The sequence below is a fragment of the Myxine glutinosa genome, chromosome 4 (genome assembly GCF_964187855.1).
Source record: "Myxine glutinosa chromosome 4, kmMyxGlut1.1, whole genome shotgun sequence".
NCBI lineage: Eukaryota > Metazoa > Chordata > Myxini > Myxiniformes > Myxinidae > Myxine > Myxine glutinosa.
This window is the reverse complement of record NC_136264.1, coordinates 118,743,047-118,815,135: the sequence shown is the minus strand read 5'-3', so window position 1 is coordinate 118,815,135 and position 72,089 is coordinate 118,743,047. Positions and strand designations below refer to the sequence as shown.

The window sequence follows — 72,089 nt, the reverse complement described above, 5'->3', positions numbered from 1 at the left end:
GGTTTTCAACACCAGCACAAGAGCAAAAGGTCCTTCTCAACACCAGCACAAGAGCGGAAAATGGTTTGGCACAAATAACACACGTGCGGAAAGTGGTTTTCAATGCCAGCACAAGTGCGGCAAAGTTCTTCTGCAGCACGAGCTCAAGTGCGCAAATTGGTTTTCAATGCCAGCACTAGTGCGGAAAGTGGCTTTCCAACACTAGCAGAAGTGCGGAGAGTGGTTTTCCACGACAGCACAAGTCCGGAAAGTGTTTTGCAACACGAACACACGTGCAGAACATGGTTTTCAACACTAACACGAGGGCGAAAAGTGGTTTTGCAACACTAGCACAAGTGTGGCAAGCGGTTTTCAACGCCAGCACAAGTGCGGAATGTGGATTTGCAACACCAGCGCAAAGTGCTTGAAGTTGTTTTGCAATACTAACGCAAGTGCAAAAGGGTGGTTTTCAACACCAGCACAAGTGTGGAAAGTGGTTTTGCAACACTAAAGCAAGTGCGAAAAGTGATTTTCAATGCCAACACAAGTGCGTACAGTGGTTTTCAATGCCAGCACGAGTCTGAAAAGTGGTTTTGCAATACTAACCCAAGTGCGAAAAGTGGTTGACAACGCCAGCACAAGTGCGAAAAGTGGTTTTGCAAAAATTAAACACGTCGGAAAAGTGGTTTTTCAACACTAACACGAGTACGAAAAGTGGTTTTGCAACACTAAGACAAGCGCGAAAAATCTTTTTCAACACCAGCACGAGTGCGAAATGTGGTTATTCAACAATAACACATGTGTGAAAAGTGGTTTTCAACACTAGCACGAGTGTGTAAAGTGGTTATTCAACAATAACACGTGTGAAAAATGGATTTCAACACTAGCACGAGTGTGTAAAGTCGTTATTCAACACTGGCACAAGTGAGACAAGTGGTTTTGCAACACTAACACAAGAGCGGAAAGTGGTTGTCAACACATTTGTGAAAAGTGGTTTTCAATACTAGCACAAGTGAGACAAATGATTATTCAGCACCAACACAAGTGCAGAAAGTGTTTTTTAACACGAACACGAGTGTGTAAAGTGGTTATTCAACACTGGCACAATAGATTGCGGAAAGTGGTTTTGAAACACTAACACGAATCCCAAAAGTGGTTTTTCAACACAAAGGCACGTGCGAAAAGTGTTTTTCAACACTAGCACAAGCGCAGAAAATGGTTTTCAACGCCAGCACAAGTGCGGAAAATTCTTCTGCAACACTAGCCCAAGTGGAGAAACTGTTTTTAGCACAAAGAGGAGTGCATAAAAAGTGGTTTTGCAACACTAACACAAGTGCGGAAAGTGGTTTTCAACACGAACACAAGTGCAAAAAGTTGATTATCAACCCTGGCACAAGTGAGACAAGTGGTTATTCAACACGAACACAAGTGCGAAAAGTGGTTTTGCAAAAAATACACAAGTCCAAAAAGTGGTTTTTCAACACTAACACAGAAGCAAAAAGTACTTTTCAACACCAGCACAAGTGCGGAAAATTGCACCGGGGTTGAAAAACCACTCTTTGCACTCGTGCTAGTGTTGAAAACCACTTTTCACACGTGTTATTGTTGAATATCCTCTTTTCACACTCGGCTAGTGTTGAAAAACATTTTTCGCACTTGTCTTAATGTTGCAAAACCACTTTTTTGACTTGTGCTGGCTTTGAAAACCACTTTCCGCACTTGTGCTAGTGTTGAAAAGCATTTTTTTGCTCTTGTTTTCGTGTTGAAAACCACTTTCCGCACTTGCGTTGGTGTTGCAAAACCATTTGTCTCACTTGGGCCATTGTTGAATAACCACTTTACACACTCCTGCTGGTGTTGAAAACCACTTTTCACATGTGTTATTGTTGAATAACCACTTTACACACTCGTGCTAGAGATGAAAACCACTTTTCACACATTGTTATTGTTGAATAACCACTTTTCGCATTCGTACTCGTGTTGAAAAACATTTTTCGTGATTGCCTTCGTGTTGCAAAACCACTTTTCGAACTCGTGTTCGTGTGGAAAAACCACTTTTCGGACTTATGTAATTTATGCAAAACCACTTTTCGCACTTGTGCTGGCGTGGAAAACCACTTTCCGCACTTGCGCTTGTGTTGCAAAACCACTTATCGCCCTCATGTTAGTGTTGAAAACCACTTTCCGCACTTGTGTTAGTGTTGCAAAACCACTTGACTCACTCGAGTGTGTTGAACAACCACTTTCCACACTTGTGCTGTCATGTAAAACCACTCTCCGCACTTGTGCTAATGTTGGAAAGCCACTTTCCGCACTTGTGCTGGCATTGAAAACCATTTTCCGCACTTGAGCTAGTGTTGCAGAAGAACTTTCCGGACATGTGCTGGTGTTGAAAACCTCTTTACGCACTTGTGTTAGTGTTGCAAAACCACTGTTCGAACTCCTCTCAGTGGTAAAAACACTTTCCACACTTGTGCTGATGTTGAAAAGCACTTTTTACTTCTGTGTTTGTGTTGCAAGACCACCTTTCGCACTTGTGTTAGTGTAGAAAAACACTTTTCGCACTTGTGTTGGTGTTGCAAAACCACTTTCCGCACTTATGCTCGTGTTGAAATCCACTCTCCGCACTTGAGCTAGTGTTGCAAAACCACTTTTCACACTCCTTTCTTTTTTTTTTCTTTTTTTTTCTTTTTTTTTTTTTGTTTGTTTGTTTGTTTGTTTGTATACAAGATCGAGGCTCGTGAAAGAGCGAACATTAATCACACAGAAAGACAAACCGACACATAAAACATATAACATAGGGAGCGGTAGACAAGATGGGGAGAGAGGGGGAAGGACACAAACACAACATTTGAGAGCAGGGACCGAGAGACATGGAGACATCGAGAGATCTGAGAGAGGGCGAGGGCTTTGGGGGGGGGGGCGTGGGAAGGGGGCAGTGGGAGAGGTATAAAACATATGGACACTGCCAGGACTTCCAGGAAAGAAGTTGGAATTTCAAACAAGGTGGACCTGGGGTGAATTAGCGGGGGTAGAAAAGATCAAGGTTTTGGATGGGGGAAGATAAGAGATGGTGGTGAACAGCTGTTTTAAAGACCTGGAGGGAGGAGTGGGATTGAAGGGAGTGAGGGAGTTTGTTCCAGAGGTGGGAGAAAAGAGGAATGAAAGAGTGAAGGTGAGCGGAGAGCCGAGATTTCGGCAGTTTAACCATCAGAGGGTTGCTGGCAGATCTTGTGCGACCTGTAGGAATATTTGGGGGACAGAGCACAGAGAGAGCTGGGGGTGCAAGGCCGGAGAGGAGTCGGTAGAAGACAGAAAGACCACCTACCTGCCTGCGGTGAGTGAGTGAAAGGCCCTCAGAGATAGCTTCATCGCGGGAGATTCCAATAATTCTGAAAGCTTTGGTTTCAACAGCGTGAAGCCGAGCTAGGTGTGAGGCAGGAGCACCGGCCCATAGGGGAGAACAGTATTCCATTGAGCTGCGGATGAAAGCCTTGTATGTGGTGAGGAGCTCAGGTGTGCCGAGGAAGGACTTCGCACGACGGAGGATGCCCAGTCGGCGACTGGCTTTGGAGGCCAGCTTGGAAATGTGGTTTTCCCAAGAAAGATCATGGCAGATAGTGAGACCCAAAATCTTGAGCGACAGAACTTCTTGGAGAGGATTGTTGAGAAAGTAGATGGGAGGGTTGTCCAGTCGATCTTTTCGGAGAGACATAGTAAGAGTGTGAGATTTGTCAGGATTGAAAGACATGTACCACTTGTTTGACCAGTCTGTGATTTTGTCCAGGTCTTCAGAGAGTGAGGAGGCAGCAGACTGCCGATCTGAGGGAAGAGGAATGGAGCGGCAGAGAGTGGAGTCATCAGCAAAGAGATAGAGAGGATTTTCGAGAGAGTCAGAGAGATCATTGATGAAGACCAGAAAAAGCATGGGGCCCAGAACACTGCCTTGGGGAACTCCAGCCTGAACAGGAAGAGGAGATGAGAGAAACCCATTCAGGGCCACACGTTGACGACGACTAGAGAGGAAGTCCGCCAGCCATGCGTGGAGATTTCCATGGATACCAAAGGAGGAGAGTTTGGTGAGCAGAGCAGGGTGCCAGACCGTGTCGAAGGCACGTGATATGTCGAGGGAGACAGCTCTAATTTCCTGTTTGGCATTGAGGACCTCCATCCATTGTTGAGACAGCAGAAGCAGCATGTCCAGAGTAGAGTGACCTGGTCTGAAACCAAATTGATGATCAGAGATCAAGCCATTGGAGAAGAGGAAAGATTTCATATCAGAAGCAATGATGGATTCCATGACTTTGCTGATAATTGGGAGAAGGCTGATTGGTCTGTAGTTGCTAGGATCTGTTTTTGCACCTTTTTTGTGCAAAGCGGTGATGTTGGCTGATTTCCAAGCAGATGGCAGTTGACCTTGAGCAAAAGAGAGGGTGAAGAGAACAGAGAGAGGGTGAGATAGAGCAGCAGAGCAGGATTTTAGGACCCGTGGGCTGATGCCGTCGGGTCCAGTTGCAGAATCAGAGTCGAGGGTTGACAGAAACTTTTCCACCTTGTCAGGAGGAAAGGACACGGAGTCCAGGAGCAGCAGGGTACGACTGGGTATGGTGGGTACAGAGAGGGATGGGTTTGGGACACAAGATTTAGAGGCAAACACAGAGTTGAGGCATTCAGCTTTTTCACGTGCGGAGTCAGCTGTGTAGCCGTTTGAGGTAAGGGAGGGGATGGAGGGGGAACAAACACCAGAAACGGATTTGACCAGACGCCACCAGGATTTGGAAGAGGGAGACAGATAAGAGAGTTCGGTCTTGAGAACGGAGAGATATTGTTTCCTGGCTCTCCTGAGGGTGGACACACACTTGTTTCGGGCTTTGTGAAAGGAAATGAGATTTCCTTCCGTTGGATTTGCTTTCCAGGAGACGAAGGCAAGTTGTTTCTGGGCAACAGCCTCACCACAAGATTCCGTGTACCATGGACGGGAGGAAGGGTATGACAGCTGAAGACGAGATGGGATAAATCTGTGCATGAGAGAGAGCAATTTACTTTGGAAGAATTCCCAGGATGAGTTGATGTCAGAGGTGGTAGAGATGGGAGACCAGTCCAGATGATTGATGGCTGCTTGAAGACCGTGCCAGTTGGCCTGAGTGAAATGCCAGACTCGTCGACGCTGAGCAGGCTCCCTGAGGATGGTCAGCGAGATGTCCACTTTAACAAGGACATGATCAGATGATCCGATCGGAGCAGAAGAAGAGCAGCAGACATTTTCAGGGAAGTTAGTCATAACCAAGTCCAGAAGAGAAGATGTTCCGTTGACTGAGATCCGGGTCGGGAAATTGACAGATTGTGTCAGTCCCAGTGAGTCGCAGAAGTCCTTTGCTGAGGAGCCATGGCTGGTGAGAGAGGTACCCACACCCAGCCAACTGGCATGATGACAGTTGAAATCACCACATATGAGGAAGAGAGAGTTGGGATGAGTAGATAGAAGTTGGTCCATATCATCAGACAGCGAGATGTAGATGGAGTCATCACTGTTTGGTGGACGGTACAACACACATATGAACAAGAGGTGGGAGCGAAGGGGAAGCCGTAGCCAGAGGTATTCCTGGGGGTGAGGTGGAGAGAGTGCAGTGCAGGGCGAGTGAGGAAGAGAGTTTTTGATAAAGATAGCAACCCCGCCTCCAGGACGAGGCTCAGGTCTATCATACCGGAGGAGGGAGTAGCCCGGGAGAGATACTATGGAATCAGAGACATCATAAAGGAGGAAAGTTTCTGTTAAGCAGATCACGTCTGGTTTGACAGAAGCAACCTGTATGGAGAGATCAGTTAAGTTTGAACGAAGGCCCCGGATGTTTGAGGTCCATACCGTTAATGAAGAGGAAGGGGGAGCATCAGATACAGAACAGGGGGGAGGAGGGGTAGGGTAAGATGTGGAAGAGGTGGAAGAGGTAGGGAGAGCTGTTGAAGGTGTGTCAGAGATTTCAGAATAGCTCGGAGAAAGGGAAGGATGGGGCGGACAAAAGGTTTGATGGTGATTGGGTGAGCCACAATGAGGTGTTATTTGAGGAGGGGGAAGAGCGAGGCAGAAGGTTGGGGGAGATGGAGGTGAGAGTTTGAAGGGGGAAGAAGCGGGGAGGACGCTTTGAGGAGGGGGAGTGAGAGGGGGGAAATTGAGAAGCAATGAGGGTGGGGAGATTTGAAGGGGAGGGGTGAGGGGGGAGTTTGGGAGGGAAGGGACAAGGGGAGGGATTTGAAAGGGATGGGATATGGGGGACATTTGGAGGGGAGGGGTGAGGCAGGAGTCTAGGAGGGGAGGGGCGAGGGGGCGTCTTGGCAGGGAGGGGTGAGGGGGTAGTTTAGGAGGGAGGGGGCAAGGGGGGAGATTTGAAAGGGATGGGTGATGGGGAAGATTTGGAGGGGAGGGGTGATGGGGAAGATTTGGAGGGGAGGGGTTATGGGGAAGATTTGGAGGGGAGGGGTGAGATTGGATTTTTGAAAGTGTACGATTTATGGGAAACGAACATTTATTGCAAAATGAGTTTCTTGTGACCTTCGAGTTAAAAATACGTTTAAGGACGCTGGATGGAGGATGGAGTGCAGGAGAGTTTAGGGAATGTAGAAAAAAGGCACTATAGGAGATGGATATTTTTTTTGGGATGAATTGATTTGGTGAGCAAGTCGAAAGCAGCCTTTTAAAGAAGAAGAAGAAAAAGGTGTTATAAAATATGACGGAATACATAACTTGGGGGGAAAGTGTAAACATTGAAGGTTAATGAGTGAAAACTATCTGGGGAAATGGGGGAGAAACACGTGGTCGAAGAACGAACGAACGAATAAGAATGAATAAACGAATGAGAACAGAGAAGGAAATGTTTTTTTTTTGTTTGTTTGTTTTTTGAGTTGAGATTTACACAAGGAAGTAGGCTATGGGTGAAAAGCCTGGGAATACAGAGAACGAAAGTTATTGGATCACAAACGACGGACCACTGAGAGAAAAACAAAGCCTCAAGGTTGTACAGTGCACACTGTACAAGGCCTTGCTCGCGACACGGCAAACAGACGATCAATTTATGAAAGATAAACACCGAGAAACAACCAAAGTTGCACACAATAACTTCACACACCGAAAGATAAATACAGTTTCGACAAAATACAATTGTGAACAGACTTAACTTCGAAAAACGTGGAGACCGTATGGAGCTTCGAAAATCCCTGCCGCCGTCTCCAAGATCTTTACCTCTTCGTGGTAAAAGGACTTTCCGCACTTGTGCTCGTGTTGGAAAACCCCTTTCCCCACTTGTGCTAGTGTTGCAGAACTTTCCGCACTTGTGTTAGTGTTGAATAACCACTTGTCTCACTTGTGCCAGGGTTGAAAAACCACTCTTTGCACTCGTGCTTGTGTTGAAAACCACTTTTCACACATGTGTTATTTGTTGAATAACCACTTTTCAAACTCGTGATAGTGCTGAAAAACATTTTTCGCACTTGTCTTAGTGTTGCAAAACCACTTTTTGCACTCATGTTAGTGTTGAATAACCACTTGTCTAACGTGTGTTAGTGTTGTAAAACCACTTTTCTGCACTTTCGATCTTGTTGATAAACACTTTCCAGACTTGTGCTGGCATTGAAAACCATTTTCCGCACTTGGGCTGGTGTTGCAGAAGAACTTTCCACACTTGTGCTGGTGTTGAAAACCACTTTCCGCACTTGCGATCGTGTTGCAAAACCACTTTTTCGCACTCCTCTTTGTGCTAAAAACACTTTCTGCACTTGGGCTAGTGTTGCAGAAGAACTTTCCGCACTTGTGCTGGTGTTGAAAACCACTTTCCGCAATTCAATTGGTGTTGAAAACCACCTTTCGCACTTGGGTTAGTATTGCAAAACAACTTTAAGCACTTTGCGCTGGTGTTGAAAACCGCTTCCCACACTTGTTCTCGTGTTGGAAAACCACTTTCCGCACTCCACTTAGTGTTGAAAACCACTTTTCGCACTTGCGCTCGTGTTGAAAACCACTTTTCACACTCCTCTTAGTGTTGAAAAACCACTTTTCGCACTCCTCTTAGTGTTCAAAACCACTTTTCGCACTTGTGCTAGTGTTGGAAAACCACTTTCCGCACTTGAGCTAGTGTTGCAGAAGAACTTTCCGAACTTGGGCTGGTGTTGAAAACCACTTTTCTCAATTCAATTGGTGTTGAAAACCACTTTTCGCACTTGTGTTCGTCTTTCAAAACCACTTTTTGAACTCCTCTCAGTGGTAAAAACACTTTCCGTACTTGTGCTGGCATTGAAAACCACTTTCCGTACTTGTGTTGGCATTGAAAACCACTTTACGCACTTGTTCTAGTGTTGCAAAACCACTTTTCACACTCCTCTTAGTGGTAAAAACACTTTCCGCACTTGTGCTCGTGTTGAGAAGCACTTTTTGCTCTTGTGCTGTTGTTGAAAACTACTTTTCACGCTCCTGTTAGTGTTCAAAATTACTTTTAGCACTTGTGTTAGTGTTGTCAAATCCCCCCCCCCCCCTCCCCCCCCCTCCACAAACGTAGCAATATGTTCGTATGCTACGCCATTAACTATCCATTAAAAATACGGACCAAATCAATGTATTGAGGTCATTCCTGCCCATATCACGTGTGGAGAATGGTACTCCAATTCGTTGTCAAATGGAATGATTTTCCTTAGACCAAAACACCACATTTCGTGCCAGTGAGCTTCGATAGATGGCTCATTCATCCGAAAACAACACTATTCATCGAGATAGGGCAGTCAGGAAGGTGTCAAGCAAGACATCGCATGATGCACAGCTCCGATCGATGTCGACATCACTCAGTTCATTCGCAAATTCTGGACACCAGTGTTTCAACTGAAGATCTTTTTTCATGTGAGTTTGCATCGTAGATATGTCGGTATGCCAAGTTCACTGGCTTTGTTCTGGTTGACTTTCTTGGTGACCAGCGCATGTGTTTCTTCTTGTTACTGGTCTTCCACTGAGTTTCTTGTCCTTTACACCTCTTGTTTCAAAAGTCTGTTTCCCCCACTTTAACAACGTCTACTTTGGTGGAAAAGGTTTTCCTAAACATTCTGCAAAAGCTGTCCGCACTTGAGCAATTGTTTAGCCTGTGTGTGCCCCTTCATGCTCCCAAACACGAGCAACCAACCACTCTGACACTAATAACTTGTGTCCTCCATACCGTCTGGCTTCCTACAGACTTCCGCGTTAGTGAATCAGTGTTGTCGCATACCACGGAGGAGAAGGGAGGGAAGGTGCGAGAGATTTAGCAGGGGTAAAGCGACTTTCAAGCCACCCTGTACTTATTGCGTAAACAGAAAATGTGCCAAAATGCCCCGCAACTATTATTTCCCTCTTAAACCCGAAACGTTCTCCTTCTCACCCACAACACCCCACAGCCACTTTGTGTATGTTTATATGTAAACAGACCAAAGGAATGCTTCATCTATAAACAAAATTGTTTTTTTTCTACAATGAATAACACAAGCTGGTACCATGGCCAAATTAATCTGGCCACATATTCTCCCACAAGAATGGATATGTCTTCCCCATCTATAAATATAAAAAAGTATCATTTTATTCACTCAAACCCTGGTAATTGACAAAAGCAGCAACCAACTAGTGTAGCTGCTCAATAGAAAAACTTCAGGTTCAACATTCCGACCACTGAATGGTCTTCATACAGGACCTACTGTTAAGAAATCAGCCAATAGGGGAGGAGGGAATCATCTGACTGCATTTAGCAGATATGAGTTCTACAATCGTTTTCAGCTTGTGTACGAGACTGGGTGTGCTTAGGTATGTGGTGATGGTGGTGTAAGCTGACAAATAGTAATATGAGTTACAAGGAACTTTAATGCAAGAGGAGGCCTATACCCATCAAGCCTGCACAATGGTGCCAACCTATCTCTACCGCCTCTGACATCAACTCATCCTGGGAATTCTTCCAAAGTAAATTGCTCTCTCTCATGCACAGATATATCCCATCTCGTCTTCAGTTGTCATACCCTTCCTCCCGTCCATGGTATATGGAATCTTGTGGTGAGGCAGTTGCCCAGAAACAACTTGCCTTCACCTCCTGGAAAGCAAATCCAACGGTAGGAAATCTCATTTCCTTTCACAAAGCCCGAAACAAGTGTGTGTCCACCCTCAGGAGAGCCAGGAAACAATATATCTCCACTCTCAAGACCGAACTCTCAAACCTATCTCCCTCTTCCAAATCCTGGTGGCATCTGGTCAAATCTGTTTCTGGTGTTTGTTCCCCCTCCGTGGCCTCCCTTACCTCAAACGGCTACACAGCTGACTCCGCACGTGAAAAAGCTGAAAGCCTCAACTTTCTGTTTGCCTCTAAATATTGTGTCCAAAACCCATCCCTCTCTGTACTCACCGTACCCAGTCGTACCCAGCTGCTCCTGGACTCTGTGTCCTTTCCTCCTGACAAGGTGGAGAAGTTTGTCGCAACCCTCAACTCTGATTCTGCAACTGGACCTGACGGCATCAGCCCACGGGTCCTAAAATCCTGCTCTGTCGCTCCTTCACTCCCTCTCTCTGTTCTCTTCACCCTCTCTTTTGCTCAAGGTCATCTGCCATCAGCTTGGAAATCAGCCAACATCACCGCTTTACACAAAAAAGGTGCAAAAACAGATCCTTGCAACTACAGACCAATCAGTCTTCTCCCAATTATCAGCAGTCATGGAATCCATCATTGCTTCGGATATCAAATCTTTCCTCTTCTCCAATGGCTTGATCTCTGATCATCAATTTGGTTTCAGACCAGGTCACTCTACTCTTGACATGCTGCTTCTGCTGTCTCAACAATGGACGGAGGTCCTCAATGTCAAACAGGAAATTAGAGCTGTCTCCCTTGACATATCACGTGCCTTCGATACGGTCTGGCACCTAGCTCTGCTCACCAAACTCTCGTCCTATGGTATCCATTGAAATCTCCACGCATGGCTTGCGGACTTCCTCTCTAGTCATAGTCAACGTGTGGCCCTGAATGGGTTTCTCTCATCCCCCCCCTTCCTGTTCACGCTGGAGTTCCCCAAGGCAGTGTTCTGGGCAATGTGCTTTTTCTGGTCTTCATCAATGATCTCTCTGACTCTCTTGAAAATCCTCTCTATCTCTTTGCTGATGACTCCACTCTCTGCCGCTCCATTCCTCATCCCCCAGATCGGCAGTCTGCAGCCTCCTCACTCTCTGCAGACCTGGACAAAATCACAGACAGGTCAAACAAGTGGAACATGTCTTTCAATCCTGACAATCACACTCTTACTATGTCTCTCCGAAAAGACCGACTGGACAACCCTCCCATCCACTTTCTGAACAATCCTCTCCAAGAAGTTCTGTCACGCAAGTTTTTGGGTCTCACTATCTGCCATGATCTTTCCTGGGAAAACCACATTTAAAATCTGGTCTCCAAAGCCAGTCGCCGACTGGGCATCCTCCGTCGTGCGAAGTCCTTCCTTGGCACACCTGAGCTCCTCACCACATACAAGGCTTTCATCCGCAGCTCAATGGAATACTGTTCTCCCCTCTGGGCCGGTGCTCCTGCCTCACACCTAGCTCGGCTTCACGCTGTTGAAACTAAAGCTTTCAGAATCATTGGAATCTCCCGCGATGAAGCTAACTCTGAGGGCCTCTCACTTACTCACCGCAGGCAGGTTGGTGGTCTTTCTGTCTTCTACCGACTCCTCTCCGGCCTTGCACCCCCAGCTCTCTCTGGGCTCTGTCCCCCAAATATTCCTACAGGTCGCACAACATCCACCTGCAACCCTCTTATGGTTAAACTGCCAAAATCAAGACTCTCTGCTCACATTCACTCTTTCATTCCTCTTTTCTCCCACCTCTGGAACAAACTCCCTCACTCTCTTCAATCCCACTCCTCCCTCCAGGTCTTTAAAACAGCTGTTCACCACCATCTCTTATCTTCCCCCATCCAAAACCTTGATCTTTTCTACCCCTGCTAATTTCACCCCAGATCCACTTTTTTGAAATACCAACTTTTTTCCTTGAAGTCCTTGTGGTATCCTTGCGTTTTATACTTCACGCCCCCACCCCCTTCCCACGCCTCCTCCCCCCAAGCCCACTCCCTCCCACAGATCTCCCAATGTCCCTGCTCTCAATTGTTGTGTTTGTGTTCTTCCCCTTCTCTCCCCATCTTGTCTACCGCTCCCCTTATTAGATACTTTGTGTGTCTGTTTTGATTTTTTGTGTGATAAATGTTAGCTCTTTCACAAGCCTCGATCCTGTATACAAAAAAAAAAAAAAACCTATGGTTGTTTGTTCATGTTTTGTCCTTTTTAAATGCTGAGCATCAAGCAAGGAAGCCGCACATACCTTTAAAAAAAAAAAAACTTTGATATGACTTGGCTGGGTTTGAATCACGAACCACCCAGACTCAGAGCGGACGCTTTCACCATTAAGCCACGGAATCTGGTTTAATTACGTCATCAAAACAAATTAAATAATGATGTCATGCTGCGCAAGATATAACCAACAAATCAAACAATGTACGAGAAATGATTTTGCTCGGAATATTGCTCTCGGTTCTTTGGAGAATGAGCACAATTTTCTGGTTTGCTACTGAAGCATTTGGAAAAAGGAATAAAGACTATTATTCTTCTGGTTACCTTTTTGTTCTGGTTTCTGACTATTTGGTAAATGTCGAAACAACGTGTCTTATAGTTTCATGGTCTTACAGGAGCGGTTCCTATCAGTTCAACAGGTTCATTCCATTCAACAGCTTGATCTCACTTATTAACAGGACTTAAATCCTTAACCCTTTTGTCCACAGCAGAACAAATTTACTGTCTTCTCACCAATTGACCTTGATAGTAAAGTAAACAAATTAAGGAAAACAAACAAAAACACTTCAACACTCTTAGACACAAACACTGGTGGCTTAGACAAAAGAAAAACACACCATCAACGCACACATACACATAAAATGGACATACCACAACTATACAAAATAGAAAACAACAAACGGACAAAAATACTAGTTAGGAAAATCAACAAAGCATTCAAAAGATTTGAACGAAAATCATAGTTAGGTCCAAAACTTCAATTCCGTGACCATTTTCTGGCTAGTAAGGTTTGACGATTGATTTGACTTCTATTGACATTTTATAACAAAAATAGCCTCTATGTCCCTCCCAAAAATCCCGGCATTTTTCGCCAGAGGCCCGAATCCAAGATGACCGCCGGCACTATCTTGAAAAATTAAGTTTTGAACCAGAACACCTAGAATCACGTACAAAGACACTTTTTGGGGTAATTTGACCACGAGGATTCCGAATCTGACAGTAGTTTGACGTTATGACATTATTTGACCCAGGAATCCAAGATGGCCACCATCCAGTAGAGCGAAAATGCAACTTTTAAATGGGAGAACATATGATCATGAATTAACACATTATTTTGGCTAAATCTATACTGGCCACGGAATTGAGGTCCTGATTAGTGAATTGCTATTTTCTTGTTTTTTATTTGTCTGTGTGTGTAATGTCATATACTTATTTCTGTCTTTCCAGGGAGTATACGAGCGAATGAGACGGCACTGAGAAGCACAGTATTCAGAAGATAGCTGTCAAGAGAATGTCCACCGTTCCGTGTGTCCTCCAGTGTGGCGGGCTTTGCAATGAAGCCACTGATGTCGTTACCTCCGTTGAGAGTTGGGAAAATCTCAAGAAAAAAGCCCCGTTATGGAGCGGTCTTGACAAGTTCGGAGACGTTTATGCAACAGTCAATTGGGATAATGGTCCCGGCAGACAATGTGTCCATAAATCATGTAGGCTGACCTTATGGAATGCTAATAAACTGGAGCAGGCCAAGACAAGACAGAAAAAACGAGAAGTCAAGGAATGCCAATCTCAGTCTTCGTCCATGTCTGAGGCTTTCCCCCCGGCTGCTTCTCCACCTGCCAAGCGGCTGCGATCAAGTGTAGAAGGCCTGATACATGAAAAAACAAAATGTGTCTGGTGCTGTAAACCGGAGTCGGCAAAGCACCCAGAATCAAAGCTGTCCCTGATTTCGTATGATAATGCATGGGCAACGTTCAAGAGTCACACGGTGGTCCTCGAAGATCAGAGCATGCGAGACAGAATCAACTGTGTGATCGATTATGCAGCTGATGACCCATATGCGATTGAGATCAGATATCACAACAAATGCTGGTTGAAATATGTGCGTAGTTACCAGAAAATGAGTGAAGATGACAAACTCCCATGCATGCACAATGTCAATCTCCGTGAGGCTCAGACTATCTTCTTTGACCACATCAGAACAGTTATCTTTGAGGAACGTGAGCTAAGGTCACTACAGAGCCTCCTCAAAGACTACAGCTCTATCATATCTCGGTATGGCTTCTCAACATCCAGCATCAAGTCATCCTTTATCAAAGATATCCTGACCCGGGAGTTTGAGGGCAAGATCGGCTTCCACTCCCGCCCTCAGAGAAACCAGAGCGACCTAGTCTATGACACGTCTGGGGGTGGTTCATATGTTGAAGCAGCACTCTCCGCCATCAGTGTTGGCAGTGAACAACTGGTGCACAATGTGGCTAAGCGGCTCAAGAATGATGTCAAGTCAATCAAACCCATCCCATGGCCGCCAAGAGTCGAGGAGCTAGAAGAGGAGGAAGAGCTCTCGCCTCTCATGGTGCAGCTGCTATCTGCTTTGCAGGGGAAGAAGGAGGTAGATCTGTCTCCCAGCACACTCTCTCTCACCTCTCTCATCACGCAGTACATTACAAAGCGACCCACCACTACCGCCATCAATGCCACCGTCACCCTTCATGGGATGACTCTCAGCAAGGAGCTTATTGACTCTTACTACAAGCTGGGCATGGGGATCAGCTACCCGAACGTGCTTCTCCTACGTGACCTCTGGACCATGCCTGACCTCGAGCGATGTTTGATCTGTCCTGATGAGATCGCTGAGGGAGAACCAAGCATTAGTATCATTGACAATGATGACTTTACCAACGACACGTTGACAGGAGGGGGTACTGCACACCGCTGTAACTGGATGTTTCTGCAGCGTCTAGAACGTCTTGTACCGGATTATGAGGCTAACATCCAGGATGAGCAAACACGCATCACAGACGCAAAGACTGTGTCACAGGCACTAACTGAGAAGGCATCTGAGATGCAGGTAGTTAAGCCGTATAGGACGATAAAACGTGGGGAGCCTCCCATCCGGCCAAAGCCCACTATGTTCTCATCAAGTACAAAGCATCAGTGCAAGCGGAGCATTTTTCATGCCCTTGCTCGTGTGGACGTGGATGGTGACCGCCCTGATGCAGCTGAGCAGGCTATCCCTTCATACAATGGGTTTTATGCTGGTTTAAATGCAGAGCAAGGGAAGAGCAAGGCTTATTTTCATATGTCCTACAATCAACCGCCCAACAAGTCAGTTGTGAATGACATCATGGACAAGCTTTCTATCATCATTGCCACCAAGCACATGCCTTTCGCCTTCTTAGTGGGAGATCATCCCCGTGTACGTCCTCATTACCCTGCTCAAGGCCGAGAACCTAAAGAAATACCATGACATTGTGCCCTTTCTAGGTCCCTTCCATACACAGTGTGTGATGATGAGTGCTATATACAAGCGCTACAACGGGAGTGAGTTAGGAGATGTACTCGTGGCAGCAGGAGTTATTGCCGAGGGCTCCGTTGATCGTGCGCTGAAAGGCAAGCATTACAAAAGGGGGCTGCGTTGCTTGAGGCTTATGTATGAGGCGCTCATGAGTCAGCTGGTGCAGGAGAGGCTCATGCCCTGCCTGGCTGATGAGACGAGGGAGAACCTCGAGTTTCTGAGAGATACTAGTCTTTCCCAAGAATCCCGTGCTGCTGCTCATGCAACACTGGAGGAGGATGCTGACCTGGACAGCCTTATCACTAACTTATTCATCCATGTGGAGGCCAGTGACATGGCAGACTACTGGAGGGACTTCCTGTCCATGACAGATGCACTAATGCAGAATGTCCACGCAGTCCATATCTGTAACTGGGACGAGTACGTCAGCTCTCTGCGCGCCATGCTGCCATGGATGGTAGCGTACGACAACAATAGGTACGGGAGGTGGCTATCTGACTTCTGGGCAATGCTGACAAATCTCCCTGCTGATCAGGTCACCTTCCTTCGTACTGACTTCGCTCAGTCCATCACAGGCAACCCCTACTCCAACATGGCCTGGGACATGTGGATCGAATGCACCATGAACAAGGGCAGCAAAATGAAGTCTGGCTGGCTCTCCATCCTCAAGAATGAGAAGCAGCTGCTGGTGCACTCCAGAAATGTGAACAATGTAGCCCAGATCCGGGCGGCTCATAATGCCCTGGCCAACCGAAAAAAAGCCAAGAGGAAGCACATTGAATGTGGCCCAAAACGAATGCGAGAAGATGAGCAGTGCGTGCAGGACCTGGTAGCCTGCATACATGAGTTTGACTCCTTTCCATTCAAACCATCCTCACCCACACTCCGCACCCTACAGTCAGCCATGCCTGCCTCTAATGAGCTCGTTGTGGACTTCAATTCTGCCCATGCTGCAGGGGAGGAAAAGTTGACCAGCTTCTTGCAGGAGCGGGTATTCAGTAAGAATACCTCCCTTCATGCACCTGTCCCTCTGAGTAAACGCTTGACATTTGCCAAGATGCCAGACATGGAGAAGCCCAGGGAGGAACTCAAAACGAGAGCTGCTGAAATGGAGCAGAATGCTCTCAAGGCAGTGATCAACCTGGTTGAGGTCAGTCATCTTGTGGACCTCACTGAGTTGCTGGAACATCTTGTTGTTGAGGAGTGTGTGGCTTTATTCAACTCCAACGGAACATACAGGAAGACACAGAAGAGTAAGCTCATCCAGAAACTCTCTCTGCAATCTGTAGATCTGCAGGAACCCTACACCGCTCTCATCGACATGGGCATGATTTGGAGGATGGCAACTCCATCAGCAGAGGATCGACAGACGCAACATGGCACCCCATACAAGTGGTCAGACTATGTCCACAAGGTGTCTTCCATCATCCTTGCCCGCCATGGTGATGCTGAACGTATCTTCTGTGTGAATGACCCATATGACACACCATACTCTACTAAAGATGACGAGCGAGACCTGCGGGTACAGGGTAAGGCACATATACCCAACACCTACATGAAATTGAATGACCCCTTCCCTTCTGCCCAAGCATTCAAAACACTTCTATGTAGCGTCAGCAATAAGGGGCGGATGCAAAATCTGATATGCACCTACCTGACAGACCTTGCAGAGAGTGTTGATGCAGAGATTGTCTACTCTGTTGGCTCCCACTGCACCAATTTGTCAACCCAGCAACCAATGGAGAACTACAGCTTTGACCAGTCTGAGGCTGATACTGTCCTCTTTTCTGCTTACGCAGTTCTGCGTGAATCAGGCTACAGTGGCCCTGTTGTCATTGATACCGCTGATACCGATGCCTATGTCGCGGCAGCAGTCATCTCGCAGCAGCTGCCCGGAAAGCTCTGTATCAAGAGGAAGAAGGAGACTATCTTATGTCATGGCCTGGTTAATGACGAGATGGCAGACTGTATTGTGCAGCTGCACTGTATGACAGGCTGTGATGCCAACTCAGGCTTCTATGGCAAGGGTAAGAAGTTGGTGTATGACCGGGTGGCGAAGAGCCCTGTGGCTCGACGGCAGCTCTCGCTGTGTGGAGATAGCCTTGACCTTGAGGAGGAGGTGCTAGAGGAGCTCTTCCAGTTCACACGACATGTCATCTATGGCGACGAAAAGAGTAGCACCATGGCTGAGGCCCGTGCAGCAAAGTGGAAGACACTGAAAAACAAATCATTTATCCGTCTCCCTCCAGATGCAGACAGCCTACGCCAACACTGCCTCCGAGCAAACTACTTGGCATATCTTGTGCGTCATCCCTCCAAGAAACACCACCCCTCGCCACTCGGACATGGCTGGGAGCTGGTGGGTGGTCGCTGTCGCCCTGTCCGCCACACGCAACCTGCTCTCTCGACACATCTACCTGCACCAGGGCCAGCTGAAGAGAGTGAGGAAGATGAGAGCCAGGAGGGGAATGAGGAGCGAGATGATGATGTACAAAGGCAGGGAGATTCATCGGAATCTGATGATTCAGATTCTAGTGAAGCAGAATGCTCTGATTCGGACTAATCATATAATTAAAGGTCATATTGATTAATTACTTCATTTGAAAACTGTTCAAGTCACAGCGATTAAAAATAGCTTATTTTGAAGTGTAATGAGTTTACTTGTCATGCAATCATCAATTACTTTACTGCAAGATATCCTTATGGAGGTAGTTTCTTTAACATGTTCAAGTACAAAAGTTGCATTTTCGCTCTACTGGATTTTTTTTTTTTTTTTTTTTTTTTTTTGTTTTGTATACAAGATCGAGGCTCGTGAAAGAGCGAACATTAATCACACAGAAAGACAAACCGACACATAAAACATATAACATAGGGAGCGGTAGACAAGATGGGGAGAGAGGGGGAAGGACACAAACACAACATTTGAGAGCAGGGACCGAGAGACATGGAGACATCGAGAGATCTGAGAGAGGGCGAGGGCTTTGGGAGGGGGGGGGCGTGGGAAGGGGGCAGTGGGAGAGGTATAAAACATATGGACACTGCCAGGACTTCCAGGAAAGAAGTTGGAATTTCAAACAAGGTGGATCTGGGGTGAATTAGCGGGGGTAGAAAAGATCAAGGTTTTGGATGGGGGAAGAAAGGAGATGGTGGTGAACAGCTGTTTTAAAGACCTGGAGGGAGGAGTGGGATTGAAGGGAGTGAGGGAGTTTGTTCCAGAGGCGGGAGAAAAGAGGAATGAAAGAGTGAAGGTGAGCGGAGAGCCGAGATTTCGGCAGTTTAACCATCAGAGGGTTGCTGGCAGATCTTGTGCGACCTGTAGGAATATTTGGGGGACAGAGCACAGAGAGAGCTGGGGGTGCAAGGCCGGAGAGGAGTCGGTAGAAGACAGAAAGACCACCTACCTGCCTGCGGTGAGTGAGTGAAAGGCCCTCAGAGATAGCTTCATCGCGGGAGATTCCAATAATTCTGAAAGCTTTGGTTTCAACAGCGTGAAGCCGAGCTAGGTGTGAGGCAGGAGCACCGGCCCATAGGGGAGAACAGTATTCCATTGAGCTGCGGATGAAAGCCTTGTATGTGGTGAGGAGCTCAGGTGTGCCGAGGAAGGACTTCGCACGACGGAGGATGCCCAGTCGGCGACTGGCTTTGGAGGCCAGCTTGGAAATGTGGTTTTCCCAAGAAAGATCATGGCAGATAGTGAGACCCAAAATCTTGAGCGACAGAACTTCTTGGAGAGGATTGTTGAGAAAGTAGATGGGAGGGTTGTCCAGTCGATCTTTTCGGAGAGACATAGTAAGAGTGTGAGATTTGTCAGGATTGAAAGACATGTTCCACTTGTTTGACCAGTCTGTGATTTTGTCCAGGTCTTCAGAGAGTGAGGAGGCAGCAGACTGCCGATCTGAGGGAAGAGGAATGGAGCGGCAGAGAGTGGAGTCATCAGCAAAGAGATAGAGAGGATTTTCGAGAGAGTCAGAGAGATCATTGATGAAGACCAGAAAAAGCACGGGGCCCAGAACACTGCCTTGGGGAACTCCAGCCTGAACAGGAAGAGGAGATGAGAGAAACCCATTCAGGGCCACACGTTGACGACGACTAGAGAGGAAGTCCGCCAGCCATGCGTGGAGATTTCCATGGATACCAAAGGAGGAGAGTTTGGTGAGCAGAGCGGGGTGCCAGACCGTGTCGAAGGCACGTGATATGTCGAGGGAGACAGCTCTAATTTCCTGTTTGGCATTGAGGACCTCCATCCATTGTTGAGACAGCAGAAGCAGCATGTCCAGAGTAGAGTGACCTGGTCTGAAACCAAATTGATGATCAGAGATCAAGCCATTGGAGAAGAGGAAAGATTTCATATCAGAAGCAATGATGGATTCCATGACTTTGCTGATAATTGGGAGAAGGCTGATTGGTCTGTAGTTGCTAGGATCTGTTTTTGCACCTTTTTTGTGCAAAGCGGTGATGTTGGCTGATTTCCAAGCAGATGGCAGTTGACCTTGAGCAAAAGAGAGGGTGAAGAGAACAGAGAGAGGGTGAGATAGAGCAGCAGAGCAGGATTTTAGGACCCGTGGGCTGATGCCGTCGGGTCCAGTTGCAGAATCAGAGTCGAGGGTTGACAGAAACTTTTCCACCTTGTCAGGAGGAAAGGACACGGAGTCCAGGAGCAGCAGGGTACGACTGGGTATGGTGGGTACAGAGAGGGATGGGTTTGGGACACAAGATTTAGAGGCAAACACAGAGTTGAGGCATTCAGCTTTTTCACGTGCGGAGTCAGCTGTGTAGCCGTTTGAGGTAAGGGAGGGGATGGAGGGGGAACAAACACCAGAAACGGATTTGACCAGACGCCACCAGGATTTGGAAGAGGGAGACAGATAAGAGAGTTCGGTCTTGAGAACGGAGAGATATTGTTTCCTGGCTCTCCTGAGGGTGGACACACACTTGTTTCGGGCTTTGTGAAAGGAAATGAGATTTCCTTCCGTTGGATTTGCTTTCCAGGAGACGAAGGCAAGTTGTTTCTGGGCAACAGCCTCACCACAAGATTCCGTGTACCATGGACGGGAGGAAGGGTATGACAACTGAAGACGAGATGGGATAAATCTGTGCATGAGAGAGAGCAATTTACTTTGGAAGAATTCCCAGGATGAGTTGATGTCAGAGGTGGTAGAGATGGGAGACCAGTCCAGATGATTGATGGCTGCTTGAAGACCGTGCCAGTTGGCCTGAGTGAAATGCCAGACTCGTCTACGCTGAGCAGGCTCCCTGAGGATGGTCAGAGAGATGTCCACTTTAACAAGGACATGATCAGATGATCCGATCGGAGCAGAAGAAGAGCAGCAGACATTTTCAGGGAAGTTAGTCATAACCAAGTCCAGAAGAGAAGATGTTCCGTTGACTGAGATCCGGGTCGGGAAATTGACAGATTGTGTCAGTCCCAGTGAGTCGCAGAAGTCCTTTGCTGAGGAGCCATGGCTGGTGAGAGAGGTACCCACACCCAGCCAACTGGCATGATGACAGTTGAAATCACCACATATGAGGAAGAGAGAGTTGGGATGAGTAGATAGAAGTTGGTCCATATCATCAGACAGCGAGATGTAGATGGAGTCATCACTGTTTGGTGGACGGTACAACACACATATGAACAAGAGGTGGGAGCGAAGGGGAAGCCGTAGCCAGAGGTATTCCTGGGGGTGAGGTGGAGAGAGTGCAGTGCAGGGCGAGTGAGGAAGAGAGTTTTTGATAAAGATAGCAACCCCGCCTCCAGGACGAGGCTCAGGTCTATCATACCGGAGGAGGGAGTAGCCCGGGAGAGATACTATGGAATCAGAGACATCATAAAGGAGGAAAGTTTCTGTTAAGCAGATCACGTCTGGTTTGACAGAAGCAACCTGTATGGAGAGATCAGTTAAGTTTGAACGAAGGCCCCGGATGTTTGAGGTCCATACCGTTAATGAAGAGGAAGGGGGAGCATCAGATACAGAACAGGGGGGAGGAGGGGTAGGGTAAGATGTGGAAGAGGTGGAAGAGGTAGGGAGAGCTGTTGAAGGTGTGTCAGAGATTTCAGAATAGCTCGGAGAAAGGGAAGGATGGGGCGGACAAAAGGTTTGATGGTGATTGGGTGAGCCACAAAGAGGTGTTATTTGAGGAGGGGGAAGAGCGAGGCAGAAGGTTGGGGGAGATGGAGGTGAGAGTTTGAAGGGGGAAGAAGCGGGGAGGACACTTTGAGGAGGGGGAGTGAGCGGGGGGAAATTGAGAAGCAATGAGGGTGGGGAGATTTGAAGGGGAGGGGTGAGGGGGGAGTTTGGGAGGGAAGGGACAAGGGGAGGGATTTGAAAGGGATGGGATATGGGGGAGATTTGGAGGGTAGGGGTGAGGCAGGAGTCTAGGAGGGGTGGGGCGAGGGGGCGTCTTGGCGGGGAGGGGTGAGGGGGTAGTTTAGGAGGGAGGGGGCAAGGGGGGAGATTTGAAAGGGATGGGTGATGGGGAAGATTTGGAGGGGAGGGGTGATGGGGAAGATTTGGAGGGGAGGGGTTATGGGGAAGATTTGGAGGGGAGGGGTGAGATTGGATTTTTGAAAGTGTACGATTTATGGGAAACGAACATTTATTGCAAAATGAGTTTCTTGTGATCTTCGAGTTAAAAATACGTTTAAGGACGCTGGATGGAGGATGGAGTGCAGGAGAGTTTAGGGAATGTAGAAAAAAGGCACTATAGGAGATGGATATTTTTTTTGGGATGAATTGATTTGGTGAGCAAGTCGAAAGCAGCCTTTTAAAGAAGAAGAAGAAAAAGGTGTTATAAAATATGACGGAATACATAACTTGAGGGGTAAGTGTAAACATTGAAGGTTAATGAGTGAAAACTATCTGGGGAAATGGGGGAGAAACACGTGGTCGAAGAACGAAACAACGAATAAGAATGAATAAACGAATGAGAACAGAGAAGGAAATGTTTTTTTTTTTGTTTGTTTTTTTTTTGAGTTGAGATTTACACAAGGAAGTAGGCTATGGGTGAAAAGACTGGGAATACAGAGAACGAAAGTTATTGGATCACAAACGACGGACCACTGAGAGAAAAACAAAGCCTCAAGGTTGTACAGTGCACACTGTACAAGGCCTTGCTCGCGACACGGCAAACAGACGATCAATTTATGAAAGATAAACACCGAGAAACAACCAAAGTTGCACACAATAACTTCACACACCGAAAGATAAATACAGTTTCGACAAAATACAATTGTGAACAGACTTAACTTCGAAAAACGTGGAGACCGTGTGGAGCTTCGAAAATCCCTGCCGCCGTCTCCAAGATCTCGCGAGATCAATCTTGGATTCTTGGATTTCTTGGATGGTGGCCATCTTGGATTTCTGGGTCAAAATAATGTCATAACGTCAAACTAATGTCAGATTCGGAATCCTCGTGGTCAAATTACCCAAAAAAGTGTCTTTGTACGTGATTCTAGGTGTTCTGGTTCAAAACTTAATTTTTCAAGATAGTGCCGGCGGTCATCTTGGATTCGGGCCTCTGGCGAAAAATGCCGGGATTTTTGGGAGGGACATAGAGGCTATTTTTGTTATAAAATGTCAATAGAAGTCAAATCAATCGTCAAACCTTACTAGCCAGAAAATGGTCACGGAATTGAAGTTTTGGACCTAACTATCATCCCCATTAAAGGAACTCAACACCACGCACTTTACAGCAGCACTGTTCATACAAAAAAGTAACAAGAAAACAACACCGCAAGAAGAGCAAATCAGCCAATACAGACATAGACTAGGACCACCATGGAAATGGAGGCTAGAGACACTAAGGGAGCAAATGAGAAAAGAAACGGGACAAGTACAGCAATTTATACGGTGAAATTGAAGTCCAAAGCTAATGAGGAGAATCCAAAAGATAAAATACAAATACAAAATTGGAAATAAAGACTTAGAGTTAATGGTTGTTGAAAGCAAACTCAAAATAGAAATGATCAGAAGAAAGATTTTTTTTTTAAACAATGACGAAGTCAAAAAAGGGGGGAAACAGAACCACATGTTTGAAAATAACCCGAAAAGATTATACCACGAACGAGGGAAACAAAAGCAAAACATGTGAAATCCCCCCAAGAAAGATAAACTTGAAAATTTCTGGAAATGAATCCAAGAGGCAGGTTGGATCTAAAACGTGGAGGAGGAAAAAACCACACCTAAAGGAAATACCTCCAGTGATATTTAATGAAGAAAAGATTACAAAAAAAAAAAAACTAACAATAATGCCAAACTTTAAAAGTCTGGGCACGGATGGAATGCTAAACTTCTGGCTAAAGCAACTAGATGGTCTACACAATCATTACGCTCGACCATTCAACAAACTTATCTAAGGAGACGGAAGCCTTGGATGAGTGGTTCACAGAAGGCAACACCTTTCCTTATCCGAAAATCCGAAGAAACCCAACTACCTCACAAGTATAGACCAATAACATAACCACCAACAAGATACAAACGTCTCACGGGAATCACAGAAATTATAGACCACCACTAAACACAACAAGGAGGCCTAGACACAGAACATAAGAGATGTAAGAGAGGATGCTATGGAACAATAGAACACCAACTAATAAACAAGGCCATACTCGAAAATTGCAATACAAGAAGAACCAAATTATCCACAGCATGGATAGACTACAAAATAGCTTTTGATAGGTGTCCCACACTCATGGATGATACAATGCATGCAATTGTACAAGATGAACCCCCAAATAATCAAACTGACGGAGAAGGCAATGGAGCTTTGGAATACCACATTGATGTGACAGTACTTGGAAAGAAAGATTGAAATAAAATGGGTGAAGATACTTCACAGGATATTCCAGGGTGACAGCCTTTTGCCTCCACTGTTTTGTCTGCCCCTGAACCCACTGTGCAACCTCATTATTGAGCAAGGACACCTGACATCAAATAAAAGAATGTCCAAAGAGACAAAAAGGTGACACATCTACTTTATATGGAAAGATTTAAAACTCTTTGTACAAAATGACGAAAAATTGGCAGAACAACTTAATTTAGTGAAACGGTACTCTGATGATATTCAAATGGAATTTGGCTGAGATAAGTGCGCCACATACACATTCGTAGTCGTACAAACAAAAATGGACAACATAAAAAATGACACAAATACAACAAGACAGGAGCGAGACAATGTAGCATCATACAAACACCTCTGAGTAGAAGAGGGCCATCAAATGTCACAAACAAAAGCGTAAAACAATTACCAAAGAATACCTGTGTAGAATGAGATTGATCCTGAAAACATATCTATCTCCAAGGAAGAAAATCAAAGCCATAAATTGACTAGGAATACCAGTATTCCAGTACAACTGCGGAATAGTAAACTGACCACAATCAGAAATCAATAAACTAGATATCAAAACAAGGAAACTCCTCACCAAGAGTTGGACAGATTGGGAGTAGACATAGAAGCTCTTTGGAATGGCTGAGAAGAGGTCAGTCCAACTGGGATTAAGAACTAATCAATATCAATGCCCAAGATCAAGGACCCCATACCAATGGCTTTAAGAAGATGGCAGGGCTGAGTCAATCAGACAGGTGCAGGCTCTGCAAGGTAGAAACAGAAAGTACGAGCCACCTTCTAGTGGGATGTAAAAAAAATTCCTGTCAGATCAACTGTACACACAAACGCGCAACAAGGTATGTGAAGTAATACATTGGCACATCTGCAAAAGTGTCAATATCCCAGAAAACTAAAGGAAACATGAACCAAAAGTAAATCACTAAAAACAAGGAAATAATGCTCACATACTAATGATCACATCGAGTGTGAACATAGAAAAAAAGCAATGCGACCGGATATAACACTGAGGTACAAAAACAAAACCAAGGCATTACTAATTGATGTGTCAGTACCGAGAGATTTTGGTCGAAACAATGCAGAAATTAAGAAAATGACCAAATACCAAGACTTCAAAAATGAAATGAAAGATCCTGGAAGCTGAAGAACGCCGACATTGTTCCAGTGATCATTGGACCAATGGGAATGATAAAGAAGAACCTTACAGAGATCTTAAAAACCATCCCTGGGAATATTACAACAAAAAAAACCTGCAGTTGGAAGCTGTTTGGGGCTCGGTGGACGATCCTCAAAAGAGTCCTCGGAACAAAACTTTAAGAATAACAAAACCTCACAGCTTGGTCCATGAATCATGATCCCTTACTGAAATGGAAGTGAATACTTCGAGACCTGAGAGGACTCCATTCCACCTTCTAAAACCCACAAATGGAAATATCAACCAACGACACACACACGCACACACACACACACACACACACACACACACACACACACACACACACACACACACACACACGTAACTCTCAAATTCGATGAACTTTTTTTGACTAATAGTGCAAGTTTATAAACAAAACAATATACAAAGTAGTCTATCACAAAGAGGCACGTCTAGTGATTCAACCCCTTTCACAAAGAAGCATGAGACAATCTATATTCATGTGCATTTTATAACCATTTGTGTTTCTTTATATACCAGCACCCTCAACAAAGGGATTATCTCCTTATTTTACATATTGATGTTTCTCCACAAAACCTTTGGAGGCAATAAAAAAAACTAAGTGTATGAAGTGGCTATAGATGTGTGAAATAAAAAATGTCTATGGTAAGAAGGTATATTCAGATGAGGTGAGGCTGAAAGCCAAACTATTAGACAAAATAGAGTCACCCTTGAGATATTTTTAAGAACAAGGCACAGTGAGATATTTTGAGCAGAACAGGAATGACAACAAAGCTTGTAAATGTCCATAAGAGTTGGCAGGGGAGCCGAGAGGTTTGCCAACTCGCCTGAGCTGTCTAGCCTGGGTTCCAATCCCAACCATCTAGAAACTGTCATCCTGGTGTTTCACAGGTAGGGTGATTCATCAACGTGTGTGCCATTGCTCGGATGGGCGTTAAACATTCCACAGTGTCTTTCACAAAGAGGCGGTGAGTTAGCACTGACACCCTGACTAAATGCCAATTCCCTGCACCTTCAGTGCAGTATTGTGGGTTGCAGTGGAAACTAGTCCAGAGTTTGTTCAGGCTTAAAACATTTTCTCTACTTGTCGTAATAAATAAATAAAAAGGTGACAAGAAGAACCACCTTTAGAGGCCATTTTTTCCCCGCAGAGCAGGGGTTGGCCTTTTTCGGACACCATGGTCCCCTTTTTGAAGCAATGTTTTACGGCCGGATGCCCTTCCTGCCGCCAACCCTGTTAGTCGCCTCTTGCGACACACAGGGAATTACCAGTGAACTGGTACTCAATTTGCCGACCTCGGAAGGATGACAGGCTGAGTCAACCCCCCTAGTGTTAATTAATCGATCGACCGGGAATCGAACCCAGGATCTTGGATCCCAAGCCGGCACCCTAACCGCTAAGTCAACACCAGGCTCAAAAAAAAAAGAAGGTGACATGGCAATATATATATATATATATATATATATAAAAAGGTAAATATATAAAAAGGTGACAAGGCAATATATATATATATATATATATATATATATATATAGGGTGAGTCTTTGCTTTTAGGGGCAATTTAATGGTGGGAAAACCCTTGCCAGGTGCAGTACAATCCGTTAATTATAAAAATACTCCTTATAACGATTTTCGTTTTAATGAACAGCACTTTTGTTGGACAAGCTCGTTTTAATGAGCAAATTTCAACACAATATAAATGAACAGTGAATTGGGGGGATTTTTTTATTATTTAAAATTCAACATAATCTGTTGAGCCATTGCGGAGAAACCAAGTATCAATTATGGTCAGTTCATTTTGTGCTATTATGGCCGAGCGGGAACTACGGATTGAAATAAAAAATAATAACGAAGGCTTTGGGGCATTCGCGACAATTTGAGAAACGTTTCAAGGTTCAAACCAATCCTGGACAGATAACCACTACGTTGCCGGATACTCCACAAAATGAATTTGGAAATTCATTCAGGGTGCCGGAGATAACTCGCCTCCTATTCGGGAGTCACCATATTTCACCAACGTCCAGTGTTGACAAATGGGTACCCTGGCTCCCTCTAATGGATGGCGCACGCATTGATGAATCTTCCTGTTAGTGAAACACCAGGGTGGCGGTATATAGCTGGGTCGAGATGTAAACCCAGGCAAGACAGCTCATAGGCGAGTGTGCATACTTCTAAACTATCTTGCCAACCATATTGAACTGAACAAAGTGACATGTGTAATATTAAAAATCAAAATCTGTTGAGCAATTCTAAAAGTCCCTATTCAAATTGTTAGTGTACCAACATGTCAAGGTACTAGGACCAATTCGTTAAGTGGCATGAAGGCCAACGGGCAAGCAATTAGTGACTCAAATTTCACATCCATTTTTCTCAAATTCCAGCGCATTTCATGCATGTTTTTAAGAAAGTATTTAGCTTCTTAAATTCTGTTTGAGTTGCGATGAGAAAGAAGATGCCAGGGGAGAAACAAAAAGAACACAATGAGATGTAGGATCAAATTAGTGAAGGTCAAGTGATCGAGCAACAAAATTGTCACTGGATATAGTAGCAGCAGCTATTGGATGCAGTCTTGCACGTGTATCTGCAGTGTGTCGATATCAGGAGCACTGAAGTGACAGATTGGACATTCAAGAGCACCCATCGGTTGGGTTAATACGGATGCAGCAGTGGATCCTGGCGGCGCATTCAACTCTAAGGAAAGGGTTGGACAACACATCACCAGCAGATAAAACCATGATAATTAACCCTAGTATGGCACTGTGAGACGGTGGAGAAGGGAGGTCCTTAAACAATATGTCAGAACTTCAGATAGATTAGTTCTCACAAACAAATGACAGCTGTGGCAGCAAGCAAGAATAAAGTGCATTGGATGCATGAACTAACACTAACACGCACGCACGCACGCACACACACACACACACACACACACACACACACACACACACACACACACACACACACACACACACACAGTCTTGTGGCACAATCTTGCCACAGTCTTGCCAACCATATTGAACTGTACAAAGTGACATGTGTAATATTAAAAATCAAAATCTGTTGAGCACACACACACACATACCATTGAGAGGTTGAGGTAGCATCTGATCATCTGGAGTAGTGAATAAGTCTGTATTGTGTCTCCGCTGCATTGCTGCAATCTGATTCCTGCAGAAATGACAATGGCTTGAATGTCCAAGATGATGAACAAAAAAAAATACAGCAGAGCGAAATCGATGGCATGTCATTGGAAATCCCCACGCTTCCCACCTAAACCCCTATAACCCAAAGTTCCCACCCTCTGGGCATGAACCGGGGGGTCAAATCCAAAGGATCGTTACATATATCATGCGCAACCCAATGTTGATTGCATATACACAGTTTTTTTACGGCATAGCCCATAGGGCAAAGCCATCTGGAACAGTGTTTGTCTGTCTCTATGTCCCCTCAAACGTATACCAATCAGAGCTGAGGATCTGGTCACATGACAGGGTGATGTGATTACGTCTGATGTCATTACGGCGGTTGACTCTACACACTCCATTTTGATTTTTTTCCAATTTTGCATTTTTTTTCCAATTTCGTTCAGGCCGAACAACATATTGTCGAACCTGTCATATTTCACAATCGCCAGGCTCTACCTTTACGTTTTTCATTCTGTGTGAAACACAAACAAACCGATTGTTATATATGACTATCAAATAGCAAAAGCAATGGCATTATGTCTCTTTCAACAAAACGGTACATATAGGCCTTAGGCTTCATGCCTCACCTTCAGGCCGTTTCGGACAAACTAAGCACAGGTTTCTTAATACAGTACTGTATCGTTTCAGTAGTATCATTTTTGTAATATTGATAATAATAGTATCGTAAATATGACCATAACACTTTAATCCCAATGTCGTGAATACAAGGTTGATTGATTGAAGCGGTGTATGCTTCATGAATCAATGATAAGCGGTGTACGGCACTAACAACCGTGGAAGTAAGGAATTCGCCTTGGTTTTTTGATAGCATGTTAGTAACCCAATCCTTGTGGGCTATATAGATTACAGTAGGTCTTCCCTCAGTCCTGTAAGTAAAACTTACCTCACGGATGTCGGGATTCCTCCAAATTTCTTTGTTTAATGTTATTAACAGCATTAGTGACTGTTTAAAAAGCTAATCATGTGTGTTTGTGGTTTCTAATATTTTACAAGCCCGGCTACGCCACTGTTCGATTCCGGTCTTGTTTTTAATGTTTTAAAATGGGCCTTGTTGTGGAAAACCAATCAGGTCCACACAATTGACAACTGGTGGTTTAATTCCATTTAGATCATAACATCATCCTGTAACGGAGGAAATACAATAAGTATACGATGTGACATCACATGGGACCATTCATAACATTCAATGCAAGCAAGCTGGATATTCTATGCTGGCGTACCGTTAACGAGTCTACCAGATGTAACGTGTCACAGGAGAAGTCTCGGAGGACCGTCCGCAGCAGCGGGTCTTATAGTCACGCCCCTAGCGGTGTCAACGAGCAGCGAGCATCACCCCCGGGTTCAGTACGAATACGATTTCACTACATTCTCCCCCCCCCCCCGTCAGAATTATACGGCGGTGCGGCTAGAAGCGAGCGAGCGTCAGCACGAACAGGGTACGGAACGTCAGTCGACCCAACCGTATCGGGCCGGGCGGCGAATTTCTCTGCCAGCACGCGTCCGAAATTCCCCGGGTACGGCATCATGCATCCCTGTGTCCCCGGCGTCGGATGCGCCATCAGGGTCGGGTGACGAAGGGGGTAACTCCAAGTCGTCGGGCCCAGGTAGACCCGGCGAGGGGAGAGTCGGTAGACTTTCGGCGATGGGAGCGTCGGGAGAGGCCATAGTCTCATAGATGGGTTCGGTCGGTCCGTCCGATTCCCTACTCAGGTCGGCGACCCCGAAAGGGGCAAGGTGACGGACGGAGACAGTAGTCTCACGGCCATCAGTCGTCATCACACGAGCATGCTCAGGATTAGCCTGGAGAATCTGCACTTTGTCCACAAGGGGGTCGTACTTGCTCGCGTGAACCGCCCGTTTAAGGTAGGCCGGCCCGGGCCCAGCGAGCCAACTGGGCAAAGACCGTATACACCCCGTGCTCCTGGGGTGGTGGAAAAGTCGCTCGTGGGGAGTTTGGTTGGTTGCCGTACTCAGGAGAGCCCTGATCGAGTTCAACGCCGCAGGTAGCGACCAAGCCCATTTATCGAGGCCCCGGCCGAGGGTCCGGAGGTTGAGCATGACGGCCCTCCAGATAATCCCGTTGAAGCGTTCGATCTGCCCATTAGCCTGGGGTCTGTACGGTGTGGTGTAACTAGAAGCAATGTTATTTTGGAGCAGATAGCCGCGCACCTCCTGAGACAAGAAGACCGCACCCCGGTCAGTATGGACATAGGCCGGGTAACCGAACATTGAGAACAAGTTCTGTAAGCATCGCATCACCGTGGCAGCAGTCATGTCCGCGCACGTATAAGCAAAGGGGAATCGCGAGTACTCATCGACGATAGTGAGCAGATAGCGAGAGCCGCTCGACACCGGCAATGGGCCCTTGAAATCCATCGCCAAGCGTTCCCACGGTCGCGTAGCCTTAACCAGAGTCCCCATGGGAGGGTTATAGAAACGCGGTTTGATTTCCGCGCAGATAGCGCAGTCGCGACAGATACGGCGGATATCGTCAATCGAGTATGGGAGATTGCCACACCGCACAAAATGAGCGAAACGCGTTACGCCGGGATGGCCCGCAGTGGCATGCAGCACCCGTAGGCCCTCCAAAGAGGTGATACCCGCGCATGTAGCCGGTCGTGATAAGGCATCGGCGGCCCGGTTATCCTTCCCCGGGCGATATTTGATGGTGTAACAGAAGTCGGCGAGTTCGATACGCCAGCGAGTGATTTTCTCATTCTTAATGCGCTGGGCGTGTAAGGTGTCGTACATGAACGCAACGCTTTGCTGGTCCGTGATGATTTGGAAGCTCCGCCCGAGTAAGTACGGGCGCCATCGCCGAATAGACTCGACGATAGCATACGCTTCCTTTTCGACGGACGAGTGTCTCCGCTCAGCGGTGGTAAGAGTCCGTGAAAAGAAAGCCACGGGACGCCCCCCTTGGGAGAGGGTCGCCGCGATGGCCTGATCCGAGGCGTCACTTTCGAGGACGAAAGAGCCGCTCTCGTCGATTGTCGCCACGGCGGCTCGGGCGATGTCGGCCTTAAGGCCTTCAAAGGCCGCCAATGCGGCCGGACTCAGTGGGAAGGTGTCGCAGGCCACGAGGGGGCGAAGTTTCGCGGAGAAACTTTGCACCCATTTGGAGTAATGGGCGAATAGCCCGAGGGCGCGCTTCAGGGACGCCCGATCACAGGGAGGGGCCATGTCGAGCAAAGGTCGCAGACGCTCCTTATCCGGAGCGACAGAGCCATGGGTCACGGTGTACCCCAGAAGATCTATCGTGCGTAGGGAGTATTGGCACTTATCCTCGTTCATAGTTAAGTGATACCTCTGCGCGACCTCAAGGAAGCGCTTCAGATTAGCATCATGGTGCCCTTGGTCATATCCACAAACCGTAAGATTAGCGAGGTAGACGAAAACATCGGTTAAGTGCTCCCGCACAATGAGGTCATCCATGGCCCTCTGGAAACAAGCGACCCTGTTCGTTACCCCAAAAGGCAATCGCGTAAATTGGTACAACCGCTGGCCCGATTCAAATGCGGTATAGATACGATCCGCCCTAGAGATAGGGATCTGGTGGTACGCACTACGGAGATCGAGAGTGCTATAGACCGAATACTGGGACACCTGTTGCACCAGCGCGTCCATCCCCGGAAGGGGGTAGGCATCCAGCTGTGTAAAGCGGTTAATCGTTTGGGAATAGTCGATTACCATGCGTCTGCGGTGGGCCTCGCTGCGCACCACCAAGACCTGGGCGCGCCACGGCGACCTGCTAGGTTCTATGATGCCGTCTTTCAAGAGCTGAGCCGTTTCGTCCACAATGAATTGCATGTCTGCGCGAGAGTAGCGCCGTGATTTCACCGCGACAGGGGTGCAGTCGGAGGTTAGATTGGGGAACAGCGAAAGCGGCTGGATGTCCATTTGCGCTAGGGCGCACACCGCAAGCGCGTTGTCCGCCCCCACAACAAGCGTGTCAGGCCCACCAAACTCCATTACCAGACGTCCATGCAGCTTAAGAAAATCGTGTCCTAACAGAATATCAGCACATAATGCGGGTAAAACCATAAGGTGTACATCAGGGAAAACCCGTCCCTTTAGCACGAGTTTCAATCGGCATTCCCCCTTCGTGCTGAGTCGAAGCCCCTGGGAAGCCATGAAGATCCGTCTCGTAGACCTCCAGATCCGCCATCCATGCCTGAGCACAAGTCGCTGGTCCATAAAACTATCCGTAGACCCTGTATCCACCAAGGCCCGAACACAATGGCCTTCGACCATGAGGGGAATAAGGGCTTGAGCCAGGCCAGACGAGGCTGCTGGGAGTGGGACTGAGCCCCCCGAATGGGTCGGACAAGCCTCGCGGGTGGATCCTATGCCAGCAGCAGTTTTGCGGTCGTGGCCGGAGTCTGCGTTGTCCATGGGGAATCCATTAACGCCATCAGAGGGCTTTCCCAAGCATTCCGGTGTTTCGCGATTCAAAATCCGACAATTCTGACGGGAAAAGGCCTCCGTAGTATTTGAAAACGCCTTTTGACACTTTTGGCAGGAAAAGGCCTCCGTAGTATTCGAAATCGCCTTTTCCGGGGTGAGGGCCACCGTTAGCTCGTGGACGACACGAGGAGAACGTTCCGCTGGGGCTTGGCGAGGCTTCAAAGCCCCTTGCGTGGCCCGGAGTTTGGTCAAGGACACGTACTTCGTGCCCGATTGAGGATGAGACTGTGGTGGCTGTCCGGTGACGCCCGCCAAGGACGTCTGAGCGCCCAGGGGCCCGCAGAGAGGGGCCCTCCCCTTCGAAGTCGGGTAAGGCGCCGGGTTTCGGGCTCGGCTCGCAGGCTCCGCAATGAGCCCATTCAAGGTCGCCGCGCCCGCGCGACCGCGACCGCGCGATTCAATGAGCCGCGAGCCGCGTGCCGTTTTCCTGCACACTTTCGCGTAATGTCCCTTTTGCGAGCACAAATGGCATATAGCGTCTCGTGCCGGACACACGGGCCGGGCATGGCGTGGCCCCCCACAGAAAAAGCATGCGGCCCCGCGTAAGGCCTTGGGTCTGGTCGTAACGGCAGCCGTCAGGCCTGGGTCTTCCTACGGAGCATCCCGGAGTTCCGCGAGCAGGTCCGCGTCCTCGGCGGTAGCACTCTCCGGCCGGGCGTGTAGTGTAGTGCCCGCCAAGAGGCGCGTGCGATCATAGGTGTTCGATTGCATCCGCGCTTCGGTGTATACTTTCCCTTGCTCGAGTGCCGTAGTGAAGGTCAGGTCGGTCTTCTCTAAGAGCTTGAGCCTTAGTTCCTGGGAGGAGACCCCTGCAATGAAGGCATCTAAAAGAAGATCATCCTGAGACTGCGCGGGAGCCCGTGGCTCCCTGGTGCTGTCCAGCAAGAGCTGCCGGAGCTCCTGGGCGTAGTGGTCCATCGCCTCGTTGGGTTGCTGACGTCGCGTTTGCAGCAAATATCGTGCATACACCGGGCTTTTTTCCTTTATGTACAGCCGTTTGAGCTCCGCGATCGAGAGGTCATACGTCGCGAATTGAGCGATGGAGTTGTACACCTTGTAGTCGATTTTTGAATGAAGTGTTGCTAGCTTCGCGGCAGCCGTCGGCGCGGTCTCAGGCTCGTCGAAATGATTCTCCAATGTTCTGAGCCAGTGCTTCAGTTGCAAGCCACCATCCGGGGCTTGCGGGTCGGCGCAGAATACGGCAACCGCCAGCGTCTTGTTGCCAGCCATGTCGGTAGATATAAATGGAATTAAGTGTTGTGGAAAACCAATCAGGTCCACACAACTTTAGTCCAACTGGTGGTTTAATTCCATTTAGATCATAACATCATCCTGTAACGGAGGAAATACAATAAGTATACGATGTGAAACACACATGAGACCATTCATAACATTCAATGCAAGCAAGCTGGATATTCTATGCTGGCGTACCGTTAGCGAGTCTACCAGATGTAACGTGTCACAGGAGAAGTCTCGGAGCACCGTCCGCAGCAGCGGGTCTTATAGTCACGCCCCTAGCGGTGTCAACGAGCAGCGAGCATCACCCCCGGGTTCAGTACGAATACGATTTCACTACAGGCCTGTAATTGCATTTTTTGGTATTTGACTTTTTGACCCGCCCCTAGGTCCCCAGTGGGTGGGGCCAAAATGATAGTGCTCTCACACCTTCTTGCTATGTCGTGATAATAACTACGAAGTTTGGTGAATTTCTGCAGAACCGTTTAGGAGGAGATAGCGTGATGGATAGACAGACAGAAGGACAGAGCAGATTACAATGAGTTTTTTTTTTTTTAAGCGTGGGGATAATAAATAAAAAATGGACACAAGCAGGTTCATGCCAATGAGTATTCCAAATCCCCTCCAGCTGTTGAATATGACCCTTCCAGGCTTCCACCCATAACAATGTAGTGAAGCATAGGTAGGAATGTATGAAGACACAACTTAGCCTTTTCAAATAGTCCATGAGAAACCCTGAATATTATGCTAAGTTCTCCAGAGAAATGAGAAAGATGTGAATTGCAAAATAATTTGTGGTACAACACAATATCTTTCCCCCAAGTGAATATCTGAAGCACAACCACTCAAAAGCTCATAAGGATTTATTGGGAATTTTAAGTTACCTGCAGCACAAGCTAACTTTACAGAGCTGCTATTCATAGTCTTTGACATCTATGTTGCGTGACAGCAATTTTTGTGAAACAGAGCTGCAATCAGCTGCATTATTATGAACAATGAACATGCTGGTAGATATGCGGAAAGACAAAACTACACTGGATCGATTCTGATCATACCTGCCCATTTTATCAAGCTCGTTCTTCAGCCTCTCATTTTCTTGACGCATTGCTTCGAGCTGCTCTTTAACGCGCTCTTTCTCACTGTGAATTTGCTCACGCTGCTGCCGTTCTGTCAGAAAATCAGCCTTGAAAATTTCTGCCTGTGGGTTTCATGCAGGGTACATTGTGTACATCATGCAGATGATAAGCATGCAGAATATCATGCAGAGTACTTCATATCAGCATGAGAGGATGGCACAAACTTCTAAGCATTCACTTTGGTTACCTGGCTCTTAAGTATAACAAACACATTTAAAAACCTGGAAATGAACAAACTTTATGACATTGGAGAACCTCAAAATACCATTAAAATGTGGTGCGACAGAAAGAAAAGTCCAGAGTAAAACATCGATTCACCTGAGCCTTGAGTACAGGTATTGACTCCAGCTCAGTCTGCTGGTTTGAAATCTTGTTCTTCATCTTATCAATATGTTCTTGTTTTACTACCAATGCCTCCTCACATTCCTGTAACTGTTCCCGGAGGCTTTCTTGCCCTTCACTTCTGGTACCCTGTACCACGCATCACACCAAGTAGGCAAATCATCCTTTTTAAATACGAAAAATAGTCAGGGTCAAAAACTATTACCGTATTTTCCGGTGTATAAACCGCACCCCCGATTTTCTACTTCAAAAAAAAAAAAAAAAATCCGATTTTCGAGGGAAAAAAAAAATCAGGAGAATTTGAAAAAGAGAAGAGAATAAATAAAAAAAATGGAAAGCGAAATATGATGAAAGGAAAGAGAAACTGAAGACAGTCAGGAAACTGAAGAGAAACTGTCACCTTTGGCCGAGATGGTGGTCCCTCGAGGCACATCGAAGGTCAGCGGCGTCTGATCTGCGTTGCCGATGCGGCTTTGGGGATAGTCGTGCTGCTTGCGGAACTTGATCACGAAATTCTGAAAATTAGCAGTCTTCTCTGCTATGTCATCAGGGAGACTCTGTGCGATGTGGGTTCGCCGGCGAATGGAAAGGCCATGACGACCCATGAACCTGTATGCCCAAGACGTACTAGCGGTGAAGTCATCAACCCCTGTTTCCCTGGCGATGAGTCGGGCCTGGAGTCGCAATGCTAGTGTCGCGATGGCGTGTCGCTCGGCTCGCTTCTCTCTCACCCACATTAGCAGTCTCTCCTCCAAGGCCGGCCACTGGGCTGCTTTGACCCTCATTGCCTTCTTCTTCTTCGGCATCGTCTCCAGCGTCTGCTTGTTAGTCCGCCAACGTATAATGACGGACTCGTCGATTCCGAAGTGTCGGCCGGCCGCCCGATTACTAAACTCTTCTGCAAACCTGCAGGCACGGAGCTTGAAAGCTGCTGTGAATGATCTCGGTGCCATCTCGTGGTCTTGGTCAGGATAGAAGCGAATGGTGAAGCTTGGTCTTGGTCAGGATAGAAGCGAATGGTGAATCTTGGTCTTGATAGCTCGAACAGGATAGAACGAATGGTGAAACTCCCCGTTGACCTCTCCGTTTTATACATTCGCCCAGCCCATGCGGCGGCATCAAAGCCGACTTCAATAGGCCAGATAGGCCAGATAAAATAGGCCAGATTCAATAGGCCAGATTTTAAAAAAAGAGTTGTTGATCGTCCCCGCCCGACTCTACGAAACACACCCGACCCGAAACTTTTTTTATTTTTTATTTTGAAAAAAAATCATAAAAAACGATCTTTTCACATTCAAATTTGGCACCGTTCTGCACCGCATGCGCAGTGCATGCTGCGCCGAGCGTCGCAAGTGCCTCGGGCAACTTCACCCATTTTACGTTGGCCATTCATGGCGGCTATTGTGTGAGATTTTCCCGCTGAAATCTGTATTGATTCGTGCTAGAATCGGCTTGAAATGCCTATTGTGATCGCATCAATAGCCCGTGAGGGCTCTTCCAAGACGGTGAAGGACTGGTTTGCGTGCAATATCGAGTTGGATGTTACAATCTCGGACCTCTATGCAGAGTTCTCAGACGGCAAGTATGATGGGGATAGGGAGCCATTGCCTGACGATACACGCGGTACTTTTGTCAAAGTATTCGCCGGCCCCAGTAAAACTGACATGACGAAAGTTTCACCAGCTTGCAAAGTTTCTGATGTGACAAAGACTCTTGGCTCATTTCTCAAATTTGTGTTGGCTGCAGACACGGCCACGGATCACAGGATGGAACCCGATGAATGAAGAAATAAAATCATTTTGAGGAGAAAGGAGTCTTTATTTCATATTTTTCCATGTCAACAAAACTCAATGGAAAGTAGGAAAAAAATGTAAAAAATAAAAATAAAAACCTCCCTCCCTACCCGAACTTTTGAGAAAAAAGGACGCTCAACAACTTTTTATTTTTATGTGGCCTCACAAGGGACATTGTCAACCTTGGTTAGACAATAGGTACGTCATAATGTCCCATGCAAAACATCCTGTTTACCATGTTGACGCTTTTGTTTTGTGACTTAATCCTGTCTTTATTTAGCACACTCTATTCACTATGTGACCTGTCATTCAAAGAGGACTAGTGAAAGTACACATTTTCACAAACACGCATAGAAAAATCAAATATTACAAACTTCAAACTTTCTTGTATTTTGACTGGCAGCAGTAATCGGCGTTGAACCTACCTTAGTAACGTAATTGACGATCATTCATCATTGTATCCCCGCAACCCCAAAGTAATATAAAGATTATGTCCCGTTGATATGACAGTTTTTCAATGCACAAATTTTTCTGTTACTGTGTATCAACCGCACCCCCTTTTTTAGGGTTTTCCCGTTGGTAAAAAACCGCGGTTGATACACCGGAAAATACGGTAACCTGAGCGAAGTCGATGATACACCATCGCAAATCGCCATGCTTCCCACCTAATGCAAAGTTGAACAAGAAAGAGCAATCGGAGATTGCAGACCCTCGCCAGGACGTGTTTTCAGTGTTTTTTAAGGCTTTTTTGTTCAAAACAAATATGGCGGCCGAACCACGTGACCAATGACATCATTTTTTTTTCTCCACCAATTGATCTTAGATGACCCTCAAGAAATTTCATCTTCATCGGATGAAGTTTTGTACTTGTCGAATTATGACGTCATAATGGAGGCACCTATAACTTCATCATTAACCTATTTTATTCCCATGGAGAGTTCTTTATAATGAGCAATCTCAATTTTTTCTATGCAGTGCTTTCAGAGATATAGAGCTGCAAAGTTTTTTGGTTTTTCCAAGATGGTGGACAAACCACGTGACCAATGACATAATATTTTTTTCCCCTCCACCAATTTATCCCTAGGTGCCGCTCAAGAAATTTCATCTTCATCGGATGAAGTTTTGTACTTGTCGAATTATGACGTCATAATGGAGGCACCTATAACATCATCATTAACCTATTTTATTCCCATGGAGAGTTCTTTATAATGAGCAATGTCTCAATTTTTTCTATGCAGCGCTTTCAGAGATATAGAGGTGCAAAGTTTTTCGGTTTTTCCAAGATGGCGCCCATTCCATGTGACCTATGACGTCATAATTATCATTCAAAAATTCTACAGGTGGAGTTGCACCTATGGTGGAAATTTCCTGTCAATAGGATCAACGGTTGCCGAGAACATCATATTTATTCTGTGCAGACAAACAGACAAACAAACAGACCCAAATGCAATACCCTCTCCTCCTGTGAGGGTAAAAATGGCAAAACGTTCCACCAGGAATGACGCAATATCAAATTTAGAGTTAGAAATTATTTTCCTGTTATGCCCTCTGTGACCAAATTTATCACCCCCTGGGGCATGAACGTTGCATGAACATTTCGGGGTAAATAAAAAAATCGTTGCATAATTAATGCGTCCCCCAATGTTAATGCATATACAAAGTTTGATTTTAAAATGTCCCCATAATTGCATTTTTTGGTATTTGACCTTTGGCATTGCCTGGAAGGACGAGGCCAAAAATGGTACTGCTCTTGCACCTTCGTGCCATGAGGTGATCATAACTATCAAGTTTAGATAAATTTTGCCCAACCGTTTAGGAGGATATAGCGTGACAGAGACAGAAAGACAGAGCCGATTACAATATCCCCTCGTTGTTCTTTCAAAAAGCATAGGAATAAAAAGAGTCAACATGACTTTCCATTCTCATGATCTACCATATAAAACACAATGTCAGTTTGTATGTTTGTGCAGACGTCTATCCCCCTTCATAAGGGTAGGTTTTAAAAGCCAATCTTTTTTTTTTTTTTTTTTGTATACAGGATCGAGGCCCATGAAAGAGCTAACATTTATCACACAAAAAATGAAACAGGCACACATAACATATAATAAGGGTAGCGGTAGACAAGATGGGGAGAGAAGGGGAAGCACAAACACAACATTTGAGAGCAGGGACATCGGGAGATCTGTGAGAGGGAGAGGGCTTGGGGGGGGGAAGGGGGGGGGGGTAGTATAAAACACAAGTACACTGCAAGGACTTTTTTTTTTTTTTTTTTTTTTGTATACAATATCGAGGCTCGTGAAAGAGCGAACATTAATCACACAGAAAGACAAACCGACACATAAAACATATAACATAGGGAGCGGTAGACAAGATGGGGAGAGAGGGGGAAGGACACAAACACAACATTTGAGAGCAGGGACCGAGAGACATGGAGACATCGAGAGATCTGAGAGAGGGCGAGGGCTTTGGGGGGGGGGGGCGTGGGAAGGGGGCAGTGGGAGAGGTATAAAACATATGGACACTGCCAGGACTTCCAGGAAAGAAGTTGGAATTTCAAACAAGGTGGATCTGGGGTGAATTAGCGGGGGTAGAAAAGATCAAGGTTTTGGATGGGGGAAGATAAGAGATGGTGGTGAACAGCTGTTTTAAAGACCTGGAGGGAGGAGTGGGATTGAAGGGAGTGAGGGAGTTTGTTCCAGAGGCGGGAGAAAAGAGGAATGAAAGAGTGAAGGTGAGCGGAGAGCCGAGATTTCGGCAGTTTAACCATCAGAGGGTTGCTGGCAGATCTTGTGCGACCTGTAGGAATATTTGGGGGACAGAGCACAGAGAGAGCTGGGGGTGCAAGGCCGGAGAGGAGTCGGTAGAAGACAGAAAGACCACCTACCTGCCTGCGGTGAGTGAGTGAAAGGCCCTCAGAGATAGCTTCATCGCGGGAGATTCCAATAATTCTGAAAGCTTTGGTTTCAACAGCGTGAAGCCGAGCTAGGTGTGAGGCAGGAGCACCGGCCCATAGGGGAGAACAGTATTCCATTGAGCTGCGGATGAAAGCCTTGTATGTGGTGAGGAGCTCAGGTGTGCCGAGGAAGGACTTCGCACGACGGAGGATGCCCAGTCGGCGACTGGCTTTGGAGGCCAGCTTGGAAATGTGGTTTTCCCAAGAAAGATCATGGCAGATAGTGAGACCCAAAATTCTTCCAGGAAAGAAGTTGACTTCCTTGGAAACTTCCAGGAAAGAAGTTGGTATTTCAAAAAAGTGGATCTGGGGTGAAATTAGTGGGGGTAGAAAAGATCAAGGTTTTGGATGGGGGAAGATAAGAGATGGTTTTAACACGAATGTGTGTTCACTACGGTCTATTTCTGAGGATAAAACAAACTCGAAAAACATTTTACATAAAAGAGTAATTATGTGTCTTCTGTTGGAAATGTAGATGGTGGCTTGCAAACCGAGCCTCAACGGTGGATGGTGGCTTGAAGAAGCATTAACAAAAAAAATACAAGGTGCAGGGAGGTGAAAGTCACTGCACTAGGTGTGCAACGCGCGGAGTAAAACGAGTGTTCATATACATCCGTATGATGTCTAATAAAAAAGAAGATATAAGCACACGTGACACTAGACTGAGGCTTCAGACTTTGGCACACTCACGAGGCTGAACCGTCGAATAAACTCTTCCAACCCATCATATTTGATGGGCTTTTTACGAGTATTAAATATTTATTAAATCAAATTGCCTGCCATCAATTCCACCATCGATTTATTCTCAATCACCTATCTAGGCCATGGTGTTGTGATAAACTACAGTGCCAACGATTTACCATTACCTTCATAACGTCCATCTCCTTCACAAGATCGTTGTAATTGCCAAACAGTTCATTATAAACCGTTTGCAGGTGGACCTGCTTTCTCCTGCAGTGGTGAGGCAAAAAAGAAAGCAGAAAGTCTTCGATTGTATCATTTCAACGAGAAATAAAAACCTCATCGAGTGTGTGAGTGCCAACAAGAGAATGTAGTTCAACTGGACTTGCATGGTATTGAGAATATAGAACAATATAATAAATAAAAGTGACTATTTTGTTACGCACAAAAACATGATCTTTGACAACAAATGTTTGCCCAATTCCTGCACAAACAAAAGTTATTCAAAGCAAACAAGGCACACTTAGTTTAGCGAGAACAACTTTTGTTTTCAGAGGAATTTCCAGCACCAAGAAATAAAGCAGACTCTCACTCTGTCTCTTCGGAAAGATCTCGACTACACAATCTTTATAACTGGTGGTTAGCTTTAAAACCTTACATCAAATTCAAAGACAGTATGTTTAATTCTTCGTCTGCACATACGATGATTGTGCCTTACTTCTCCTCAGAGGCTTTCAGCCGCTCCCGCTTTAGTGCTCCTTCCATGTTATGAGCCTGCAGCGATAAACGGTTTACATCACGTGTGTACTGCTCATGTTGCCCGTCAAGCTTCCTCTCCAGCTCCTGGACTTGGCTCATCTTTTCCTCGTAGCTGTCACACCATAGGGCAAACAAAACATATGCACAATGTCAGCAAATAGGAGTGCAACTGGACTTTGTGCCAGTGTTAGAACTTTGTTTTCCAGTTGCGATGCTCTTGTCGACTTCTAGCATGACAAGTCTCTGTCGTATGACCTTAAACAGTGCAGGAGTGGAAAACCTGAGTCATACGCCACATTCGATTTACATCTGCAAATTATAAATCTAAAATTGTTACATCCGGCCCTCGATTCGCTTCAAATCATCATGGTTCATGCATAGGCCTTGTGAAATAACTTAATTTTATTTTGCATTGAGCTCAACAAAATTGGTGTCAGGAAGGGCATCCGGCCATAAAAACATTGCCTCAAACAGAGAACCATGATTGTCTTGGGGCCCGCAAGGCTAACCCCCGCTCTCGCGGGGAAAAATGGCCTTAAAACGATCATTAATTCATTCATTAAGCTCAACAAAATGCGTTATCTTCCTGGAGGCCAAACACACTGAACTGGAGGGTTGCAATACAGTATATATCAATGTGTGTCACAGTGCAATGGCTTATGTGGATGGACACAACGGCCATTTAAATAATAATAATATGAGTTCCCTCGCAAGAAACCTAAATGCAGAAGGAGGCCATTAGGCCCATCAAAGCTTGCGTAATGATTGTCAACTTATGGTTGTTTGTCTATGCTTTATCCTTTTCAAATGCTGAGCATCAAGCACAGAAGCAGCACATACCATATTTACAGTGCTTAGTACGATTCCGCTGGGGTTCGAACACCTGACCTCCCAGACTCAAAGTGAACGTTCTAACCATTACACCACCGAGTCTGACATCATTACTCAGCATCATCAGTCTGGTATCATTTTATAACATCATTGAATTTTGATGCCCAGTAGACATACTTTCAACAACAACAACAACATGCATTTTAAAGGCCATTTTCCCTGCTAGAGCGGGGGTTAGCCTTGCGGTCCCCATGACAATCTTCTCCATTTTGCCCTATTTTCTGCATCTCTCCTTGTTAACCCCCTTGCCCGCATTTCTTCTTCCACCATCATTAGCCAAGTCTTTCTCGGTCTTCCCCGTCTTCTACTTCCTTCTACATTCATTTCCATCACTCTTCTCAACCAGTCACTTTCATCCTTCCTCAACACATGACCAAACCATCTCAACCTGTTCCTCTTCACAGCATCAATCACAGGCTCTATTCCCATCATCTTTCGCAATTCATCATTTGTCTTCCTCTCTCTCAACGATACTCCGCACATCCGTCGAACCATTCGCATTTCCACCCTTTCCAACCTTCGTTGCTGCTCTACGTTCATTACCCATGTCTCGCTCCCATAAATCATAACACTTCTCACACATGCAGCATACACCTTTCCCTTCAGCTTCAACGACACTCCCCTCATCATCAGCACGCCACTCAATTCCCGAAACTTCTTCCATGCACATCTCACTCGAGCAACCGTTGCCGAGTCTGATCCACCTTCTCCATTCAGCATGTCTCCGAGGTAGCAAAATGTTTTCACACCTTCCAGCTTCACGCCGTCTCCAAGATCCAACTCAACATTTCCTCCATCTGCAGCTCCCTCTGTGCACACCTTACATTTGAATGTAGCTGCCACACTGGTTAATGACCCTCTCAGACCACTACATTTTTGATGAACCCACTCAGCGCACATTGTACACTGAATGGAGTTCACTCCGACACCCTTCCGACACACAGCACAGGGCCACTTCCCAGTTCTTTCCACCTCACCACATGCTTTACCACTTGCCATCACCTTCGTCTTTCCGATATTCACCTTCAGACCTTTTGTCTCCATACATTCCTTCCACGTGTTCATCTTTTCCTTCAGTCCATCCATACTTTCCGCAATCAACACCAGATCATCTGCATACAACAACTCCCACGGTAGACCCTCCTTTACGTTCTGAGCCAGCACCTCCATCACAGCTACAAATAGTAGTGGACTTAGTACCGACCCCTGATGCACTCCCACCTTCACCTCAAACTCACCACTGTTCCCGTCCTTCGTCCTTACAGCTGTGTGCGCTCTTTTGTACATTGTCATCACTACTCTGATGAACCATTCCTCCACTCCTAACTTCCTCAATGCCCATGTCAACACTTTGCGTGGAACCCGATCGAATGCTTTCTCCAGATCAACAAACCCAAGAAACAACTTCTTCCTCTTCTCCATGTACTTCTCCTGCAACTGCCTCACAATGAAAAGCGCGTCTGTCGTTCCTCTTCCTGGCATGAATCCAAACTGCATTTCGTCGATCTTCACTTTCTTCCTTATCCTCCTCTCCAACACCCTTTCCAATACCTTCATTCCATGCTCCAATAACTTTATCGCTCGGTACGAGCCACACTCCAGAGGATCACCTTTCCCCTTGTATAGAGGGACGAGGGTACTCAGTTCCCAATCCACTGGAATGCGGCCTTGTTTCACCACCAGATTACAGATCTCTGTCATTCTCTTCACACCCCAACTTCCTGCTGCCTTCAACATATCTCCCACAACTCCCGTCGGCCCTCCCGCTTTTCTACCCTTCATTGCTTTTATCGCTTCCTCAACTTCCTTCTCAGTTATCTTCTCTGCCGGTCCTAAAACTGGAAGACTCTCTATGTTGCCATCCCATTCATTCTCTGTATTCAACAGCATTTCCATATATCTTTTCCATCTTCCTTTAATTCCATCTGGGTCGACAACGATTTGTCCCACTTCATCCTTCAAGCAACTCACCCCCATTACATCACACCTCTCTTTCGCTATCTGCTCTGCAATCCTGAATACTGCTTTCTGACCCTCTTCCGAATCCAAGCGTTCTCCGAACATTTTCCTACATGCCTCCTGCGCCTTTGCTACCTCTTTCTTTGCAGCCTTCCTGGCTGCCTTATAACTTTCATGCTCTGCTGTTTCTGCTCCCGTACCCTTCGCCTTCTGCCACTCCTTGAACTTCTTCCTCTTCTCGTCAATCCTCTTTCCAACTTCATCATCCCACCACCATGTTTCCGAGTGCCTCGGTGGTCCTTTTGTCCATCCACATACCTCACCAACGGCTCCCAACAGACTAGCTTTCATTGACATCCAACCACTTTCAAGCTCAACCACATCATCCTCGACCCTACTCAGCCTCTCTTTTAATGCCTCCCTTACTGTCACCTCTTTCAACCTCCACACCTTCATTCTCGGTTGGTACTTCACCCGCCGAGCTCTCCTCGCACCTTTCACCCTTACGTCGCAGACAACCAAGTGGTGCTGTGAAACAGCCTCCTCCCCCGGGATCACCTTTGTGTCCCGGAGGTGCCCCCTATCTCGCCTACGCACCATCAGGTAGTCAACGGTTGTCGTCGACCCACCTGACGTGTATGTAACAAGCTTATTATCCTCTTTTTGGAACTGAGTATTACAAATCAACAAATCAGCTCCATCAGCAAACTCCAAAATCCTTTCACCTTCTCCATTTCTCACACCATATCCGTAACCCCCATGAACTCCGTCAAAACCATCCATACTCCTTCCCACATGTCCATTTAGGTCTCCTCCTACCACAACAACTTCCTCATCTTTCACGTTTTCCATCAGCTTCTCTATCGCACACCAGAACTTGTCCTTCTCTTCATCGCTTCGACCAACCTGCGGAGCATATCCCGAGATGACGTTCACAAAGAGCTTTCCAATCATCATTTTCACCATCATCAACCTATCACTCACTCTAGTCACACTCACCACACTGTCTACCAAACTCCTCAGAAAACAGGACACCAACACCATTCACGCCCTCCAAGCACCCTTGCCACACAAACTTGTATTTCTGTCCCTGCCTACCCTTCACCATTCTCACACCACTTCCCTTCCATCTCATCTCTTGCGCACAACATATGTCCACTCTTCTTCTGACCAATATTTCCACCACTTCTGATCTCCCTGTCATTGTCCCTACATTCCATGTCCCAAACCTCAGAAACCGATCTCCACTTCGGGCTGTACCCTGCCCACATGTAGTTGTAATTGTCATGGTTCTCTTTTTGAGGCAATGTTTTTATGGCCGGATGCCCTTCCTGACGCCAACCCTCTTAGTCGCCTCTTACGACACGCAGGGATACGGCGTACCTATTCTTATCCAGGGTACACACTGGGAAACGTTTAAAACATGGAAATTCTGGGGGGTGGGGGGGGGGGGCGGCGTCAGCATCACGGCTGCGGTTTAAACATATTTAAATAAATATTTAAACAAAACCATGAAAAACAATCTGGGAAAAGTCTCTAAGTGAGAACGTGGATTTGAGAAAGCAGGAGCAGAGGTGAAAGAAAAACGAGATATAGGGGGCGGGGCACAAGTCGAGATGAGGAGGCCGCACGAGACACCAGGCCGCACGAGGCGCACGAGGCGCGAACAAAGAAACGACTAATTACACACAAATTTGCAACAACTACAAAACCAAAACCAAATAGAAACACACAATAAAACATACACAACAAAATACGCAGCGGAAATTTGACAAAGAAACGAACGGGAAAACACTCAAACTTTGATGCCGTGGAGAGATCGAAGCAAGCCCCGTCACTCGAGGGACCGGAATGCAGTAGACATACTTACTTCCACATAAATACCTTCAACCTCAACAAGAAATGTTTGACTGGCAAACTGCAGATATTCGGTCTTTATATGCCTAATTGCAACTGCAGGCCAAGAATCACATACAATGGCAAACAGCCATTTTTTTCTGCTTTACATAAGATGGAGACCAACAAGCAAAATTCTGGGTGTATCGTCCATTGAATGACAACCTCTCTCTCTGTGTCGTGATTGTGAGCACCGCTGCACGTAGTTTGTCTTGCACCTCACCCAGCTCCTCCACCAGTGACCTCACCTGGGCCTTCAGCGTGGCAACATCTTCAGGATACTGCAAAGCAATTGGTGGTAATGAGAAAAGACAGTCAAATATATGGAAAGACTGAGGTTCATTAATGCACTTAAAGACATTTTGCTTTACCTGCTTCTCTGTCTGAGACTGCATTGTCTCGAGTTGCCGAGCGAGGTCCTGCCGGGATTGTCGTGCCTGATGCAACTGTCCGTGGAGCACTTTACACTCATTTTTACAACTTTCCAGCAGTCGGCTTGCTTCCTCAGCCTTGGTGGCCTGACTGCACTGCACTTCATTTGGCGTCTGTTCAAGCTCAAGATGAAGCTCATTCTCTCTGTAAAATAAAACAATCTATAGTATTAACTAACCTTCCTGAAACAATGCTTTTGTCCCTTTTCTCTCTACAATTAATCTCTCACTCTTCTTCCTCTACAAATTCTTCACACAGGTACAAAAATGGTATATACAGCCCTACATTCCTGAATATACTTATTCATTATCCTCCCCATTCCCTGGTGTTGGGCTAGCGGCTAGGGTGCCGGCTTAGGATCCTAGGATCCTGGGTTCGAATCCCGGTCAATCGCTGAATTAACGCCAGGGGGGTTGACTCAGCCTGTCATCCTTCCGAGGTCGGCAAATTGAGTACCAGTTCACTGGTAATTCCCTGCTTGTCGTTAAAGGCGGCAAAAAGGGTTGGCGTCAGGAAGGGCATCCGGCCGTAAAACATTGCTTCAAAAAGGGGACCGAAAAACAACAACAACCACAGTTCCCGAAAAAGGCCAACCCCCGCTTGCGGGGAAAAAATGGCCTCTAAAGGTGGTTTTTTATTATCCTCCCCATTCCCTTTACTCCCATCTAAAACACCCCCTCTCCTCATCTTGCTCCCCCCCCCCCTCCGCCCCCGTCAGCCCCCTTCCCTAAACACCATTGTCGTCCCACCCCATACATATGTGATATATAGACCACCTCAAACATAATACTCACTGTAAAATCTTTAATTTTATGAACAAGAAAGTTCAAGAGGTCTATATACAGGTAGTGGACAAAAAATGGAAACACCAATGTAAAGTCACTTAATAAGGTGTTGGGCTACCATGTGTGGCCAGTACGGCCTGTATGTGCCATGGCACAGAATCCACCAGCGTCTGGAATTCTGCAGGAGGAATGCAGCACCATTCTTCCACAATAAAGTCAATCAGCTCACACCTGTTTAATGGAGGTGGAAAACGGTCTCGGGCGTTGTTCCAGAATATCCCATAAATGCTAGATCGAGTTTAAATCTGGTAACTGAGAAGGCCATGACATATATGGATAACATCAGTGTCATGATCGTCAAACCGTTGGGAGACCACATGTGCTCCATGGATGAAGGCATCCGGGGGTCTCCTCTTGCAGCCATGCATTATAGGTAATCAGGCCTGTGCAGCATTTTTATACATGACCTTAAGCATGCTGGGATGTTATTTGCTCCATTAACAAATGGGCCACATCTGTGTGGAAGCTGGTGCTTGGTATCCCTCATTTATACAGGTGTTTCCATTTTTTTGTTCACTACCTGTATGTGCAAGCTCATGTTGAGGGCTATCACCACCTACTCTGGTGGTGATAGCCCTCTCCCCATATGAGACATATTATTGTTATCATGTTAAAAAAAAAAATTGACTAACATGGTTTTGCAAACAGTAGAGCAACAAATGGGCCACATCGGCCATTTAAACAATGGCCAACCATGGCCATGGTTGGCCATTGTTTTGAAATTTATTTGGGCCAACACTCATCTCATCCCAGGGTTAATTGCCAGCAAATTACACAACAATGCAGACATGCACTTACCTATTGTCTTCCACACCTGGCTTCACACGTCCATTGTTCATCTCCTCTTCTGCATTAATACCCTTAACATACAACAACATGTAAATTAAATAACACATTTGAAATTAATGTTAGGAATCCAATATAAATGATGCAATTGACAGTGCCAAATGTACATATTTGCCATCAAACTGACAGTTATGAGCACAAAATTGGTTTGACTTCCAGCAGCAAATCAAGAAGTGTACAATACTTCTTACCATGATTCTTACCATATACGAACTAGGGTCTGAGCCTGCTTTGACACTTTTACTGGGTTTGAGCCGCATCTGCAAGGCACTATTCATTGTCACCAGGTCTTCCTTCTCTCGGGTCAGCCGTTGGATATGTTCCTGAGCACTTTGAAGTTCCTGCTCAAGATGTTTCTTTTGCTTCTTGAGAAGGACCAAGTACTCAGAACCTACAGGCTCTCCGTAGCATCCCTGCCAGGAGCACGTTGCAACATCTCCCTGAACAATGCTAGCATTTTGACCCTGGCACATCGTTCCAACTCTAAACTTAAATTAGTTATTCTTAATGCTGTAAAATAAAAATTATTAAAAACTGAAGTGTTCCAACCTGTGACTGAGACTGAGGATGTATTTCTTCCTGGTCTCGGAGTCCAATAAATCCACAGCCCTGGGAGGAAGTGGGGGCTGTGTAATCTTGTGAGGCCTGTATAGGTTGACAGCAGCAAGAGTACTGCACAATTGTCAGAGGAACACAAATATGACTCCATGTACTCATTATCCTGCACTCCAGCCATTCCATGTCAAATCATCAAAGAATCTGCCGTCATCTCTCAGATTTTTGTAAAACTTTGGGAACCAATTGGGACCCATGAAAAACGGCAAGAACTCAAATATTTTTGCTAACAGCCTCTTAATTAGTGAGATACAGACTAACGAACTTTGGACTAATTAGCGCGACGTCGCGAATTCAAATGGCCATATCTCTAAAAGTATAACACCTAGAGAGCTGGTTTGGTGTCATTTTAAAGGTATTTTCATGCCCTATGAATTTGTCTGGGCAACATTTTCCTACCTCCAACCACAAAAAAGTTATCACAAAATATAAACTTCAATTGTGAATCCCCAAAAAATGTATCCTTCAAATTTCCTCAAATTCATCCCAGAGGTACCTTATGATGTCAAGAAGCTTCCACATAAATTTTGTGATGGGCACTCCAATAGTTTCTGAGATATGAGCAATAATGTACATGTACGTATGGCATATAGGTTCGAAAATCAGCATTTGTAATGTATTATACAATCAATAAGTGAGTTCAAGTACACAGTGTTCACTAACCTGACTTAGGTTCACTAACCAGTGTCACCGATTTTCTTGGTTTTGGATTTCACATATTTATCTGCAGCAAGTCTCTTTTTTGGAATAGGTGATTCTCCAATCAATCCCAAAGACTCATTCAGTGTATTCAGTTCCATTTCAGGAGAATGAAATTCAAACTCCCCTGAACTGCCTGGTATTGGTAATTCACCTCCACCATCATTGTCCTCACTACTGCTAATAGCGCTGCTGGTCACTGGTAATGGTATTTCACTCTGAGTCTCTACCACACCTGGTTGTCTTTTTGCCAGTTTCTTACGACACTGGGTACAGATTTTCTGTGCACTTTGCAGTTTGAGGCTTGGATGAGCGGCTATGGCTTTTTGGCTAACAGCTCTCAAGCCAGACGACTTTGGTTTTTCATGAGCTCCAAAGGGATTGCAGCAGGATTTCTGCTTCAAGATGAACTTTTCCTTGGCAGTCGTCATTTTTCTGCAGCTCCTTCAGAAGTGAACTGCCAATTTCTGTTGGTGGCAGGCCTAAGCATTACACTAAGCCAACTTGGACTTTCCCTGGGGATCTTAGACTGTGAAAGTTGCATCACCTCGACTTACCCACATGGGAAATCCCAGTTGGAATTCCCCAGATGAGAATTCCCCTCAGGCCCAGTTGAAAATGAAAGTATATGATACTTCAAAGCAATTGATGGTTGTTCCCTGTGTTCCCTGTCATGGCTAGGTTAGAATGATTGTATAATACATTACAAATGCTGATTTTCGAACCTATATGCCATACGTACATGTACATTATTGCTCATATCTCAGAAACTATTGGAGTGCCCATCACAACTTATGTGGAAGCTTCTTGACATCATAAGGTACATCTGGGATGAATTTGAGGAAATTTGAAGGATACATTTTTTTTGGATTCACGATTGAAGTTTATATTTTGTGATAACTTTTTTGTGATTGGAGGTAGGAAAATGTTGCCCAGACAAATTTATAGGGCATGAAAATACCTTTAAAATGACACCAAAACCAGCTCTCTAGGTGTTATACTTTTAGAGATATGGCCATTTGAATTCGCGACATCACGCTAATTAGTCCAAAGTTCGTTAACCTGTATCTCACTAATTAAGAGGCTGTTAGCAAAAATATTTGAGTTCTAGCTGTTTTTCATGGGTCCCAATTGGTTCCCAAAGTTTTACAAAAATCTGAGAGATGACGGCAGATTCTTTGATGATTTGACATGGAATGACCCACTCGCGAAGCAAAAATCAGGGTTAAGCGATTGGTTGTGTGCGTGCATATGTCGTACATGTCTGCATTTTTAAAATTCATTTTCTTGGCAAGTGTTGGTCCGATTGACATGAAATTTCCCACCATAGGTGCGCCTCCTCCTGTATAATTTTTATTGATAATTATGACATCGTAGGTCATGTGCTATGGACGCCATCTTGGAAAAACGTTACACCTCTATATCTCCAAAACCGCTAAATGGAAAAAATTGAAACATTGCTCATTGTCAAGTACTCCCCATGGGGAATAAGATATGTAAATGATGATGTCACTGGTGCCTTAATTATAATGTCATAATTCGACAAGTACAACGCTTGATCCGATCAGTATGAAAACAAAATTCTCTGCAACTGTTAGTCTGATGGACACGAAATTTTTACCACATGAGCGCCTTCTCCGGTATAATTTTTTAATGATGATTATGATGTCATAAGTCAGGTGGTACAGGCGCCATCTTGGAAAAATCGAAAATCGTTGCACTTCTTTATCTATGAAACCACTCCATGGAAAAAAAAATGGAAACGTGGCTCATTGTAAAGAACTCCGCATGAGGAATGAGTGTTGTTAACGATTACGTCATTGGTGCCTTAATTATGACATCATAATTGGACAAGTACAACGCTTAGTCTGATCAGTTTGAAATTTCTTGAGTGTGATCTACGCAATTATATTGGAGAATGGAAATCTGTGATGCCAACGGTCATGTGGTCTGGCAGCCATATTGGATCTAAGCGAAAATCTTTGAAAATCTTCTTCTCTGAAACCGCTTAACTGATCAATGTGAAACTTGATTGATTAACTACCCTTGATTATTTACCCTTGATTGATTATTAAACAAACTAATTGATCAACTACCCTTGGGAAATACGATTTGATAAAGAAGATGTCATCGGTCACGTGATCGGGCAGCCATATTGGATAAATAAACCTTTAAAATAGACGAGTTGGCTCCCACCAAGTCCTTCTCAAGACTGCACAGGGTAAGTATTCTATGAATACCATCTAGATTTATTTTACGATATAAAACTGCTGTTCATGCTTTTAGCCAAAGTTATTACTCCTGCAACCCTGTGATACTAGTTTTGGTTGATGCTTATTCATGGTCCTTATTAGTCCCTCTCACCTGTGGTTTTCTGCACATTTTTACATACCCTTTAACATATTCAACTGAAACTTGGTGCATATCTTTATTATGATAAGTTACAGAACAAGTTCGAGTTTTAGGGTGTTTCATCAATTTTTCCCAGTGTTATGCCCTTTTTGGTTTTAGCAAATATCACCTCAGTAAGTGATACTTATTGCAAAGCAATTCTTGCTCGTTATAAATCTGTTTTAATAATAAAGAGAAAATCCGCTAAAGGGTTTGTTTAACTCACTAGCTGTAGCTCTTCCGGTTGCTTGATTTGTCTGATGGAGGCCAGCTGTGTTAGGACTTCTTCCAGCTGCTGTTTATAGCAGTCACGCTCGGCTAATAGTTGTGCCATGGCATCCTGTGCCTCAGTCATCTTGATGGACACAAATTCACGCTCTTGCTTCTGCCGCTGCAGCCACAATAGATTGGTCTCATTATGCTGCTGCATGGCAGATGTCATCCCACGGAATGTCACTGTAATAAAACAGGTAAACAGCATGAAAGAAAAATGTATCAGGTAGCTACTTAGTTATTGCAAAAAAGGGAAAATTATGCGGGGGTGGTGGGGAGGAGGGTGTGGGTTTGGAAGGTGGAACATAAAAAATTGAAAATAAAAAGACTACATAGAGGAAAGGATAATTATTAAGAGGGAAAGGATGCAATAGAGTGTAAATAAGACAGGGAAGGAAGGTAAGGAGGAGCTAGATCATGGTAAGGAAAAAGTATAACAAGCATGGCCAGTACATATCAGTTTAATACGAAAGTGCAAGAAGAAGCCATGTTACATGTATAACAAGAAAGCAATCTCAAGATGCAGAGCTCATCCGCGTCTGCTTTAAGCTCGAACTAAACTTGACGAAAACAACAGCTAAAAATAATAATAATAAGCATTCTCCATATTCTCATAATAAAGGTTTGTTGAAAATTTAATGACAAAATCTCAAATGGTAAAAAGGTTATGGCTGGAAAGACACACTGAAGCTCAAATGGTAAATAAACAAGTCAGGAGACGACGATGGTTCACGAGCGAGCGGTATTCAATGACAAAGGACGGACGATAACCGAAACAGGCCCGGACTGTGGGGTCGGGGGCACATGTGGCAGGTGTCGGCCCCCGACATGTGGTGTACATGCGTATTTACAAAGGGCCCCAATGCGCTGCGTGCGCAGGCCTTTAAGAGCCAGCTGTACGTAATTGTGTGTGGTGGTGGCCCGGAAATGTCAAAACGAAGGTTACTGACCTTGAAATGATAGAAAATAATGTATAATCAGTTATGAGGTTAGTTCGCTACACAATACCGAAAATTCGGTTTGATTCCGACAACTTTGAAAATTTGACCTTTGTGACCTTCAAAGGTCAAAGGTCGTAGATTCTGAAATTTGTTGGAAAACTTGTATTTCATGATGTATGTGATACTGATAATACAAGATCATGTACGACATTTCACCCTATCAGGAAGCGAACAATGTAATAAAACCATCAAAAATCTACTTTTCTAAATTTTGTGACCTTTGTATACTGAATCGAGGCTCGTGAAAGAGCTAACATTTACTTCACAAACAAATCAACCAGACAAACAAAATACATAAAAAGAGGGAGCGGAAAACAAGATGGGGAGAGAAGGGGAAGCACACAAACACAACATTTGAGAGCACGGAGATGTGTGGAAGGGAGAGGGCTTGGGGGGAGGAGGCATGGGAAGGGGGGGGGGGGGGGCGGGAGAAGTATAAAACACAAGGACACCAAGGACTTCCAGGACAGAAGTTGGTATTTCAAAAAAGTGGAATTGGGGTGAAATTAGCGGGCGTAGAAAAGATCAAGGTTTTGGATGGGGGAAGATAAGAGATGGTGGTGAACAGCTGTTTTAAAGACCTGGAGGGTGGAGTGCGATTGAAGAGAGTGAGGGAGTTTGTTCCAGAGGTGGGAGAAAAGAGGAATGAAGGAGTGAAGGTGAGCAGAGAGTCTTGATTTTGGCAGTTTGACCATAAGAGGGTTGCAGGCAGATCTTGTGCGACCTGTAGGAATATTTGCGGGACAGAGCCCAGAGAGAGCTGGGGGGGCAAGGCCAGAGAGGAGTCGGTAGAAGACGGAAAGACCACCAACCTGCCTGCGGTGAGTGAGTGAGAGGCCCTTGGAGTTAGCTTCATCGCGGGAGATTCCAATGATTCTGAATGCTTTGGTTTCAACAGCGTGAAGACGAGCTCGGTGTGAGGCAGGAGCACCAGCCCAGAGGGGAGAGAAGTATTCCATTGAGCTGCGGATGAAAGCCTTGTATGTGGTGAGGAGCTCAGGTGTGCCAAGGAAGGACTTCGCACGACGGAGGATGCCCAGTCGGCGACTGGCTTTGGAGGCCAGATTTGAAATGTGGTTTTCCCAGGAATGATCATGGCAGATAGTCAGACCCAAAAGCTTGAGTGACAGAACTTCTTGGAGAGGATTATTCAGAAAGTGGCTGGGAGGGTTGTCCAGTCGGTCTTTTCGGAGAGACATCGTAAGAGTGTGAGATTTGTCAGGATTGAAAGACATGTTCCACTTGTTTGCCCAGTCTGTGATTTTGTCCAGGTCTGCAGAGAGTGAGGAGGCTGCAGACTGCCGATCTGAGGGATGAAGAATGGAGCGACAGAGAGTAGAGTCATCAGCAAAGAGATACAGAGGATTTTCAAGAGAGTCAGAGAGATCATTGATGAAGACCAGAAAAAGCACAGGGCCCAGAACACTGCCTTGTGGAACTCCAGCCTGAACAGGCAGAGGAGATGAGAGAAACCCATTCAGGGCCACACGTTGACTATGACTAGAGAGGAAGTCTGCCAGCCATGCGTGGAGATTTCCATTGATACCAAAAGAGGAGAGTTTGGTGAGCAGAGCGGGGTGCCAGACCGTATCGAAGGCACGTGATATGTCAAGGGAGACTGCTCTAATTTCCTGTTTGGCATTGAGGACCTCCATCCATTGTTGAGAAAGCAGAAGCAGCATGTCCAGAGTAGAGTGTCCAGGTCTGAAACCAAATTGATGATCAGAGATCAAGCCATTGGAGAAGAGGAAAGATTTCATATCTGAAGCAATGATGGATTCCATGACTTTGCTGATAATTGGGAGAAGGCTGATTGGTCTGTAGTTGCTGGGATCTGTTTTTGCACCTTTTTTGTGCAAAACGGTGATGTTGGCAGATTTCCAAGCAGATGGAAGATGACCTTGAGCAAAAGAGAGGGTGAAGAGAACAGAGAGAGGGAGTGAAAGAGCGGAAGAACAGGATTTTAGGACCCGTGGGCTGATGCCGTCAGGTCCAGTTGCAGAATCCGAGTCGAGGGTTGACAGAAACTTTTCCACTTTGTCAGGAGGAAAGGACACAGAGTCCAGGAGCAGCTGGGTACGACTGGGTACGGTGGGTACAGAGAGGGATGGGTTTGGGACACAAGATTTGGAGGCAAACACAGAGTTGAGGCATTCAGCTTTTTCACGTGCGGAGTCAGCCGTGTGGCCATTTGAGGTGAGGGAGGGGATGGAGGGGGAACAAACACCAGAAACAGATTTGACCAGACGCCACCAGGATTTGGAAGAGGGAGACAGATAAGAGAGTTCGGTCCTGAGAACGGAGAGATATTGTTTCCTGGCTCTCCTGAGGGTGGACACACACTTGTTTCGGGCTTTGTGAAAGGAAATGAGATTTCCTTCCGTTGGATTTGCTTTCCAGGAGACGAAAGCAAGTTGTTTCTGGGCAATAGCCTCACCACAAGATTCCATGTACCATGGACGGGAGGAAGGGTATGACAACAGAAGACGAGATGGGATAAATCTGTGCATGAGAGAGAGCAGTTTGCTTTGGAAGAATTCCCAGGAAGAATTTATGTCAGAGGCAGTAGAGATGGGAGACCAGTCCAGATGATTGATGGCTGCTTGAAGACCATGCCAGTTGGCCTGAGTGAAATGCCAGACTCGTCGACGCTGAGGAGGGTCTCTGAGAATGGTCAGAGAGATGTCCACTTTAACAAGCACATGATCAGAAGAGCCGATTGGAGCAGAAGAAGAGCAGCAGACATTTTCAGGGAAGTTAGTCATAACCAAGTCCAGAAGAGAAGATGCTCCGTTGACTGAAATCCGGGTCGGGAAATTGACAGATTGTGTCAGTCCCAGTGAGTCACAGAAGTCCTTTGCTGAAGGGCCATGGCTGGTGAGAGAGGTACCCACACCCAGCCAACTGGCATGGTGACAGTTGAAATCACCACATATGAGGAAGAGAGAGTTGGGATGGGTAGATAGAAGTTGGTCCATATTCTCAGACAGCGAGATGTAGATGGAGTCATCACTGTTTGGTGGATGGTACAACACACATATAAACAAAAGGTGGGAGCGAAGGGGAAGCCGTAGCCAAAGGTATTCCTGGGGGTGAGGTGGAGAGAGGGCAGTGCAGGGCGAGTGAGGAAGAGAGTTTTTTATAAAGATAGCAACCCCACCTCCAGGACGAGGCTCAGGTCTATCATACCGGAGGAGGGAGTAACCTGGGAGAGATACCAAGGAATCAGAGACATCATGAAGGAGGAAAGTTTCTGTTAAGCAGATCACGTCTGGTTTGTCAGAAGCAACCTGTATGGAGAGATCAGACAAGTTTGAGCGAAGGCCCCGGATGTTTGAGGTCCATACTGTTAAGGAAGAGGAAGGGGGAGCATCGGATACAGAATAGGGGGGGGGGGGGAGCGGTAGGGTTGTGGAAGAGGAGGAAGAGGTAGGGAGAGCTGTTGAAGGTGTGTCGGAGATTACAGAATAGCTTGGAGAAAGGGAAGAATGGGGCAGACAAAAGGTTTGATGGTGATTGGGAGAGGCGCAGTGAGGTGTTATTTGACGAGGGGGAAGAACGAGGCAGAAGGTTGAGGGAGATGAAGGTGAAAGTTGGAAGGGGGAAGAAGCGGGGAGGACGCTTTGAGGAGGAGGGGTGAGAGGGGAGTCTAGGAGGGGAGGAGCGAGGGAGAGTCTCGGAGGGGAGGGGTGTGGGGGGAGATTTGAAAGGAATGGGTGATTGGGAAGATTTGGAGGGGAGGGGCAAGGGGGAAGATTTGAAAGAGATGGGTGATGGGGATTATTTGGAGGGGAGGGGCAAGGGGGTAGATTTAGAGGGGAGGGGTGATGGGAAATGGGATTTTGGGGTGATGGGATTTTGAAAAGTGTACGATTAATGGGAAACGAACATTTATTGCAAAATGAGTTTCTTGAGACATTCGAGTCAAAAATACGTTTGAGGACGCTGGAGGGAGGATGGAGTGCTAGAGAGTTTAGGGAATGAATGAAAGATGCACTATAAGAGATGGAATTTTTTTTGGGAATGAATAGATTTGGTGAGCAAGTCGAAAGCCTCCTTTTATAGAAGAAGAAAAAGGTGTTATAGAATGTGACAGAATACAGGTCTTCAGGGGACAGATTAGACATTTTTTAACAATGTGGTCGAAGAACGAACGAACAAATAAGAACGAATAAACGAATAAGAACAGAAGGAAATGTTTTGTTTTTTTTTTGTTTTGTTTTTTGAGATTTTAAAACAAGGAAGTATGGGATGAAAAGACCGTGAAAAACAGAGACCGGAAAGTAATTGCAGCGCGATCGGAGAACCGCTGAGACAAAAACAAAGCCTCCTGCCAAGGTCGGACACGGTAGCCTAGTACTACACTTAGGCCTCAGAATATGCGATACGAAAGACCGACGATTCTGTACACAGGTATGAAAAACCAACGCCAAGAATACTATTAAAGACACCCCAATAGGTACATACACCGAGAGAAAGATACAGTTTCGACAAAAACACAATTGTGAAAAGTTACTTAACTTCGAAAGCGAGCGCGCATGGACAGCTTTGAAGAGACGAGACCTCCAATTGTGACCTTGACATTGGGGCGAAAATGAAAAATAGAGCTCCGTGGGGCTAGACACATGACATTGGCCTAACCAAATACTGAAACCCCTGTCAGATTCCACCAAACCCCTCCAAGAAGATGTAGCTTGAACTCGATTACCCCCGAAAAAGACATCTTTTTCGGGCGTCACTCCGCCCACAATGGGCACAATACGCCCACTCAAGGCAGGACACAACTAGATCATGATATCAACCTCCCACCCAAGTTTCATCAAGATCGGATGATATCATCGGGTAGTTATGCTGTGGACAGACAGACAGACAGACAGACACACACCCATAACGAATATAGTGGTCACTCTGTTTGATAACTCGTGAACCAATAAAGAAACACGGAAGTGTTACAAAACATGTCCGGCTTGTGCTACGCAGCGGCAGACGGACTAACAAGGGCTGTTTGTACTTATTATACCTTTGCCCTTTGACATTTTGCCCAAATTATTAATTTGTCTTCCCATATCCTCGTAGTAAAGGTTTGTTAATAATTCAATGACAAAAGATCAAATGGTAAAAAAAAAAAAACGTTATTCCCTGGACACACACCGCGTCTGTGCATGCAGAAGTGCTAGTAAGGATGAGACAATGAGACATGCGAGACACGTCATCATTGAGTTCAAAGATTCAGGTCTCACCCTTCAGTTCATGGTTTTCCCGCAGGAGTTCTTTCAACTGTTGCAGATTTTCTTCTGGTGTTTTCAAACTGCTGGGAGCTGAGGCCAAAGGGGAGGGTTTGGCCATCCCCGAGGCCCCTTCACCTTTGCATTCAGCCACATCCTCACCATCACCTTCACCTTCCTGCGTAATTCTGTCCAGTTCAAGCATGTTCACTCTGGCTTCATTCTCGGAAAGTGGCAAACAAGTCGCGTTCGCAATTCCATTTATGGGCCCATTTGTGACTTCGTGTGAAGAAGTCAGTTCCTCCATATCACGAAAGGTCTGTAGAGAGATGCATGTACATAGATCACAACTGTGGGGATGATGTAACAGTAGATCAAAATGTTTAAGGAGCTTAGCAATGGTAGATACAGCAGTACATCTTTCAAATATGAGTTGTTGGGGATTATCTTCTTCCTCTCTTCCCTTTAATACTATCAACATAGGGCTGAGGAAAGCAAGCTTCTGCCTGCCTTGAACACGATTTATATCATTCAAGTTATAAAACAGTGTTTATCAACACTTGGTGTCAGACTGCCATGACCAGCTGAAAGATCAAGACAGAAAGTAAAGAGAAAGAAATAGAAACACGCAGAGAGGAAAAACAGAGCGGAACAAAAGGAAAGTGCTAAATGGCCCTTCAAATGTGCCATGGGTAGCAATCTTTTCACTTAAAAGAAACTTCAAAAATGGGATTCTCTAAATGAATTCAGCTGAGTGCAATACTTGCTCCACCGTTTTGTTTTATTTTTTCAATGTGCCTTAAAAAATAGAGGCAGGCTTCAAAAGCAAGATCATGAAACACAGACAAGTTTAAAAACAAAGAACACGAACACACAAACACACGACAAATACACACACACACACACACACACACACACACACACACACACACACACACACACACACACACACACACACACACACGGACAACAAACACACACACAACAAACACACACACAACAAACACACACACACAACAAACACACACACACAACAAACACACACACACACACACACACACACACACACACACAACAAACACACACACAACAAACACACACACGACAAACACACACGACAAACACAAACACACACGACAAACACACACACAACAAACACACACACAACAAACACACACACAACAAACACACACACAACAAACACACACACGACAAACACACAAACGACACACACGACAAACACACACACACATGCACGACAAACATACATACACGAAAAACACAAACACACACACATAAGACATACACACACATGACAAACACACAGACGACAAACACACATACGACAAACACACATACGACAAACACACATACGACAAACACACATACGACAAACACACACATGATAAACACACACATGACAAACACACACACACGATAAACACACACACGACAAACACACACACGACAAACACACACACGACAAACACACACACAACAAGCACACACACACACGACAAACACACACACATGCACGACAAACATACATACACGAAAAACACAAACACACACACATAAGACATACACACACATGACATACACACACACGACAAACACACACACGACAAACACACACACGACAAACACACACACGACAAACACACACACGACAAACACACACACGACAAACACACACACGACAAACACACACACGACAAACACACACGACAAACACACACACGACAAACACACACACGACAAACACACACACGACAAACACACACACGACAAACACACACACGACAAACACACACACGACAAACACACACACGACAAACACACACACGACAAACACACACACACGACAAACACACACACGACAAACACACACCCGACAAACACTCACACAACACACACGACAAACACACATACACGAAAAACAGAAACACACACATATAAGACATACACACACATGACAAACACACAGGCGGCAAACACACAGGCGGCAAACACACAGGCGGCAAACACACAGGCGGCAAACACACAGGCGGCAAACACACAGGCGGCAAACACACAGGCGGCAAACACACAGGCGGCAAACACACAGGCGGCAAACACACATGCGGCAAACACACATGCGGCAAACACACATGCGGCAAACACACATGCGGCAAACACACATGCGGCAAACACACATGCGGCAAACACACATGCGGCAAACACACATGCGGCAAACACACAGGCGGCAAACACACAGGCGGCAAACACACAGGCGGCAAACACACAGGCGGCAAACACACAGACGGCAAACACACAGACGGCAAACACACAGACGGCAAACACACAGACGGCAAACACACAGACGGCAAACACACAGACGGCAAACACACAGACGGCAAACACACAGACGGCAAACACACCGACGGCAAACACACAGACGGCAAACACACAGACGGCAAACACACAGACGGCAAACACACAGACGGCAAACACACAGACGGCAAACACAGAGACGGCAAACACACAGACGGCAAACACACAGACGACAAACACCCAGATGCCAAACACACAGACGACAAACACACAGACGACAATCACACAGACGACAATCACACAGACGACAAACACACAGACGACAAACACACAGACGCCAAACACACAGACGCCAAACACACAGACGGCAAACACACAGACGGCAAACACACAGACGGCAAACACACAGACGGCAAACACACAGACGGCAAACACACAGACGACAAACACACAGACGACAAACACACAGACGACAAACACACAGACGCCAAACACACAGACGCCAAACACACAGACGACAAACACACAGACGACAATCACACAGACGACAAACACACAGACGACAAACACACAGACGCCAAACACACACACACGACAAACACACACAGACGACAAACACACAGGCGACAAACACACAGGCGACAAACACACAGGCGACAAACACACAGGCGACAAACACACAGGCGACAAACACACAGGCGACGAACACACAGGCGACGAACACACCGGCGACAAACACACAGACGACAAACACACAGACGACAAACACACAGACGACAAACACCCAACTGACAAACACCCAACTGACGACAAACACCCAACTGACGACAAACACCCAACTGACGACAAACACCCAACTGACGACAAACACCCAACTGACGACAAACACCCAACTGACGACAAACACCCAACTGACGACAAACACCCAACTGACGACAAACACCCAACTGACGACAAACACCCAACTGACGACAAACACCCAACTGACGACAAACACCCAACTGACGACAAACACCCAACTGACGACAAACACCCAACTGACGACAAACACCCAACTGACGACAAACACCCAACTGACGACAAACACCCAACTGACGACAAACACCCAACTGACGACAAACACCCAACTGACGACAAACACCCAACTGACGACAAACACCCAACTGACGACAAACACCCAACTGACGACAAACACCCAACTGACGACAAACACCCAACTGACGACAAACACCCAACTGACGACAAACACCCAACTGACGACAAACACCCAACTGACGACAAACACCCAACTGACGACAAACACCCAACTGACGACAAACACCCAACTGACGACAAACACCCAACTGACGACAAACACCCAACTGACGACAAACACCCAACTGACGACAAACACCCAACTGACGCCAAACACCCAACTGACGACAAACACCCAACTGACGACAAACACCCAACTGACGACAAACACCCAACTGACGACAAACACCCAACTGACGACAAACACCCAACTGACGACAAACACCCAACTGACGACAAACACCCAACTGACGACAAACACCCAACTGACGCCAAACACCCAACTGACGACAAACACCCAACTGACGACAAACACCCAACTGACGACAAACACCCAACTGACGACAAACACCCAACTGACGCCAAACACCCAACTGACGACAAACACCCAACTGACGACAAACACCCAACTGACGACAAACACCCAACTGACGACAAACACCCAACTGACGACAAACACCCAACTGACGACAAACACCCAACTGACGACAAACACCCAACTGACGACAAACACCCAACTGACGACAAACACCCCACAGACGACAAACACCCCACAGACGACAAACACCCCACAGACGACAAACACCCCACAGACGACAAACACCCCACAGACGACAAACACCCCACAGACGACAAACACCCCACAGACGACAAACACCCCACAGACGACAAACACCCCACAGACGACAAACACCCCACAGACGACAAACACCCCACAGACGACAAACACCCCACAGACGACAAACACCCCACAGACGACAAACACCCCACAGACGACAAACACCCCACAGACGACAAACACCCCACAGACGACAAACACCCCACAGACGACAAACACCCCACAGACGACAAACACCCCACAGACGACAAACACCCCACAGACGACAAACACCCCACAGACGACAAACACCCCACAGACGACAAACACCCCACAGACGACAAACACACACACGACAAACACACACACGACAAACACACACACGACAAACACAAACACATAAGAGACACACACACACACACACACACACACACACACACACACACACACACACACACATAAGACATACACACACACACATAAGACATACACACACACATATGACATACAGACAAACAAAAGACATACACACACATAAGACATACAGACAAACAAAAGACATACACACACACATAAGACATACACACACACATAAGACATACACACACACATAAGACATACACACACACATAAGACATACACACACACATAAGACATACACACACACGCATAAGACATACACACACACATAAGACATACACACACACATAAGACATACACACACATAAAACATACACACACACATAAGACATACACACACACATAAGACATACACACACACATAAGACATACACACACACATAAGACATACACACACACACATACACACACACACACATACACACACACATAAGACATACACACACACATAAGACATACACACACATAAGACATACACACACATAAGACATATACATACATAAGACATACACACACACATAAGACATATACACACACACATAAGACATACACACACACATAAGACATACACACACACATAGGACATACACACACACATAAGACATACACACACATAAGACATACACACACACACACACAAGACACACACACAAGACACACACACAAGACACACACACACAAGACACACACACACACACACACACACACACACACACACACACACACACACACACACACACACACACACAAGACACACACACACACGACACACACACACACACAAGACACACACACACACACGACATACACATACACACACACATAAGACACACACACATAAGACACACACACACACAAGACACACACACATAAGACACACACACATAAGACACACACACATAAGACACACACACATAAGACACACACACATAAGACACACACACATAAGACACACACACACACACACACACACACACACATAAGACACACACACACACACACACACACACACACACATAAGACAGACACACACACATAAGACAGACACACACACATAAGACAGACAGACAGACAGACAGACAGACAGACAGACACACACACACACACACACACACACACACACACACACACACACACACACACACACACACACACACACAGAAGCAAACACAAGAGGCACAGCTCCGCTTCCGGGTGCATGGATATAAACAGTTCCCGACTCCGTCAATACATTTTTCTGTTGCGACGAAACGTGCACAGCAGGCTCATCGATGTTTGATGGACGAGTTCAGAGGTCAAAGGTAAAGACGCAATACAATAGCTCTACGGATTCAAATCCAGGTAAATAAACCATGAATCATGATCATGAAGACCCTCTGAAGAGTGTCCTCTTCAGACTAGTCTGTAAATAAATAACTTGTGCGAACCCGAAACCGAACTAAACACGTTATTGCGAACAGAAAGATCAAGCGACACTCACCGTTTTCAGCTACATGGGGCAGAGATCGCAAAGCATGACTTCCGGGAAAAGAGCGACGTCCGCCTCGGAAAGTCCCGTGATGACGTCATCACGCAACAACAACAACAACGCCAGATTGTCAGAATTGAAGGCGTGAGGGAGATGAGAGGGAGGGAGAAGGACCGCGCGTCGCTGTATGGTCAGTAATAGGTCCGCTGCGAATTCAAATGGCGATGTTGTTCCTATTACTATTAGTATTAATTCCTGTATCATTCGTGTGATTTTGTTCAATCTGTAATGGCTCACCATGTACAGTATTCTATTAAACAAGACGGGATTTTGGCGCTGGAGGAGGCCATTCGGCCCATCATGTCTGCGCTACACCAACACCAGAGGGCCCCATCCCTCATCCACACGCAAGTTCCTTCCCCACAAGTCCTGCCAATATGCATGTACATCTCCAATGCATCCACGTATCACATACCTATCTAATTCCAATTTAAACGTAAAACTTTTAGGACCCCGAAGACCATAAAGACCCTTCAAGACACATAAAACACTTTGGAGCCTCAGCCTCAGCCGAATTAATAGTAATAGGAATAACATCGCCATTTGAATTCGCAGCGAACCTATTACTGACCTCACAGCGAACCAGAAGACCTTGTCAGACCCTCAAGACCCAATAGACTCTTTGTAATCCTAAGACCATTCCAGACCCCTCAAACCCTTTCAAACTCTAAGACCCTTTGGAACCCGTAGATCCAAAAGACCCTTTGGAACCTCAAGACCCAAAATACCGCGAAGACCCTTAAAGACCTCGAAGACCCAAATAACCCGAACACCCAAAAGACCCAGAGTAACCAAAATACCCCAAAGACCCTTAAAGACCCCGAATACCCCAAATACCTTTAAGACTAAAAATACCCCAAAGACCATTGAATACCTCGAAGAGCCATAGGACCCTGAGGACCCTAAAAGACCCAGAGGACCCAAACACCCAAAAGACCTCGAGGACCCAAAATACCCTGAAGACCCAAAAATACCTCGAAAACCCCAAATACCCCAAATACATAAAAGACCCAGAGGACCCAAAATACCCCCAAAGACCCTTAAATACCCTGAAGACCCAAAAGACCATGAAGACCATTAAAGACCCAGAGGACTATAAAGACCCCAAAAGACCCAGAGGATACAAAATACCCCAAAAGCCCCAAAGACCCTAAATAACCAAAAGACCCAGAGGACCACGAGGACCTTAAAGACACTAAACCCCCGAGGGCCCAAAGGACACATAAAACCCAGAGGACCCAAAAGATCCAGATGACCCAAAAGGCACGAAAGACCCCAAGGACCATGAAGACCCAAAATATCAAAAAGACCCGTAATATACAAAAGACCCCGAGGACCCAAAAGACACAGAGGACTCAAACGACACAAAAGACTCCGAAGACCAAACCACGCATGTCCTGGCGAGGGTCTGTAATCTCTGATTGCTCTTTCTTGTTCGCTTTTAAATTCGTTTTCTCCGCAACAGCTTGAGCGATTGATACAAAACTTTCAACATAGGAGCGTCCACCCACCCATGGAGAATTTCTCAACAAAGTTACATGATGATTGGATTAAAAATACGGCCAGCGTTCCAAAAAGTCTGTTTTCTGTAGGCATGGGTTACAGGGTGTTTCACGTCTCAGGAATGAACGACCTGGCTTTGCCTGCTTTGCTCGGCCTCGGCCGAATAACTAGGCCCACTGGGCGAACCTGACATTGAATTGAAAATTCACAGTATCAGAGTACGCTCGTACTCTCTATGCAGGTATGGCGCGGAAAAAAACGTCGCTCCCATCTGCTACATACAAAACTAAAGGTGGATTATCTTTAAAAACTCGCTTAGGCTACATAGGAGAGCCTACCTGAGTACCTGGTCTGTTCAGCTGATTGTCGAGGCAGGGATCACTTTTCAGTTCTCCAGACCATGGAAAAAGCAAAATAAAGCGAAGTATCGAGCTCGGTCAAACCCAGGAATTCATCTTCTTGTTCATAATAATAATAATAATAATAAAATTAATATTATAATATTAATAATAATCTTCTTCAGACGGCATTTTCCGAGCTGCCTCTATCAATGGCAATGATTCTGCTACCATTCGACAAGGTTTTATCTTCTGCAACATCCTTTGGTATTGTAATTCTCGTAGCTTCAAAGGATTCCTCGAAAATTGTATAAAACGACATTCCACTGTACACGTGACACGCTTTCTTATCTGCGCATGCGCACAGCAAGGTTCAGGGTTGATCGAGTAAGCGTGGGGAAGGGCGTGGGCGTGGCCTTGCCAAACTACGATGGCCTCGGTTGAGCACAAGAGAACACACTCTCAGAGAGTATCTGTAAATATTTAACTGTATAAATGAACTGGAGAAACAAATTATAACAACGGATTTTGCACCAAGTAAAACTCCAGTCATTGTCATTGAGCGAGGCCCAGCTGAGAAATACACCATCTGAATAATTATTCTAATATTTGAGTAGATGATGTTCTACTACTCATTTACAAATGGTGTAGTACAAACTTTATAGACGTGCTCACCAGTGGTGTACTGAGGGTGTCTGGCATAATTTTTTATTTTTTTTTAAATAACATAATTGTAGCCCCTCCATCTCCTGCTTCCACCTCCCTCTCCCAAATCCCCAACTCCAGTAGCCATAGGTAATACTAATAGGGCATAGACATAAGTAAACTGGGATCTTGGGATCTTGGAGATGGCGGCAGGGATTTTCGAAGCTCCACACGGTCTCCACGTTTTTCGAAGTTAAGTCTGTTCACAATTGTATTTTGTCGAAACTGTATTTATCTTTCGGTGTGTGAAGTTATTGTGTGCAACTTTGGTTGTTTCTCGGTGTTTATCTTTCATAAATTGATCGTCTGTTTGCCGTGTCGCGAGCAAGGCCTTGTACAGTGTGCACTGTACAACCTTGAGGCTTTGTTTTTCTCTCAGTGGTCCGTCGTTTGTGATCCAATAACTTTCGTTCTCTGTATTCCCAGTCTTTTCACCCATAGCCTACTTCCTTGTGTAAATCTCAACTCAAAAAAAAAAAAAAAAAAAAAAAAAAAAAAAAAAAAAAAAAAAAAAAAAAAAAACAAACAACAACAACAACAACATTTCCTTCTCTGTTCTCATTCGTTTATTCATTCTTATTCGTTCGTTCGTTCTTCGACCACGTGTTTCTCCCCCATTTCCCCAGATAGTTTTCACTCATTAACCTTCAATGTTTACACTTTCCCCTCAAGTTATGTATTCCGTCATATTTTATAACACCTTTTTCTTCTTCTTTAAAAGGCTGCTTTCGACTTGCTCACCAAATCAATTCATCCCAAAAAAAATATCCATCTCCTATAGTGCCTTTGTTCTACATTCCCTAAACTCTCCTGCACTCCATCCTCCATCCAGCGTCCTTAAACGTATTTTTAACTCGAAGGTCACAAGAAACTCATTTTGCAATAAATGTTCGTTTCCCATAAATCGTACACTTTCAAAAATCCAATCTCACCCCTCCCCTCCAAATCTTCCCCATAACCCCTCCCCTCCAAATCTTCCCCATCACCCCTCCCCTCCAAATCTTCCCCATCACCCATCCCTTTCAAATCTCCCCCCTTGCCCCCTCCCTCCTAAACTACTCCCTCACCCCTCCCCGCCAAGACGCCCCCTCGCCCCTCCCCTCCTAGACTCCTGCCTCACCCCTCCCCTCCAAATCTCCCCCATATCCCATCCCTTTCAAATCCCTCCCCTTGTCCCTTCCCTCCCAAACTCCCCCCTCACCCCTCCCCTTCAAATCTCCCCACCCTCATTGCTTCTCAATTTCCCCCCGCTCACTCCCCCTCCTCAAAGCGTCCTCCCCGCTTCTTCCCCCTTCAAACTCTCACCTCCATCTCCCCCAACCTTCTGCCTCGCTCTTCCCCCTCCTCAAATAACACCTCATTGTGGCTCACCCAATCACCATCAAACCTTTTGTCCGCCCCATCCTTCCCTTTCTCCGAGCTATTCTGAAATCTCTGACACACCTTCAACAGCTCTCCCTACCTCTTCCACCTCTTCCACATCTTACCCTACCCCTCCTCCCCCCTGTTCTGTATCTGATGCTCCCCCTTCCTCTTCATTAACGGTATGGACCTCAAACATCCGGGGCCTTCGTTCAAACTTAACTGATCTCTCCATACAGGTTGCTTCTGTCAAACCAGACGTGATCTGCTTAACAGAAACTTTCCTCCTTTATGATGTCTCTGATTCCATAGTATCTCTCCCGGGCTACTCCCTCCTCCGGTATGATAGACCTGAGCCTCGTCCTGGAGGCGGGGTTGCTATCTTTATCAAAAACTCTCTTCCTCACTCGCCCTGCACTGCACTCTCTCCACCTCACCCCCAGGAATACCTCTGGCTACGGCTTCCTCTTCGCTCCCACCTCTTGTTCATATGTGTGTTGTACCGTCCACCAAACAGTGATGACTCCATCTACATCTCGCTGTCTGATGATATGGACCAACTTCTATCTACTCATCCCAACTCTCTCTTCCTCATATGTGGTGATTTCAACTGTCATCATGCCAGTTGGCTGGGTGTGGGTACCTCTCTCACCAGCCATGGCTCCTCAGCAAAGGACTTCTGCGACTCACTGGGACTGACACAATCTGTCAATTTCCCGACCCGGATCTCAGTCAACGGAACATCTTCTCTTCTGGACTTGGTTATGACTAACTTCCCTGAAAATGTCTGCTGCTCTTCTTCTGCTCCGATCGGATCATCTGATCATGTCCTTGTTAAAGTGGACATCTCTCTGACCATCCTCAGGGAGCCTGCTCAGCGTCGACGAGTCTGGCATTTCACTCAGGCCAACTGGCACGGTCTTCAAGCAGCCATCCATCATCTGGACTGGTCTCCCATCTCTACCACCTCTGACATCAACTCATCCTGGGAATTCTTCCAAAGTAAATTGCTCTCTCTCATGCACAGATTTATCCCATCTCGTCTTCAGTTGTCATACCCTTCCTCCCGTCCATGGTACACGGAATCTTGTGGTGAGGCTGTTGCCCAGAAACAACTTGCCTTCGTCTCCTGGAAAGCAAATCCAACGGAAGGAAATCTCATTTCCTTTCACAAAGCCCGAAACAAGTGTGTGTCCACCCTCAGGAGAGCCAGGAAACAATATCTCTCCGTTCTCAAGACCGAACTCTCTTATCTGTCTCCCTCTTCCAAATCCTGGTGGCGTCTGGTCAAATCCGTTTCTGGTGTTTGTTCCCCCTCCATCCCCTCCCTTACCTCAAACGGCTACACAGCTGACTCCGCACATGAAAAAGCTGAATGCCTCAACTCTGTGTTTGCCTCTAAATCTTGTGTCCCAAACCCATCCCTCTCTGTACCCACCATACCCAGTCGTACCCTGCTGCTCCTGGACTCCGTGTCCTTTCCTCCTGACAAGGTGGAAAAGTTTCTGTCAACCCTCGACTCTGATTCTGCAACTGGACCCGACGGCATCAGCCCACGGGTCCTAAAATCCTGCTCTGCTGCTCTATCTCACCCTCTCTCTGTTCTCTTCACCCTCTCTTTTGCTCAAGGTCAACTGCCATCTGCTTGGAAATCAGCCAACATCACCGCTTTGCACAAAAAAGGTGCAAAAACAGATCCTAGCAACTACAGACCAATCAGCCTTCTCCCAATTATCAGCAAAGTCATGGAATCCATCATTGCTTCTGATATGAAATCTTTCCTCTTCTCCAATGGCTTGATCTCTGATCATCAATTTGGTTTCAGACCAGGTCACTCTACTCTGGACATGCTGCTTCTGCTGTCTCAACAATGGATGGAGGTCCTCAATGCCAAACAGGAAATTAGAGCTGTCTCCCTCGACATATCACGTGCCTTCGACACGGTCTGGCACCCCGCTCTGCTCACCAAACTCTCCTCCTTTGGTATCCATGGAAATCTCCACGCATGGCTGGCGGACTTCCTCTCTAGTCGTCGTCAACGTGTGGCCCTGAATGGGTTTCTCTCATCTCCTCTTCCTGTTCAGGCTGGAGTTCCCCAAGGCAGTGTTCTGGGCCCCGTGCTTTTTCTGGTCTTCATCAATGATCTCTCTGACTCTCTCGAAAATCCTCTCTATCTCTTTGCTGATGACTCCACTCTCTGCCGCTCCATTCCTCTTCCCTCAGATCGGCAGTCTGCTGCCTCCTCACTCTCTGAAGACCTGGACAAAATCACAGACTGGTCAAACAAGTGGAACATGTCTTTCAATCCTGACAAATCTCACACTCTTACTATGTCTCTCCGAAAAGATCGACTGGACAACCCTCCCATCTACTTTCTCAACAATCCTCTCCAAGAAGTTCTGTCGCTCAAGATTTTGGGTCTCACTATCTGCCATGATCTTTCTTGGGAAAACCACATTTCCAAGCTGGCCTCCAAAGCCAGTCGCCGACTGGGCATCCTCCGTCGTGCGAAGTCCTTCCTCGGCACACCTGAGCTCCTCACCACATACAAGGCTTTCATCCGCAGCTCAATGGAATACTGTTCTCCCCTATGGGCCGGTGCTCCTGCCTCACACCTAGCTCGGCTTCACGCTGTTGAAACCAAAGCTTTCAGAATTATTGGAATCTCCCGCGATGAAGCTATCTCTGAGGGCCTTTCACTCACTCACCGCAGGCAGGTAGGTGGTCTTTCTGTCTTCTACCGACTCCTCTCCGGCCTTGCACCCCCAGCTCTCTCTG

At 46.0% G+C, this 72,089-nt stretch overlaps 1 protein-coding gene across 5 annotated transcripts; it reads right to left on the bottom strand.

Annotated features, from left to right (window-relative positions):
• Positions 1–27,319: 27,319 nt before the first annotated feature.
• On the bottom strand, positions 27,320–65,432 carry LOC137425134 (optineurin-like). 5 transcript variants are annotated; one of them, XM_068113259.2, is made up of 14 exons: positions 65,356–65,432; positions 59,267–59,570; positions 52,979–53,208; positions 49,597–49,719; positions 49,239–49,460; positions 49,000–49,061; positions 47,296–47,500; positions 47,090–47,205; positions 42,138–42,290; positions 41,605–41,689; positions 35,969–36,121; positions 35,570–35,712; positions 28,688–28,773; positions 27,320–28,299 (listed from the first exon to the last, which is right to left on the bottom strand). In XM_068113259.2, the coding sequence occupies exons 2-14, from the start codon at positions 59,556–59,558 to the stop codon at positions 28,163–28,165; spliced, it is 2,007 nt and encodes a 668-aa protein (XP_067969360.1). In that variant the 5' UTR covers positions 59,559–59,570; positions 65,356–65,432; the 3' UTR covers positions 27,320–28,162. The 5 variants fall into 5 exon arrangements, with proteins under 5 accessions (XP_067969360.1, XP_067969361.1, XP_067969362.1 ...); XM_068113260.2 differs by having other exon boundaries at positions 49,251–49,460; XM_068113261.2 differs by having other exon boundaries at positions 49,597–49,692.
• Between the last annotated feature and the right edge of the window lie 6,657 nt (positions 65,433–72,089).

Excerpts from the sequence above, each read along its gene's own strand:
- LOC137425134 (XM_068113259.2), bottom strand. The coding sequence starts at position 59,558 with ATGGAGGAACTGACTTCTTCACACGAAGTCACAAATGGGCCCATAAAT. Across the intron at positions 49,720-52,978 it reads AACCGGAAGAGCTACAGCTA|TACTCTTGCTGCTGTCAACC; the intron begins GTGAGTTAAACA and ends ACAATTGTGCAG. Across the intron at positions 35,713-35,968 it reads TACCTGTACTCAAGGCTCAG|GCAGAAATTTTCAAGGCTGA; the intron begins GTGAATCGATGT and ends TGAAACCCACAG.